Source organism: Helianthus annuus, chromosome 13 (assembly GCF_002127325.2).
Source record: "Helianthus annuus cultivar XRQ/B chromosome 13, HanXRQr2.0-SUNRISE, whole genome shotgun sequence".
Lineage (NCBI taxonomy): Eukaryota > Viridiplantae > Streptophyta > Magnoliopsida > Asterales > Asteraceae > Helianthus > Helianthus annuus.
Genome location: NC_035445.2, coordinates 164,368,833 through 164,440,736, shown reverse-complemented (window position 1 = coordinate 164,440,736; position 71,904 = coordinate 164,368,833). Strand labels below are relative to the sequence as shown.

Here is a 71,904-nt window from a genome sequence, read left to right as displayed (position 1 = left end):
GCAATGCGTTTATTCTTCGTCTTCATCGTCGTTCTCTCCTTCTTCCTCTTCGTTTTCTCCATCATCTAAACCTCCGTCTGCAAAGTTCTCGGCTTCTAATTCCTCAACTTCTTCTTCCTTGGAATCTTCTTCGACGTCACCATCGTGTCGAATTGGGCGAATCGCCCAAGCATGCTCGACCAGATCCACCTTTAACGTGTTATGTATATCCTTAGATCGCAATAGTTGAGCATTATGTATATCCTTAGCTTCCAAATCATCATTAATGCGCAAAAATAACCTTTGGCTCATTCTAAACCGCCGTCTAAAAACATTGGGTCCGTGAACCGGTGTGGGATCAAAATAGTCTTTCATCAAACACTCGTTTTGGCTTCACGGTCTCGCAAGATAAAGGTGCGCCTCAAAATGGGGCGTGGAGGAGAACGCCCAACGTGTTCCATGGCTTGTATCGCGAGAGCACATGCACTCGTAACCGCTTCTTCCTCCTCCGCGATTTCTTCCGGTGAAAAAATCTACGGTAAATGTCGGTGAATGAATATTCCGATGGGGAACCCATTATTTTTTAGAAGAAAATGGGAGTAATTTTGATGAATGGGAGTATGGTTGGTGAATGTTTAAAAGAAAGATAAATGATATATATATATATATATATATATAGATTATTTAGGATTTTTTTTATCAAGATATGACCGTTTGTAACGGTCAAAAAATTGAATTTCCTTTCTTCCTCGCGCCGCTATGCTCATCACGGGACCTCCATTTTACTCTCCCATAGCGCCTCCTGTAATGGTATTAGGCGGCGCTATGGGGCACCATAACCTCCCAAATCGTGATATACCATCCCATTACACAAGGGCTTATATATACTTCCATCTTTTATCCTAATATACCCTTTTTTACACTGACAAATCTATTATTGAAAAATTCAAGAGATATGTAATACATTTTTAACCAATTAGATTAATTAAAACTAACGAAACATGTAAAACATGAGTTGCGTTACAGGTGACTTTCAAGAGGGTTAAAGGCAACCAACAAAAACTAAATTCGAATCTAAATAAACTTGGAAGTTTACCTCTATTAATTATATTTTTATCCAGTTACGTCTTTATGCAAGTGGTTGGATGCGTTCGAATGCCCTACATTGGTCGAACACTACGTTGGAGAATTTGTCCATTCATGTCCGACAAGGACAAAGGTCGTATTTCCAGATGGAGTCGGATGTGTGGGAGCTAGGGCCCGAGTCTCACACAACGGCTAGAATTAGAATATATGTATATTTTAAAAACTTTTTTTGTTGTTTTAAACATCCAATGGCTAGTTTTATAAATATCTTTTTCCTCCTAAAACCACAATCAATAATTAGATACAACCATTTTCAAAACCTCCGATACTCCAACTTAAATCTCAATAGTTTCTCCAAAATCTCAAAAAGTGAGCAAATAACCGACTTAATCGAATTGAAAAGCTAACCTATGGGTCAATTACTCCATAAAAGAGTAGAAGTTTTCTCAAGATAGTAGTACTTGCCAATCAAGTCAGAATAGGAGTCTAGTGTATGATGAGTAGACGTTTATATGAAATGTTTTCTCAAGGTACACACAAATAATGCAATATACACGCATTCTCTAAAATGTCTATACGCGAGGTCTAAGGTTAGAGTCTAGGTCAAGCCAGCCTAATTCTCTACAATTAATAACTTTGATACCAATCTGGCACACCCCCCGCTAAAGCGGATTCACGGGAATATGACGATCGTATATCACAACACATCAATACAAGAGAAATACTAAAATGCATTCAATTCAAAGTGTATCATGAAATACGTTCTACAAAAAAAAGCTTGCATGTAAATAGAAAAATGTCAGTCTCAAAATAAATGTTGGGAAAACAATGTGTTTAGTGCTAACCATAACAATTTAAGAAACATAAATAATCCCTTGTTTTGACATGATTGAAATTATGAACTTGTGTTATTAGGTTATTGTTAGTGAATATGCATATACCACATACATGTTCCTGTACAATTAATGTAAATTGCAAGTATGCTGATGAAGACTGTCGTGAACGTCAATAAAAGACCTATTTAACCTAAATAGATAGGATAAGCAGGGTATCGAACCAAAGGAGTATTGCGGAAAGCATTATGAGTTAAGAACTATTTGACTAATTTCAATAATGGAAAATCTTTTTGTTTGAGAGTTTAATTAAACTACAAATTATGAAAACTTAAGTTGTAAACAATTGGAGAAAACAATGGTTCCTCCGGATTTTAGATTCAAAGCAAACGTTAATTATGTGTTTAATCGTGACAATCACATAGACATGATTGTTTAATTTAATTAACAAGTTGTGATTACCTAACGACTACTTACTTCGATTGCAAAACACCCTTTTTATACAAAATCACACACTTCATCACTTCCCAAATGTGATGTAAGCGTGCGCTATTTTGCATAACATGATTTTGGAGGATGAGGGACGCGCAATTTGCTAGTATTACGAGGAGACGAGTCAACCAAGCACCGAAGAATTAAGTAATGAAGAACGAGAAGCAAACTTGAATGGAATTAAAAATAATACAACACATCACAACCTTCGAGCGGATTTGGTTGAACACATTTGGAGCGTTCCACGAGACGACCCTTGCGAAGAAGAAAATTCAAGTTTATGTAATTTTTTAATTTTTTAAATTACTTTTTGAGTCCTTGTGTTTTAGTGGTTTTAACCACTTGAGTCCAAAATCAAAAAGTTTAACGTCTTGTGTTCCTTGCCATTTATTTTATAACGTTTTGAGTCCAATTTTGTTCATTTTATAACGATTTGAGTCCAAAAAATTGGACTCAAAAGGTTAAAATTTGGACTCAAAAGGACTCAAATGGTTAATGAAAATGTTTATAGGGACTCAGGTCGTTAAACTTTTTACTTTTGGACTCAACTAGTTAAAACCACTAAAATACAGGGACTCAAAAAGTAATTTACAGGTTTGTGAATTTATGTTCTCTATGTTTTAAATTTATGTAATTAGATTTAATTGATTTTATATAATTTTTAAATAGAATATAAATAATATTAAATATGTGTCACGTGTCGAATAACGCCCCTTTTCCACGCCCCTCCCCCCCTTTTCCACCACACCACTATTCTGACGCGCGTAGTCGTCCACATGTTGAATAACGTCCCTTCTTCAAGCCCCTCCACACCGTGTGGTTTAAGGACGTGAGTTTTTTGTACGCCTATAAAGGTGAGCTCATGCTCATCTCAACTTACGAGCTAAAATAGCTTTTTCTGGAGCGAGTTTTGAGCTGCGAGCTATTTGCAGAACCCTGATTTCAATGATAATTCTCTCCTTCCCGATGCAGATTTCAAGTATTAGACCGTGTGTAGTGGTAGCAATTTATAATGCCCCCACCATGGGGCATTATATGACATGTGGCATCCTAGTCATACTTGGGCATTATAACAAAAGTGGTGTAGTGGGCATAATGCCCTATAATGCCCTACCAATCATTAAACAAAAAAAAAAAAAACTATTTTCTCATTGGCTAGTCAAACCCATTCAAACCTTCCACAATTCATTTAGGCGTTTTCATTAAAACGCCAAACCCATTTTTCTTTGCCCTATAATGCCCTATAATGCCCTATGTAATGGAGAAGGAGGCGTTTTTTTGCCCTATAATGCCCCACTACACATGGTTTTAGCAGGGGATTTCTTTCTTTTTAGAGCCGGTATTACGGTATTACCCCTGCTTCCTTGAAGAAAACCGAGGTTTATTATATATTTATGCTTTTATTCCCATGTAGTAGATTTGGTGACCCGTCTACTTTGATGGTGATTTTCGATAATATACTCTTTCTTTTCTTTATGTTGAAACTTATTAAATAGAATAGACATGGACGGACAATATAACAACACACCAAATTATAACCTCACCATAATTTCTTTACTATAGATATTCTACGGCTATAATTTGATTTTAATTTTTATAACTTATCATTTGTCTTTTTTATTAAACTTTAACTATTTTATATCTTATCCAGAACTTTTTTTCATAATTAATTTAACATGATTATTATTATTATTTAAAAGGTGTATTCTCCTAAAAACTTTTGAAGATATTTAATAAATAATCTTCTTGACATAAAGGTGGAGAGTAATAGATTTTTTTTATCTGACTCCGCTAGTGCGATATTTTTGAACGATAAATACTAGGTTAGAATCCCGTGTATTACACGGGTTGCATGAATGTAATTTTATATAGTAAATATAAAAAAGATATATATTTAAAAAAACTCGTATATTGCACGTGTTGAATAAAATATAATGTCATATGTTAACACAAACAGTCGTCAAGATTTGTCTTTTAAAAATGAACATTGAAGTACTATTTATTTATTATAACATTTTACTTTGTTTTTTTTATTTGTATAAATGAAATTTTATGTAATAAATAATAAACAATAATGCAATTATTAAGTATATATCAAACGGGAACCTTTGATTCGTAGTATACCATAATTTCAATCAACGAACTCCAAAGTATATATATCTACTCATAATAAAAACAAACGTTTATCTTTATCTAAATTTTTGTTACAAATTATTTATAGAAAAACAAAGATTTATTCTTATCTATTTTTTTTGTTTAGAATTATTATTATTATTATTATTATTATTATTATTATTATTATTATTGTTATTTATTATGATCATAATAAAAACAAATGTTTATAGGCATATTTGATCTGACATTGTAGTATTAGCTAGTTTAAGAGTACTTTAGAATTATACCCCTTACCCTAATTATAAGAGAAAAAAATAAAATAGAATACATTAGAATCACCAAAGGACCTTTGGCCTAGTAGTATTAAGGTGTTGGATAAGACTTTGCCGTTCAAATCCCATTGGTGGCAAAAATTTAGCCGTTTAAAAAAAATATATTAGAATTATATGCTAAAAACTGTGTTATTAATTAATCTAGAGACAATAGAATATGTTAGAATTATATGCTAAAAACTATTCTATTGATTAACCTAGATGGATATAAATTAAATATGTGTGATTGTGTCTTTCTAATTAATTTAAATTTAAATTAATGCTACAAATTGTTTTTAGATATATTTTTTAAACCAAAATAATATCACGTGTCATTATTAATCTTGTAATTCTTTTTAAAAGATTCATATTGTTGATGATAATTATCTTCTCACTATTGATATCTTTAATATTTTCTTTATTGTAATATTATTTTTTAAAGGAGATAAGTTTAAAAATTATTATTTAATAGAAAATAACGAAATTAAAAAAATAATAGCAAGAGGTATGAGAAACTGACATGTGACCCAAAAAGATTTTCATTTATTAGTATAGTAAGAAAGTAAGATTTAATACATTTATATTAGTTATAGATAATTATTAATTAAATTTGAATTTATATGTTTATATCTAACTATATTAATTAATATTATACTATATTACATTATATTATATTTTGTGTATAAAAAAATTAATATGTAATATTATTATTAAAAGTGAGCAGGCACCAGAGAGTGACACGTGTACAAAAAGATTTTTGTTTATTAGTATAGGAAGATTACTTTTTAACATCAATAATTCTAAATTATTCTTTTTTTTTTTGAACCAGAGACCTCCCCATTTAGGGTAACACCCGAATTTTTTAAAGCATTATGAGTTTAAAAGAACATTTCTCAACACTAACAAGGCAACTCACAAAACTGCGTCAAACCAAGATTACGACTCTTGTCCCTTTCGTTATCACCACCTCTATCCTCGTCGTCTGTCACCTTCAACCATCGGTGAATCTATATATAACTCAGGGGACAAAAATGTGTAAGAAAGGGGTTATATAACTTGAGTGTGTAGTGGAGGGTTATGTAGATGTGGGGTTATACCCCTTCGATTATATGTGTATATGTATGTATATGTATATATACGTGTGTGAGAGAGAAACCATTCTATATTTTCAGCTCATAGCGGGGGAGGGGGGGGGGGGTTTCTGATGCGTGTTAGTGTATATATGTTTTTAGATGTTTATTTAAGCCCTTTTTACACTTTTAGCCAAGTTTTAAATTTATAAAACACGATATTTACTAACACTAAGCACACATATGGGCAAGTGCACCCATCGTGGACGTAGTATAGTGTTGGTAAGATACCGAGGTCGTCCAAGGACACAAGAGCTTTTAATACCGGTTTATCCTCAACGTCTAATCAAATCAAAAAGTTAGAAAAATGTTTTAAACTAAGAAAAATAAAAACTAACTAAATGCTGAAAAATAAAATAAATAAAAACAGATAGACAAGATGAATCACTTGGATCCGACACGTGTATTAGTATAACCTTTGATTATTTTCGCACTTTTGCACTTGTTTAAGAGATTATCTTAGTTATTGTAGTAGGCCCCTCTTTTGAAGGCGACGTTACCCTCAACCCAGTAGTTTGAGTCAGCAAGGATACAATCCTAAAGGGTCGGATTATTGAAAGATAATGAATTAAGTTATTAATGCAAATTATGGTAGGCCCCGCTTTTGGCGGTGACGTTACCCTCGGCTAAGTAGTCTGAGTCAGCAGGGATACAGTCCTAAATAGCCGGGTTATAGTATTAATAGTAGTTAGCTTATGAGGGGGTCAAAGAGTTTGGATCCCCGCCATCCAATACCTATGGGCATTGAAGGAGATCCTACTAAATTTGACCCAGGTCCCAAGCAGGACCTCTAAACGCTGAACAAGGGCAAGACCTTTACCAAACCGTTCCCTTAACCCCCGACCAGGTAGCCAACATACCTCCATATAGACCGTGGAGATATGAATGGTGAAAATCTTTTATTTTATATAGACAGTAAAATAATGCCAAGACACCACGGACAAACGATAAGGAAAGATCACCTTCAACATAAGTAACTAGTTATTAAAGTCATTAATACAAAACCAAATAAAAAGTGCAAAAGATTAAAAATAAAAAGTATTATACTAAACACTTGTCTTCACCAAGTGATGTAAGAGACTTAGGCAAACATGGCCTTGATTGTCAAGAACTCTTACGATCAATCTTGGATCCCGAGACGACTCACACACTCTATGATGGATAATGGATGATGGTGGTGGATGATGGTGTTATGGTGATGATGGGTGGTGGATGAAGTGTGAGAGAGGTGGTGTGCCAAGGGATGAGAGAGAATGAAACCAAGCTCCTCTATTTATAGGCTGAACAGAACGCTGGACACGGCCCCGTGTCCGCTGGACACGGCCCCGTGCCCGTCTGACATTCTCTCTCTTCATTAATTGTAATTGCGAATTACAATTAATGCGCCTGCTGTACTTTCAACACGCCCCCGTGTCCGCTGGGCACGGCCCCGTGGTGAGCAATGGAAGCTTCTACTGGTTTGTCTTTTCTGCTGCTTCCTGGGCACGCCCCCGTGTTCACTGGACACGGGGCGTGTTCAGACTTCTGTTCTCTTCTCTTTGTCTCGGGAGGTGCCGTTGAGGGTCCGGGCAGTTTAATTTTGTTCCTTTTCTTGTATTTATGGTAGAATTAGTGGTCTTTTTGCTTCTTTTGTGATTTTGAGCTCATTTCATCCTGAAAATACAAAAGGAAGACAAAAACACTCTTTTTCCAACATTAGTACTTAAAAAGGGTTAGTTTTATGCCTTAATTGATGTGTTTTATATGTTGCATTTTACACACATCAAATACCCCCACACTTGAACTTTTGCTTGTCCTCAAGCAAAACTCTTTTAATGTGGCTTACACTCCCAAATGGAATAGGTAGAAGAGAAGTTTTTTAACTTGTCCTAGAGTGTCGGGAATCCAAGGTTTGTATAGGTTCTATTTTTATTTTATTTACAATCTTATTCGTCATGGTTTATTTTGAACTTTTCATAAGATAAACTACTTATTTGGGCATAGCATGCCTTATTAAAATTCCATTTATATACAAGTTCACATACCTCACGGGAGATCACTCAATCACTCGGCCGAAGGTGTATATTTAAGTGAATCGCTCGAGAGCGGCACGGATTTACATTCTCCATATGCTTGCCAAGCGATCAATCCTCCTCCTTTTTAACTTTTTACCTTTGTAAATATCAAGAGGTCTTTTGGGGTGAAGGCTTGGGTTTAAAGGTGGGTGGTTGGTTAGTGGTTAGTAAAAAGGGCGAAAATCGTAACAAGTGTCGGTTTTCGTGAAATACCTTATTTTTGGTGACATTTATTTTTGAAGTATTTCTCCAAACAAGCTTTTTGTAGCTTATGTTTGTTTTTGACTTCATTCATTTTTTTTTTTTTTTTCGTCACGTAAAGGGTATGTTTATGAAAAACCGAGTTTGTTACTAAAATAAAGGTGAAAAAATGAAAAAGGTTTTTGGTGGGTAAAAAAAAAAAAAATTTGTTTTGGGGGTAATGAAATGAAAAGTTTAGGCTCAAAGGGGTTTTCTAGGGGGGGTTTGGGTAGGTAAAAAAATTGAAAAATAATGGTTTTGAAAGAAAATAGTTAGTCCTAATGCCTCCATCATTTACTTACTTGGGTTTAAGTTGGTAAGGACCGGGAATGTATCGTCGTGGCAAGTTCTAGATTTGTAAAGACCGAGCGGCTATTCACACAAGAAACGAAAAATGAGCATTTAATCTAAATATGTGTATTTTTATGCTCAATAAAGGCTCAAAACTCACTTTTTGTGGGAATGGGTTTTTAATGTGACCAAGCATATATAATCGAATTTTAGCTAGACTTGTTATACCGGTTCATAATTTTCTTATGTTAGTTCTTTTTATCACGACGCTATCGGTTGTAAGTTTGTAAAAATATAACCCTTTTATAACTTGTTATTCCCAACTTAAACTAAGACAAGTAAATAAAAAAAAATGAAAAAGTTTTTGAAAAAAAATTTGGGGTGTTTAGCGGTTCCAATAGAGTTTTGTGTAAGGCTTGTTTTAGGATTTTGCAAAATTCCAAGGTTTTAGCATCCCCCCCACACTTAAATTACACATTGTCCTCAATGTGTCCAAAAATAAAGTTTTTGGTTGATTAGAATATGTAAAAGTGTGTTTAAAAACAAAGATTTGTGTTACTGGCGCTCTGGACACGGCCCCGTGTTGACCGGGCACGGCCCCGTGGTCAAGTGCCAGTAACAAAAATTATAGAAGTGAAATAGAAGCCTGGACACGGGGGCGTGTTCGCTGAACACGGCCCGTGTCCAGTTACCTGAACTGGGTGATTTCCTGCAGGGGGCTCAGCACGGGGCCGTGTTGGTTGGGCACGGCCCGTGTGGAGCCTTCTGTTATGGAGATTTTTGTCGGTTTGTTCTGTTCTTCTGCATGGTTCCATTTTTTCTCGTTCCCTTTTTCATCCATTACCACCATGAGTGTGATTTATTCTGCAAAAACTAAAAGATTAAACTAAACTAAGGATAGGTCCGCGGAATGCCTCCGTGGTGCGCCACGTTTATAAGGGTCCTTGGCTAGACCCAATTCCCGGTCACACGTCTTTTGATTGGGGTGCCTTGCCTCCCAAGTTACACCGTCGGAGAGCGGCATCCAAGCTTGAGTCGATAACCTTCATGTAGTGGATCGGGTCGTCATCCTCTATTCTTTTCCCAACTCCGAACTTTACCTCATCGTCCCCATATCTCAAAGTTAGTGTCCCGTCATTCATGTCCACTACTGCTTGTGCGGTGGCAAGGAAAGGTCTCCCTAGAATAAGAGGGACCTCGGTGTCTTCCTCCATGTCGAGTATTACAAAGTCAACAGGATAAACGAATCTGCTTACCCTTACCAAGACATTCTCGATGACACCTTGCGGGAACTTGACCGATCGATCCGCGAGTTGTATGCTTATTTTTGTGGGGCTTGTGGTTCCCAAGCCAAGCCTTTTGAACATTGAAGAGGGCATGAGGTTAATGCTAGCCCCTAAGTCGGCCAAGGCATTGCGAACGGGAGATTCCCCTATTGAGCACGGAATCGTGAAACTTCCGGGATCGATCTTTTTTTCGGGTAGTTTATTGAGCACGAGGGCAGAGCATTCTTCGCCTAAATTAACTAATTGCAAATTTTCAATTTTCTTTTTATGTGTAAGGAAGTCCCTCATAAATTTAGAGTATTTGGGCATTTGGGTTAGGACTTCGATAAAAGGAATATTGACATGCAATTGTTTTAGCAAACTTTCGAATTTTGCGAATTGCTCGTTGGTTTTTTGACGAATTAACCTACCGGGGTACGGAACCCGAGGAGCCTTGGTAGGCTCTGTTGATGGGTGAGGGTCCTTCTCCTGCAGATTTGTTGGCGTTGATTCTTCCGCGGCTGGAGGTACTTCTGCAGGCCCTACGGTCCGGTTTCGTAGCGTGATGAGGTGAACTTGCGCCTTCGGGTTGGTTTCGGTATTGCTGGGTAATGCGCCTTGTGGTCTTTCGGAAAAATTTTGAGCTAGTTGATTTATTTGTTTTTCTATATTTTGAATGCTAGCCTGTTGATTCCTAAAGTTTGATTCTAATTGTAGGAATCTTTCCGAATTTTTCTTGTCAGTGTCAGAGACGAGGCGAGATATAGTATCTTCGAGCCTTTCTCTTCCACTTTGTTATTGAGTGAAATTTTGTGACTCATTTCTTGATTGCTGAAAGTTTGTTCGTTGTGGTTGTGGGTTACTACTATTGCCTGGCTCCCTCCAACCAAGGTTTGGGTGGTTTCGCCATCCTTGGTTGAAGGTCCCTGTTGGAGGACCCGACGGCCTAGGTCTATTATCAATGTAGTTTACCATTTCTTGTTGATCGTCCGTTTCTTTCATGCAACTCCAATTTTCATGTGACCCACCACACCCCTCACAAGCCATAACCGAGACTGTTTTTGTCATTTCTAATTTTTTTATTTTTGAAGAAAGGGCCTCGATTTGGGCTTGTAACGAGGTGCTTTCGTCTACCTTATGGGCGCCCGGGGCGATAGTTTTATTTCCCCGGGGAGTGTGCCATTGAAAATTGGTTTGAGCAATTTCCTCAATTTGATTATATATTTCGTGTGGGCGTCGATTACCTAAAAGTCCCCCGGAGCTAGAATCAAGTGTCTGCCTAGTATGTGGCAACAACCCATTGTAGAAAGTGGATACTTGTTGCCATATTGCGAGGCCGTGATGGGGACACTTGCGTAATAGCTCCTTGAACCTTTCCCAAGTTTCATACAAGGATTCCCCGTCCTCTTGTGAGTATGTGTTAATTTCAGCCATTAATTTAGCAGTTTTGGAAGGAGGGAAATACTTATATAGAAATTTTTGGGCTAGTTCATCCCAGGTGTTTACCGATCCAGCTGGGAGGGTGTTGAGCCAAGCTTTTGCTCGGTCTTTTAGTGAGAATGGAAACATACGAAGGCGGATGGCGTCGTTTGATGCTCCATTGATCCGAAATGTATCACATATTTCTAAGAAATTAGTTATATGTAGATGGGGATCCTCGTCCGCGAGCCCGTGAAAGGTTGCGGAGTTTTGGAGCATTTGTATCAAGTGCGGTCGAAGTTCGAAGTTATTGGCTTCGACATTCGGGGCATTGATAGCGGCGCCGAGATTACCTACGGTGGGCCGTAAGTAATCCATGAGGGTACGTTGGTCCGCCATTGGGGGTGGGTCACCCGAAACTTTCTCTTGGTTTTTGGCTTTTAACCTTTTTCTGAGAAAGCGTTCGGGTTCTTCTAATGGTTCCTTTATGTCTTTATTGGAACTGGAGCTCATACACTACGCGAGGTTGGCGTCGGGTTCCAAGTCCTGCAATAAAAACAGAAAAGAATGTTGGTCAGAAGGTTTACCACGGCCCCGTGTCGAGCGAACACGGCCCCGTGGTCGGAGGTACAGTGGTTGTTTTTCAGATCCCAGTTACTGGAAGTTGGACACGACCCCGTGTTGCACCGACACGGCCCCGTGGTCAGCCTTCTGTTAACTTGAAAAACAAAAACTGCCAGTAATGTTGCTGAGCACGGCCCGTGTCCGACCAGGCACGGCCCCGTGCTGAGCTTTGCAGAAGCTGAAAAATCTAAAAAAAAATCCTAAAAATTAAAGAAAAGTAAAAAGATGATTAGGCCGTTGATTCCTAACTTTCTTAAAATCCTTGTGTCCCCGGCAGCGGCGCCAAAAACTTGATGCGTGTTAGTGTATATATGTTTTTAGATGTTTATTTAAGCCCTTTTTACACTTTTAGCCAAGTTTTAAATTTATAAAACACGATATTTACTAACACTAAGCACACATATGGGCAAGTGCACCCATCGTGGACGTAGTATAGTGTTGGTAAGATACCGAGGTCGTCCAAGGACACAAGAGCTTTTAATACCGGTTTATCCTCAACGTCTAATCAAATCAAAAAGTTAGAAAAATGTTTTAAACTAAGAAAAATAAAAACTAACTAAATGCTGAAAAATAAAATAAATAAAAACAGATAGACAAGATGAATCACTTGGATCCGACACGTGTATTAGTATAACCTTTGATTATTTTCGCACTTTTGCACTTGTTTAAGAGATTATCTTAGTTATTGTAGTAGGCCCCTCTTTTGAAGGCGACGTTACCCTCAACCCAGTAGTTTGAGTCAGCAAGGATACAATCCTAAAGGGTCGGATTATTGAAAGATAATGAATTAAGTTATTAATGCAAATTATGGTAGGCCCCGCTTTTGGCGGTGACGTTACCCTCGGCTAAGTAGTCTGAGTCAGCAGGGATACAGTCCTAAATAGCCGGGTTATAGTATTAATAGTAGTTAGCTTATGAGGGGGTCAAAGAGTTTGGATCCCCGCCATCCAATACCTATGGGCATTGAAGGAGATCCTACTAAATTTGACCCAGGTCCCAAGCAGGACCTCTAAACGCTGAACAAGGGCAAGACCTTTACCAAACCGTTCCCTTAACCCCCGACCAGGTAGCCAACATACCTCCATATAGACCGTGGAGATATGAATGGTGAAAATCTTTTATTTTATATAGACAGTAAAATAATGCCAAGACACCACGGACAAACGATAAGGAAAGATCACCTTCAACATAAGTAACTAGTTATTAAAGTCATTAATACAAAACCAAATAAAAAGTGCAAAAGATTAAAAATAAAAAGTATTATACTAAACACTTGTCTTCACCAAGTGATGTAAGAGACTTAGGCAAACATGGCCTTGATTGTCAAGAACTCTTACGATCAATCTTGGATCCCGAGACGACTCACACACTCTATGATGGATAATGGATGATGGTGGTGGATGATGGTGTTATGGTGATGATGGGTGGTGGATGAAGTGTGAGAGAGGTGGTGTGCCAAGGGATGAGAGAGAATGAAACCAAGCTCCTCTATTTATAGGCTGAACAGAACGCTGGACACGGCCCCGTGTCCGCTGGACACGGCCCCGTGCCCGTCTGACATTCTCTCTCTTCATTAATTGTAATTGCGAATTACAATTAATGCGCCTGCTGTACTTTCAACACGCCCCCGTGTCCGCTGGGCACGGCCCCGTGGTGAGCAATGGAAGCTTCTACTGGTTTGTCTTTTCTGCTGCTTCCTGGGCACGCCCCCGTGTTCACTGGACACGGGGCGTGTTCAGACTTCTGTTCTCTTCTCTTTGTCTCGGGAGGTGCCGTTGAGGGTCCGGGCAGTTTACTTTTGTTCCTTTTCTTGTATTTATGGTAGAATTAGTGGTCTTTTTGCTTCTTTTGTGATTTTGAGCTCATTTCATCCTGAAAATACAAAAGGAAGACAAAAACACTCTTTTTCCAACATTAGTACTTAAAAAGGGTTAGTTTTATGCCTTAATTGATGTGTTTTATATGTTGCATTTTACACACATCAGTTTCTTCGGCACTATGGGGCGCGATCATCGACATAGAGCATGAATGGGCACCAATATTTTATATACACGTTAATTTTGTTGATTAGAAATTGAAGGTAACTTATTACACTACAACTTAGAAGAGTTGATATACATAGATCTACAAAAATTATAATTCCGTAATTAAAAAGTAGCGGTACGGAGACTTAGGTTTTCTAATGGAGATCCAAGTTTAATCTTCACTTGTGTTATTTTGGTGGATTAGGCAATGATAGATAAAGCCTAGCTTCTTTGCAGATGTGTCACTATGGTTTCCCAGGGGAATGCCCAAGCCCAGGGGCGGACCTACCCTATAGTGTGTGTAGGTGGGCGGCCGCACCCCTTGAAAAAAAAAAGTTTTAGTGGTATTTTTCGCGAAAAATCTCGACCGCACCCCTTGAAAATTTTCGTTCGCACCCCTTAGAAAAAGATATTGGGAATTTATATAAAAAAATTGTGAACACGGATTGAAACCCGACCCAATTATGTAAACAAGTTAGCCCACTAACCCCTTTAATAAAACTTGAATTTATTCCATCAAGCCCAATAAGTTAATAAAATTCAAGCCCAACTCAAATACATCTTTAATTAAACAAATAAGTCAAGTTTACAAAAAACTCAATCGACTGCCAACTTTCTGCGACTCCCGCCCTCCCTCTGCCTCACCTCACTGTCAGCGGCCTGCGACAACCCCAACCCCGGCGGCGACTGCAAAATTCCGGCCACAAACAGCGTAATTCCGGCCACGAACATGTACATGTTTTTTTTTTGTTATTTTGATGTTTATGTGATTTTGTTCAAGATTCATGAGATAATAGGATGGGTTAAAAAGGTTTAAACTTCTATGTGTTTTGAGGTAATTTGGGGTTGTTTCGGTCTTTATAGGATGAGTTTATTTTCTCTTAATCTCTTATTGATTATAATTCTAGTATAGAGTTTGAAAAGTTGAAATTTAAAACTTGAAAATTAAGGAATATATCTAGGCGGCCTAAAATTTTTAAATTGTTATAAATTTTAGTTTGATGTTTTTTTTGTTTTATATGACCCGACCCGATCCGAACAGAATTTTTTATTTATATATCTAGGTGGCCTAAAATTTTTAAAAATATTCCGTACCCCAATGGAAAAATTCCTGGGTCCGCCACCGCCCAAGCTAAACTCTGAAACCAGCATGGACCCAATTAAGATAACATAGCCTGGCCAAAACGGAACAACGGACCTCTCTAATTTAAAGAGTGCAGTAGCCTAATACAAGAAATTCATCCTAAGAAAAAAAGAGACTTGATCTATAACAAAAGTCAACTAAAATTCTTTACCAACTTTGTTTCTTTCTTCTCTTTTAGTGTTGTTTTTGTCCCCGAAAACCTGACGTGCATGACGCATGAGCTTGATACTCGATGGGTTAAAAAGAAGGAATAAACAATTATATATACAATAAAAAATAGAAAATATGCCACATAATAGTAATACTAATGAAGTTTTAGGAGTGTTTCAATTAGATAACTAATAAAATTTATTAACAAAACGTAACAATAATACGAATAATGAACCTAACTAATATCAAGCAACCATCGAATCTATTTAGTGACATGCTAAGGTGTAATACCTATTAGACATAAAACAATAATAACAAATATAGTGTGCAAAGAAGTTGATTGAAGAATAAATTTTGTTTGGTGGAGATGGAGGCGTTTCATATGTAATCATTCTCCTAAAGTTGGATACTCTAATCTTATTGGTTATAAAGGTGATGATTGTGTGATAAGCATAAGTTGAAATGATTCTATATATGTGTTATATGTGTGACATGTCATGAAAGGTTAAGGATATATTCGAAGGATTATATCTTGTTAGTAAATACTAGTAGTAAAACTCGTGTGTAAACACGGGTGGTTTTTAAAAAACCATGCATAATACAAATCAATGCAAAGTATAGATAGGTATATAGATATTGTACCAAAACTTGTTATCTATTATAGATAATAGACAACTATAAACATAGATCATCGGTTAATATATCAGTTGCATACGACTATTTTCATTCTCCTATCAAAAAAAAAGAGTACCCACCCATTGACAATATAAACTGTTTATAGACATAACTACATATAAAACATGTCTACGAAGCTAAATTAGTACCACCGAGGAACCAAATGTACAACCACAAACAACGATCACATCAAACATTGTTTATAAACCTCCAATCAACACAGCACTCATGAAGAGGACTTAATCTTTGTCACGAAATGCACAATTTTTGTTAGCTTCAGCAACTGAGCAGACTTGTGAAATTCAAACGAAAGTTTATCACCGAAAACAATATTTTGGTTCTTCAGATAACCAAGCCATCCAACAATAATGTAACTGAATCTAGTATTGGTTTTTTGAGATCTTGTAAATAGTTAAAGTTTGAGAACTATGTTTACTAACTATAAAACTAATTATAAGATAAAAAAATTTGCCATTGCAAGTTAATTATGATTTATGTTGGAATTAAATACTATTTTCGTTCCTGTGGTTTGGTGCAAAATGTCACTTCAGTCCAAAAAAAAAATTGCGTCAGTTCCGTCCTCAACATTTTTTGAAACGTGCCACTTCAGTCCAAAAAGATAACGCCTTGCGCCAGTTCCGTCCTCAGCGTTTTTAACGACGCGTTACCTTTTTGGACTGAAGTGGCACGTTTCAAAAATGTTGAGGACGTAACTGGCGCAAATTTTGTTTTTGGACTGAAGTGACATTTTCCACCAAACCACTAGGACGAAAATGACAGGGGCGGATTTAGAGCCTTTTTACGGGTTCCCAGGAACCCAGTCGATTTGGAAAAAAACGTTTTTTTATAGTGTAAATCTTGTATGATTTGAAAAAAGACGTTTTTTTATAGTGTAAACCTTGTATGATTTGAAAAAAAGAACCCAGTGAAAAAATTGGCTAGATCCGCCACTGGAAAATGACAGTTATATGTAGGAATTTATGTTGGTATATGTATGACTATATTGATTCTATGATTAATGTATGCCTTTTATGTTACTTGAAACCATTCAGACAACACTAGATTTCTAGCTTGTAAGACGTGCACATTAAGGATATAAGAAGATCAAATATTATCGAAAGACTTAAAATGGATAGAGAAATAAAACGACTAAACCTTTTGACGGATCCATCACACAACTAAGATTTGATGTTTGTATGCTTGCATGCACTCACCAGGAGCGCTATTGTACCAGTCAAGATTTAAGACACAACCAATGGGAACTTGCTTGCGGAGGTACATGTGACGACGACAAACAATGGCTATGAATAACTTTTGTATTCCTTCAGTTACTTGAAAGACACGGTGAAGCCATGTAAAGTTGATGCAAGGATAACGATGAAAGAACGAAACATAAATAAAAGGATGAAATGATTAGTAAAATATAGAGTAAATTGCCATTTTAGTCCCTAAGGTTTGACCAAAATTGCCAGTTTAGTCCAAATAGTTTTTTTCTTGCCATTTTAGTCCAAATAGTTTTGTTTTCTGCCATTTTAGTCCCTGACTTTTGTCTTTTTTTGTCATTTTCATCCAACACACTAACTCCATTTAAAAAAATTTAGTTAACTTAGGTGAACTTTGGTCAAACAACATTTTTCTTTCTTTTTATGTAGGTGCGATGGTATGAGGATATTGTTGTGCCGATTTACAGTGAAGATGATGGCGGTGGTTGTTGGTTTTATGATGATGGCAGTGGTGTTGGTTGATGATGTGGGTGGCGGAAAAGTGGTCGGTGGTGGTGGAAATGGTGGGTGGTGATGGTGGTGGGGTGGGTGGTGACAGTGTAGGCAGGTGGTGGCGATGATAGAAGGTTGTGATGGGATGGGTGGTGGGAGGTGGTGGTGGTCGATGAAAATGGCAAAAAAATCTCAAAAGTCAGGGACTAAAATGACAGAAAACAAAACTATTTGGACTAAAATGGCAAGAAAAAAACTATTTGGACTAAAGTGACAATTTTAGTCAAACCTCAGGGACTAAAATGGCAATTTACTCTAAAATATATAAAGATAAATATGATAAAGATGATAAGATTGCTTAAAAGAGTAGACAACTAGGGGCGGAACCAGAGGGGGGTCAAGAAGGTCCGTTGACCCTCCGGTCACCGGAACTTTTTTAATTTTTATTTATAAATTTTGAGTTTTTGAAGAATAAACTTAGAGATGGACCCCATAATTTGAACCAGTATAAAATATAAGCTTATGATGACCCCCTAGCTAAATTGTTCTGGTTCCGCCACGGTAGACAACAATACATTGTTTGATTATTTTTGTTGGCTAGGATCATAATAAACTTATGTGAGGAACAAATTAGTGATTTTATGTAAAGTGTTTATGTTTTGTTAGCTCGGATCATAATAAACTTATGTGAGGAAAAGATTAGTGATTTATGTCAAAGTGTTTGATGAACATCAACCTTTGATATAAAGGTGAACCTAAACCCTAAAACCTAAAATCTCTAACTAAGAAACCTTGAATTTGATTGAAGTTATAGAAAACTATGTCGTTTTTTTATATTGAAAATTGAGGTAATGACTAATGAATTTAAGATTTCGAATTTTATTATAGAACACATAACCAAAACAACTTGAAGCAATCAGTTGTGAACTTTAGATGGTTATTTGGTTCAAGTTTGTTGCGGTTAAGTGATAACGTTATAATTTTTTTTTTGTTATGAACTTATTACCAGGATATAATAAGAAGTATTTTTTAACCGCTATAAATATATAATATGTTAATCCATTGGAAATACTAATATATTTTATGATTAAAATGGAATTTGGGATGACAACACCTTAAAACACATGTAGGTTTTTTTTTTTTTTTTTTTTTTTTTTTTTTTTTTTTTTTTTTTTTATAAAACTGGTTAGGTTAAGACGTTAAGTTGACACAAAACATGGTCTATACAACCTGTGCTAGTTAGGGATGAAAATGGGCTAGGTTGGCTAATTTCGGTGTCTCATATCTGGCTTATTACCAGTCAGGTATCGGCATTAGGGATGAACTTGGTATAGGTACAAAAAGTACCGGTACCAAAATTCGCCAAATATGGGTACCGGTACCGAAAAAGTTTGGCATGGCACGGTACCGGATTTGAAGGTAAAATTCGGTAAAATACCAGTACCACGCTGAAAGTACCGATGCTGAAAACACCAAAAAGTGGGTATCGATTCGGAACCGGAAAAAATTGGTATGGGAAATTCAGTATCAGTACCGGTTCGGTACCAAGTCCCATATGCTCATCCCTATATCGGCATATCCGTAGATATTAGGTATACCCGTTAATCTTTGTAAAAATATCCATTGAGATTTTTATATATATATATATATATTTTACTTTCTTTTATAATTTTATATTTTTTAAATCTGTACAATATATTAAATTATGATAAATTTCATTGTCACCATTAAAGTATTTAAGACATCTAAAAATTCGAGTGTATTATAATATTAAAATAATTTTGTATTCCGTAGCATATAATTTATAAATAATGTCTTCAAAATATATATATATTCTAAAAAAAAGTTTATTTTCAGCAATGACCATATGTTCTAGTTAAACGTTTCCAGGTAAATGGGTATATAGTTTCGGGTCATAAGGTCGGGTATCACATGATCCCATAATCGTCCCATACCTGCGGAAAATGTTTTTTTATCCCAATCCCATACCCGTCGGGTTTCGGGTATACCCGTCCCAAATGTTTCGATTTTTGGGTTTTTTTTGTCACCTCTAGTGCTACCGTAGAAATTAATATCTTGATGGGATTAAATATATCTGAATGTGTGGAGTTATTGTAAAAAGGGTTTTTTTTTGTGAGAAATGTAAGAAGTGTTTAAACATTTAGATCTTGTAATTAATTGTTGAGATCAAAAAGGGCTTAAAATGTAAATTAAGTTTTATTACTTTTGACTAATTTGACTAAGATTATGGGGTAACAGTGTCTTTTTGTTTAAATAAAGAAAATGCCACCAACCTCCATGCACATGCAAGTTTTCCTCGTCATTTTTTTTAAACGTCAATAACTTTTTATACGTAACTTTTTTTTCAGAAAAAAATACTATAATAACGAGTGTTTTTTATCTTTAAAATTTACGTTTCAAACCAATCCAAACCGGCCCACATAGCTTTGTTTCCAGTTGTAAGAATGTAAGATACTGGGCCTAGTTGTTCAGGCCCAAACATTTAAGCCTAGTTCGAACCCGACACTACTAAAAAAGAACAAGATAGAAGAAAAGAGGGAAGAACAGTAACAGTTGTTCTGTATATTTCGCTAAACCTACCACTTCAATCAGGTGGAATCATCTTCTATCTTCTTCGCGATTCAGGTTAGGGTTTCTTTCAACCTAATTATCCTTTATATATTGCCCTATTTACACTTCTTAAATCACTACTGTAGCATCACTTTTTAAAGATAATATCATTATATCAAAGAGAACATCTTTAATTTCTTCAATTAAACGGATTCGTGTTGGTAATAACTGAAGAAGTTTTGAAATATTGGATCGGAGGTGTTCAATTTATGAAATTGTGTGAAAACTCATCACTCAGATGAGTTTAAATTGTTAAATTGGTTGATATCTTTAGTTCTAAGCAACTGATATCAGTTTGTTATTATAATTTAAGTTTAGTTATCGATTTATTACCGCACATTAAGCAAATCGAACCGAATGGTTTACGATAGGGGTGTGTACGGTTCAGTTCGGTTATTAGCATTATCCGAAACCGTAACCGAAGTCGTCGGTTAATTGGTTTGGTTTATTCGGTTAATTTGTCGATTTTCGGTTTGGTTCGGTTAATTTTGATTAATAACCAAGCCAAACATGGGTTAAAATTTTTGTTTAGAAATACATGTAACAGAGGTATAAATACATGATATAGATGTATAGTGTGAGGTTCATTGGGGAACACTAAAAAAGTGGGGAACGGTGGGGAACCGACTCAAACGAACTCCGATTGGACTCATTCCAGCGGCGTTGGAACCGGCTCGTCGAACCCTAACTAGGATCTCTTAACCCTAAACCCTAAATAAATTAGGGTTTGGCTTTTAGAGTTTAGCTTTAGGGTTTAGCATTAGGGTTTAGGGTTTAGCTTTAGTGTTTAGGGTTTAGGTTTAGGGTTTAGGTTTAGCCTTTAGGGTTTATAGTTTAGATTTTACGGTTTAGCTTAGGTTTTAGCCTTATTTTTTAGCTTTAGGGTTTAGAGTTTAGGAGTTAGGATTTAGGGTTTAGGGTTAAGAGATCTTAGTTAGGGTTCAACGAGCCGTTTCCAACGCCGCTGGAATGAGTCCAATCGGAGTTTGTTTGAATCAGTTCCCCGCTGTTCCCCACTTTTTTAGTGTTCCTCAATGAACCTTCCCCTGTATGTATAAATACATGAATTGGATCCATAAATAAATAAATAAAATGGAGATATAAATACATGAAATGGAAGTATAACACGTGAAATGGAGGTATAAAAGCTAGAAATATATGAAGATTTAAATGTTTCGGTTCGGTTAATTTCGGTTAACCGATGGTACAAAAAAAAAACCGATAACCGATTTTCGGTTAATTTCGTATCGGTTTTGTCGGTTTTCGGTTCGGTTTTGGTTAACGGTTCAGTTATTGCTCACCCCTGTATTGCTAGCTGTGTGTATACAATTGATTGAACCTGATACATCATACATAATTGCATCATGTGTTAATTGTTAGATATAGTTGCTACTTTTTTCTATAATGAACGTTTCAATCCGAATCTGTTATGTGACTCGTCTGGCCGATTTTGCTAGACTTGCATGCATTGTACTGTTAGGGACTTAGGGTTTTGATCGAGCTTCAAACGAATCGACTTAGTGAAATTGAGTTTGATTTCAGTTGTTGTAGACGGTAACGATGACATCCTTGGGTACATCGAAAGGTGTTTTGGAGATTGCGAAGTTCGCGGTGTACGTTACGGTTCCGATCGGGCTTATGTATTTCTTCGCCAATAACACTAAGAATCTTACCAAATTCATGGGTGCTGTAAGTATTTTGTTACAGTTCAGCAATTTATGCTTGTGATGTTGATTTTAATGAATTGAATTCCTGTGGTAAGTCAACATTTCACTTAGGGTTTCAACTTTTGCGAAATTACGCATATGGTCACAACTCTTTGCTCAACTGTAGCACATTTGGTCCCTGGAGGTGACGGACGTTATTGGCTTTAGATTTTTTAAACTGTCGCCTTTTGTAAAATTTAAAATTGCCCAAGTCTTCCCCACGAATCTCTTGTTCTCCTCTCTCGTCTGTCACCATTGTTCACCACCTCTAGTCATTGAACACGGGTGCATAGTTGTCGAAGGTGCACTCAAGGCTCAAAGGGTGAGCCTTGGGCTTCTGTGCAAGGTGCTTAAAAAGCGAGGGGCTTTTTAGGTGAAAGTGTGAGACCTATAGTCTAAAATTACAGTTTTTAGGGGTTTTAGACGTGTTTTAGGCTTCTTTATGGCTAGTTTAGGTTGTTTTAGGCTAAGCAGTCAATAGCGGTGCTATAGCGGTTAGCGGACCTCAGGGTGTGTAGCGGTCCAAATAGCGGTGGCCTATAGTGGTTATAGCAGTAACGGTGTTTGATTGTGTTAATTTTTAAATTAAATACTTCAAAGTTACTATTAGTATTTGATTTGCAACAGGTTTTTGATAATGGAATGATATTACTATGAATTTTGATATTACTATTAATATTAATATTTTTCAAAGATATATTTATATATATATATAAAAATACATAAGTTATGCATGGTATAAAAATTACCGCTATATCACCGCTATACCACCGCTATAACCTATATATCATATAGCGGACCTTGACCGCTATTCGATTCTGGACCGCTTTAACTGCATAGGTTTTAGGTTGATTCCAGGCTTGTTTAGGGTTGCTATAATTGTTTTCTAATTGTTTTCCAAATGCACTTTAATGGCTTGGCCTGGTACAAATTTGCATAGTCATTTTCAACCGAGAACAGTGTGATCAGAATGAAAACATGATTGATTTGAAAATCTGCGGATATTCGGATTCATAATCAAGAGAAAACCATACATACACAAAAAGATGATACGTCAAACATATGAACACACATAGAAATTCGTCCGTTTTGTTTAACAACCCAAATTCACATATCGAACATGTCATGCATGATCTCTGGACCTGGAGAGGTAAGGGGTAAACTAGAGCACAACCGTCAGTCTGATCTAGAGTGTTGAGGGATTGTTGAAGAGGGAAGAGAACGGGGTTACCTTCGTATTCAACCCAATTGACAGTTGGGGGGGGGGGGTGTAAGATTTAACAGTCGGGAGAATTGGGTTACCGTTGATGCTGTAGAGCATGGAAATTTGACCGTTGGGCTTGGTTTTAAAAAGCGAGAGGCGCACAAAAGCGACAGGGTCTAAAACCGAGGCGGGAAGCGCAAAAGCAGTGGGCTTTTCGTACCCGAGGCGCAAAGTGATTATATAATTTTTTATATATATCCCATAGGTTTTTAGCATCACTTATCCAAAATATAGCTATAAATAAGGTTTATATATATGATTTTACCTACAAGTACAAGCCAAAAACCCTATCTTACAACAGTTTGATGCTTAAAAACAGCATAAAAACACCTTATGTACATGAGGTGCGCGCCTCAGGCCAGAAAAACCCCCAAAATTTGCGTTTTTTTGGAGCTTCCCGTAAAAAGCGCGCCTCGGGCTACCTAAGGCGCCAAGGCTTGCGCCTTGATGCGCCTCGCGCCTCAGGCGTGCTTTTTAAAACCCAGCGGTTGGGGAGGATGGTGGTCAACCCGGTGATATTGGGAACCATGGGTAAAGGGAGGTGGGAGTGTGGAACCAATTTTATGAGATCTTTGTGCCAATTATTTGACACAGGGATGGGTTCGTTGATAGGAGAAAGAAGGTGGGGTGAGGGTGGGGGTCATTAACTGGCTTTTTAGGATTTTATTTATATTTATTAGTTTAAGGGTTGAATTGATCATTTTACATCAACTCACCATACTTTCAAACGTCATTTTTACGGTTGAGCAAATAGTCGGGACCATATGCCTAATTTCTCAAAAGTTGGAATAAAAAGTGAAATTTTGACTTAGAGCATTCACATTGGAACCTCTATATTAGTACATTCTATATAATATAGAGGAAGAAATAGAGCAGACAACAAAACCGACACTACATTGGAATCTCTATAATAGAGAAAGTTTCATAGATATTAAAGTAAACCTCTATATTTAGAGACTCATATCCGTGCCTCTATATATTTATTGCGAGTGTAGGAAAGAGAAAGAAATAATAAAATAAGTGATTGTGAGTATGACAGAGAGATAGATAGAGAGTTGGATATGAGAGGTTTTTGAAAAAGTAAATTACGTTTTTGGCCCCTATGGTTATATCACTTTTACTATATTAGCCTAAAATAAGAATTTTTAACATATCTGCCCCCATGGTCTCTATAACTAACCATTTTGGCCCCTAAGTCTATAGATCATGGGGGCCAAAAAAATGGTTAGTTATAGAGACCATGGGGGCCAAAATGGTTTGACTTAGGGGCCAAAATGGTTAGTTATAGAGACCATGGGGGCAGATATGTTAAAAATTCTTATTTTGGGCTAATATAGTAAAAATGATATAACCACAGGGGCCAAAAACGTAATTTACTCTTTTTGAAAAGTAAACTTAATTTAGAGAAAAATGTGCTTTTTGATTAAATTATATAGATGGAGATAGAGGCTCCAATGTGAATGCTCTTACCACATCTATTTGTGTAATTTACTCTATTTCACTAAAGTTCTAACATCAACATGCAGTACTTGTAATAGATTTTATTTTCTAGTCGACGGTTTTTTCAAAAAATTCTATGTTATGAATCACTTGTATTTGTTTTGAAGCGTCAATATGTCGTGTACCCTCCGGAGGGACCAAGGCCACAATCACCAGAGGAACTAAGAGAAATGGCTCGGGAGATAGCTCGCAAGCGAGGCACACAATCATGAGCCGTAAAGTTGTAAGCTTTTAGACAATACCGTTTGCCTAATATCGCTATTCCATCATGAACATGTGCTCTAGTTCATGTTATCTGCTGTCAAATTTCAATAAAACGTGCATCGGTTACTTTCATGTAATTCTGTTATCTGAAATCATGTGGTTGTAATCGACAATTATGGCATTAACATTTACATATCTATGGTTAGTCAAGGTCAAATGATTATGTGGTCCAGTTGCTGGCACATAAGATAAGATGGGTGTGGAAACACGAAATCCACACAATTGTATATGAATATTGTGTGAAAATGAAAGTATTTATTGTAGATTTGATGGATTTCAACGGTTTTTATCAAGCGTTTGGGCAACTTTGGTTGGCCCGGAAAGTTCATATAACTGGTGAGAATAGACCGAATTGGCTATTCGTGGTTTGGTTTAGTCCTTCGATGATCCTAATTCATACTTTTGGTTTTGAATCAAACGAACCGAACAGGGAGCTTTCTACAAGATTTTAGAACCAAAATTGACATTTTACTACAAGATTTTAGAACCAAAATTGACATTTTAAAACGCTTGACATTTGTAGCTTTATTCAAGATCTATAGGGGCTTAGTGTGATGACCCGCCTAAAAGTCAGTTTTATGATATTAGACACACTTCAAGTTTTGGTGTGGATTTAGGTATAGACTCTAGGTAGAAGTGTTAAAATACTCATCATACTCATACTCAGTAAATCTCACCAATAGCAAAGCTAAGGTAGGGTCTGAGGAGGGTAAGATGTAGACAGTCTTACCTCTACCCCGTAGGAACAGAGGCTGCTTCCAGTGAGACCTCCGGCTCGAAGAAGCGTTAAAATACTATAAATACAAATACGAAGTTCAGTGTATGCTTTAAAAACCCGAAAACTACATGGAGTCATGAGGGCAAGGGTAAAGCCTCAACTTTGCCTCGTAGACGATGTGGGATTTGCCCTTCAAATAAAAAAGGGAAGCGATCTGCCACGTAGACCATGTGGGCTTTGCCCTTCGAATAAAAAAGGGAAGTGTGTGATGAAGGGCAAGGGCAAAAGCCCCAAAAATCAAGTTGGGAGAGGGGCAACGCTCATGGAGATCTTGTCATCAAGAGAGGCAACGCTTTGGGGCGTAAGTGGCGTAGAGTGGCTTTGCCCTCCCCTCTCCATGCCCATAACGTGTAGTCTAAAGGTAGGGGGAGGGGATGCAATGCGGCATGGGTGAGGCGGAAATGGCGGTACAATGCGGGAACACCTCATACAATAAAAGTTTTGGAAGCGGGGATTGCCATACTGATGACAAAAAGGAATTGCTGAAAGCGGGTGTTGGAGCGGTACAAAAGGTGGATGAGGCATGACGCCCTCTCCTTAATAGTACTTTTATAAAAATCATTTAGATTTTCACTTATATCCGGGTTTTAGTGTTCGCATTCAAGTCACATTGGTACTAATATACATATATATATTTTTTTGCATTTTCTAAACATCAAGCCATGTTACTAATTTATAGAAAATCACAAGTTTTTTGTATATATGTACAATAGTTAATGTCAGAAAAGGGTGTGTACAATGTTACTAATTAGGGGTTTTGATAATCAAAACGACTATTCAGTTGAAGCAGAAGAAAGTTGGCCATCTTGGCCTGTTTCTAAGATACACGACATGTTCATGGTTCGATTATAACGATCTATGATTTGAAACTTGAAACGAGCCATTTAAGAGTTATTATTATTTATTTCACTTTAGAATATAAAGTCGTGTACTACATATACTGTATTCATGAATACATCTTATCATTTATAAAAATTCATTACCAAATAAAGCCTTTGAAAATTAGTTTTCTTTTTGTCTAAAATCGCTACTTGAAAACCGGTCGGTTTGGTTTGGTCAACCCAACCAACATGATTGGTTTCGTTGTCTTTCTCCGAAATCATAGTTAGCAGTTTGGCCGATCTCCTTATTCCTCAAAACTGTCCGAATCAAACTTTCTCAAACATCTCAAATTAGACAACTATATTAGAGCATTCACATATAACCCCTCAAATTATGTGAGTGTGGTTTTTATTTTATAAAAAAGTGATTGTGAGTAGAGGAGAGAAAAAATGTTACTTTTCATCTGTAAATTTAAGGGGACACTGTTTACCTTTTATAATTTTTTAATATATTTTAAAAATGGTTGTGGTGCAATATAGAGAAAATATAATAATAAAAGTATTAAATAGTATTATTTAATAAAAAGGTAAGTGTTACCTATAGACCTATAGTTGCCTTTTATCTTTTACCACATTTTCAATTACACCTTTCTCTAACTAACAAATATATAAGACATTTCCCACTTGTGGTTTAGTGGTAAAAGGTTTGGATTTTTTAATGGAAACTTAAATTAAATTTTTACTTGTGTCATATTGGGGTGGATATAGGTAGTAAAGGATTTGGACTAGGCCTTGTGTGAGGTTGTCAGTTCGATTCCCGAGCCCAACCGGGTTTTCATCCCACCGTGTGTTACGCTAGAGAGTTCTGCTCTTGTGGTGGCGCAACGACTGTCAAGTGGCAGCCGACGGTATGGTTTCGCGGGAGAATGCCCAAAAAAGCCAAACTTTGAAGCCAGCATGAACCCGGTTAAGACAACATAGTCTAGTCTAGCCAAAGTGGAGCAATATAAGACTCTCCGATTTAGAGAGTGTGATAACCTTATACATGAAATTCACCGTTAAAAAAATATACAAATATATAAGACGACATCTCAACTTTAGTAACGTTACTTACGCCTAGCACTTTAATCTTCGAAGGTTATCAACGAATAAGTACTCATACCATTGAAAAGGTAATGAACCAAATCGATACCAATCAAAACATGGGGTAAAATAGTAGTTTCAATAAGAGTGCAATTATATCAATTTAAACAAATAATATAATTGGATGAAGAAGTTTTCACTCTTCTTCCTTAAAACCGTAAGAAACGGGTTAAATTCATGAGAAATTTCGTGGGAAAACGACTCGAAATTTTGACATCATCAACGACTATGAAAATTTCACCGACACCAATTGACTTACAAGTAAACTCGGTCTTCCTTCCTTCCTTCCTTCTTTCATCACCATATTAAACGTTAACACCCTCTCTACTATGCACAATCAACCTTTCAAGACCCATTTTCAGCTGTTTACAGGTACTTCTGCAACACCCATTTGCGTTTCTTGATTGTAGTTCTTGTAAGTAAATGAAGAAATTGCACTTGGGTTGCCTTTTAATTGAAGTTTTCTGATGTTGAAAATGTTGAAATTGCTATGGTTTTGAAAGTATGGTTTCATGCCCACCAAGTGTTTGATGATTTGCTTACTCGGTTGTGACGTTTGGATTGACATGCTTTTGTTGTCAGTTGTTGTGTTTTACCTGTGTTTGCTAGTAATCTGATGTCAATACATGATTACTTTATTTTGAGATATATATATATATATATATATATATATATATATATATATATATATATATATATATATATATATATATATATATATATATATGGCTTGTTTGTTAAGCTCTTTTATAGAATAAAGTTGCAACTACTAGTCCAGTAGATTTGAGATCTCATGCCTATATGTTTAAACAAGTGGTTGTCTGTGTGTTATGGGGGGGGGGGGGGTCAGGGTTTTAAATCATCCAAATCTACGCCTTGCTTGCAGTATGCATATATAATGTATATATGTGCGGGTGATCGGGGGGCAAAAGTGAAAGTGCACTAATTTTAACGTTATTTTCTAATTTCGTGAAAATAAGGTTAAAAGAAGGCCAGAGGGGGATGGTTAATCATGCATCATGTGGTGGCGTTGATAGCCGAAAGATAAGGGAGTACATGCACTAATAGGCCTTTGTCTTGTCCAAGGCTTGATGCAAAACTACTATCGAGCCAGGGGGTCTCATTGGAAGCAGCCTCTCTATTTTTACGGGGTAGAGGGAAGGCTGTCTACATCTTACCCTCATCAGACCCTACCTTAGCCGTGCTATTGGTGGGATTTACTGAGTATGAGATGGTGATGATTTCCTTATGAAGTTCTTGCAATGTTGAACAAGAGACCTACTTCTTCGTGCGGTAGCTAAAAGGATTATCTGACAAAAACCCATATATACTAAACCCAAACCCGCAAATTTTGTGTCAGTTTTCGTGTCTCGTCATAAATTCTCACCCCTACAAAACAATACGTGCTCAGTAAATCCCACGCATAGCAAAAGCTATTTGTAGGGTATGGGAACGGTAGAATGGGGGTAAACCTTTCGTCTATCCCGGAAGATAGATAGGCTGCTCCGTTGAGACCCCGACAAAGACAAAGATGCCCTTTTGATGTACTAGTCTTCTAAAAAACTTATTTTTCTTTTTTTTTTTCAATTATATATAGCTTTTAACTGCATCAAAATGAATCGAGATTGATTTTTACCCGTGGTTCTTGAAATATATTGGCATCTTAATCATTTCTCATTAAGTCATATGCTATGAGTTAGTAGTTAGCATTACATTTTTAATCAAGTGCTTCATTTTGATTTCATAATGTGGAGCCTAGAACTTAGCAACCCTACGGGGCTGTTTGTTTACCTCTTAATGAGTCTCTTAATGGTTCAGACCTCTTACTGGTTCAGCACTTAATGGTTCAGACTATTTGTTTCACGAGCAGATGTCTGAATGGTTCAGAGATTTGCCTCTGAATGGTTAAGTTTTATACAGAGGTCTGAATGGTTAAGCTCTAATCTGAATTGGTCAGACATTTGCCTCTGAACAGTTAGCATTATATAGGCTCTTACTGGTTCAGCACTTAATGGTTCAGACCTCTTACTCTTACTGGTTCAGCACTTAACCATTCAGATGTTGCCAAACGGCCCCGTAGTCTCTTAATGGATCAGTATGTTTCTAAAACTTACCCATTAAGAGGTGCCATGAACCATTAAGAGGCGTCTTTTAAGTTTTAAGTGAACCAAACACACTCTACCTCCGACCAATTCAGAGGTAGCCTCTTAATGGAATCACAAAGAGGCTACCAAACAGCCCCTTGGTTACCGAAATCTATGGTATCCTTGTATCGACATCAATTTTTATTCTAAAACTACAAAACACTAATAAGTTGTTGGACCATATGGGGGTGTTATTGCCACTTTACCTACTCGTAAAAGCAGTTTACTGATAAAGATTAGAGTTAATTGCCCGGATGGTCCCTGTGGTTTCACGTTTTTTCACGTTTAGTCCCCACCTTTTGGAAATAGCAGGTATGCTCCCTATGGTTTGTCATTTTGTTACTCGGATAGTCCCCTGACATTTACTCAGGGGACTATCCGAGTAACAATATGTCAAACCCTAGGGATCATATATGCTATTCCCAAACTAACTGCATCTACTCAGGGGACTATCCGAGTAACAAAATAACAAACCTTAGGGAGCATACGTGCTATTTTCAAAAGGTGGGGACTAAACGTGAAAAAACGTGAAACCACAGGGACCATCCGGGCAATTAACTCTAAAGATTATGTTCTTTCAATTTCTAGCTCTTTTTTGTGTCTTGTAGCGAATAGCAGCGATGGCGGAAATCCTACCAATCGGTACAATATTAGCTGTGGCCATAAGCCAGGTCATCAAAACCGCTCACGCTGCGAAAGACGTAGTTATCGAAAAGGAGAGTTTCCGGACCCTTTCTGCTCACCTTTTCGACATCGTGAGTGTGTTAAAACAACTCGAGCTAGGAGAATTAAACGAGTCACCAATCACAAGAAAAGCCCTCGAAAACCTCGAAACCGATGTCAAAAAAGCGAATGCCCTTGTGGAAAAATACAAAAACCGAGGCCGTTTCTACTTGTTAATTAAATGCAGGCACATTGTCAAAGAGGTTCAAGATGTAACACGAGACATCGGAAAATCGTTAAATAGTTTATGTCTTGCGAACGCCGAGATCCTATCCGGGATATCCGATGAAGTAACGCGGTTGCAAAACGAGATGCAACGAGCTGAATTCGCCACGTGTCAGTCTCAGATTCGAATCCTCGATAAGTTAGACCAGGGGCTTGCGAGTCAAAAACTCGACAACGGTTTTGCGAACGATATCATAGTGGACATAGCTCGAGCTGTGGGCGTGACGGTTGAACCGTCTGAGATTCGGAAAGAATTAGACAGCTTCAAGAGAGAGAAAGAAGAAGCAGAAAACCGAAAAGAACGAGCCGAGGTTTATCTTTTGGAGCAAATTATCGAGCTGTTATCACGAGCTGATGCTGCGCAGGATTACGAGCATGTTAAGGGTCAATACATGCAACGGTTACGTGTGATTGAAGGCCATGATCCAAAATCGGAATCTATTCCACCTTTTAAAGCATTCATTTGTGGGATTACTAACAACGTTATGGTTGATCCCGTTAGTCTCTCTAACGGTACTGCATATTCACGAGTTGCTATCGAAGCATGGTTCGGTTCTGGTGAAAAAACCGACCCCATAACCGGTGAGCCGCTTGAAGATTTGTCGTTTAGATCGAATATCCAGTTGAGACAGTCGATTCAAGAATGGAAAGAGCTCAATTACTGCATGATAATCCGATCGTGCAAGTCAAAACTGATGTCGAGAAATGACTCAAGCGTTGAAGATGCGGTTTATCAAATACGGGATCTTATAAAAGAAAGTTCGATTAATAAAGATTGGATTTCGATTGGTGGACTCACTGTATTGCTTATCGACATCCTCCCAAACTTGCGTAACCAACAAGTTAAAACCGAAGTATTAGTTACGTTAAAGTATGCCGTTGAAGGACATGCAAGAAACAAGGTCACATAAATTTCTTTCTTGTTTTAAAGGGTTAATTGCGACTTTTGTAGGAAAGAAAATGAGTAAAATGCCATTTTCATCCCTGAGATTTCGCCAGTTTTGCGACTTTCGTCCGAAGGTTTGTTTTTCCGCATCTGGATCCAAAAGGTTTGAAATCTTGCCATTTCATCCGGCTCGTTAACTCCATCTATTTTTTCTCCGTTAAGTCAGGGGTATTTCCGTCTTTTTGCTAACTTAAAGAAATGGCAAGATTTCAAACCTTTTGGATCCAGATGCGGAAAAACAAACCTTTGGACGAAAGTTGCAAAACTGGCCACATCTATTTTCTCCGTTAAGTCAGGGGTATTTCCGTCTTTTTGCTAACTTAAAGGGTAATTTGATCTTTTTAACTGTATGTAAAAAGACCGAATACCCCTGAAAAGACCAAACTGACCTTTAGGTTAACAAAAAAGATGGAAATACCCCTGACTTAAAAGAGAAAAATGGACGGAAATACCTTTTGGATCCAGATGTGGAAAAACAAAACTTTGGACGAAAGTCGCAAAACTGGCCAAACTTCTAGTTTTAAAGGGTTAATTGCGACTTTTGTAGGAAGGAAAATGAGTAAAATGCCATTTTCGTCCCTGAGATTTGGCCAGTTTTGCGACTTTCGTCCGAAGGTTTGTTTTTCCGCATCTGGATCCAAAAGGTTTGAAATCTTGCCATTTTCATTGGCTCGTTAACTCCATCCATTTTTTCCGTTAAGTCAGGGGTATTTCCGTCTTTTTGCTAACTTAAAGGGTAATTTGATCTTTTTAACTGTATGTAAAAAGACCGAATACCCCTGAAAAGACCAAACTGACCTTTAGGTTAACAAAAAAGATGGAAATACCCCTGACTTAAAGGAGAAAAATGGACGGAAATGCCTTTTGGATCCAGATGTGGACAAACAAACCTTTGGACGAAAGTCGCAAAACTGGCCAAATCTCAGGGGCGAAAATGGCATTTTACTCAAAGAAAAAATACCCATCAAAGTTTCATTTTTTTTTTTTAAGTTTTTGATCTTTTTTTTTTTTTTTTTTTTTTTTTTTTTTTTTTTTAAACAGGATCTCTTGGTTGAGAATAAGGGATTTTGTCACATAGTGCCATGCTTAGTGCATGAATCAACTCCATCTAAAGCTGCATTAGAGTTGATATATGAAATAGCGGTTGAGGAATCGGGTCAAAATGTGGATTACACCCGAGAGCTTTCTCAGCAATGTAATCCAGTTTCGTTTCTCGTGACTATTTTAAAGGGTACAGAGGCGGAGTTATCCGAAAAAGCACACAAAATCTTGAAGGAACTTGTAGATATCGATGAAGAAAATGCTGTTATTTCCGCCAAAGAAGAATGGTATGAACCTCTTGTCGATTGCATCGTTCAAGGTTAGTAAACTTTCTGTATCAGCTTTTAATGTTCGATTTTACATATATTGTGCTTAGAGTTAATAGCCAAAATGGTCCCCGAGGTTTGCTCACTTTTGCCACTTTAGTCCAAAATCCAAAATTTTTAAATCTGGGTCCCTGAGGTTTGCATTTTTTTTGCCATTTTAGTCCAAATTTCAAAAACTCCCTTTTTTGACTGTTGCAACCAGCCTATTTTGTCCTTTTGTGCAGGGGTATTTTGGTCATTTTTATGAGTTATTATAACAAACTCAGATCAAGAACCCAGAATACCCCTGCGCAAAAGGACAAAATAGGCTGGTTGCAACAGTAAAAAAGGGGGGGTTTTTGAAATTTGGACTAAAATGGCAACAAAATGCAAACCTCAGGGACCCAGATTTAAAAATTTTGAATTTTGGACTAAAGTGGCAAAAGTGAGCAAACCTCAGAGACCATTTTGGCTATTAACTCTTGTGCTTATAATCGATTTTAATGTTACCAAAGGTCCAAAATCAACAAAAATGGCGATTCTAAGACGGATTGTTCATTTAGAGCTTGAAGAACACAACACAAAGGTCCTATGCGAGCTCGGTTTAATTCCACCGTTACTCGAAATGGCATCCGCTGACCTGGAAGCAAAAGAACTATCGTTATCTATGCTCGTAAAGCTTTCAACAGTTTCCGAAAACAAACGCGTTTTCTCAGCTGCCGGTGGAGTTCCTCTAATAGTCGACACGATGTGTTCTACCCCTTTCCCGGTCATCATTCCCGCCAAATGTTTGGAAATTCTGGAAAAACTTTCTTCCAACGGGGACGGGATCAAATTTCTCGTTGACGTGAACAAAACCCAACTCAATCTCGAGTCGTTAGTCGAGAATCTGTTAGCCTTTTTACAGAATTCGCTTCTACCGTGTACCGTATTGAGGCCGGTTTTACGCTCTCTTTTCAATATTTGCGAATCCGAATCGGGGCTTGTGAAGACTGCGGTTCTTACAGCTGGCGGGATTTCTCTTGTTTTAAATCTTCTCGATCACGCCGATAGTGAAACACGTGAAGCTGCTATCAACCTCTTGTTTTTATTCTCCAACCACGAGCCGCTAGGAGTGGCGGAGTTTCTCCTAAAACCGAGAAGATTAGAGGCGTTTATCGGTCTTCTAGAGAACACGAACAAATCCGATGTACAAAAAGCCGCAGTCGGTTTACTAGCAAACCTACCGAAATCAGAAGTTACACTCACAAGTAAGTTAATCGAACTAGAAGGACTAAAAGCGATTATAGAGATACTGGAATCGGGAAACACCGAAGCTAAAGAAAACGCTTTGAGTGCACTCTTTCGGTTCACGGATCCAACCAACATCGAGGCTCAGAAGATGGTCGTTGAACTCGGTGCGTATAATTTACTCGTGGACTTCCTTAAAAACGGGTCGGTTACAGCCAAGGCACGAGCGGCTGCTCTCATTGGTGATCTATCCATGCGTAGCTCTGAGCTCACGATGACATCATCAACGGGTCAATGGTGCTCGTGCTTCGGTCGAGCCCGGGTCAACACATGCCCAGCTCATGGCGGTATATGCAGCGTGAAGAGTACGTTTTGTCTTTTGGAGGCGAAAGCGTTACCCGAGCTGGTCAAACTTTTACACGGGGAAGTCCACGCGACAGCTTACGAAGCGATACAGACGCTATCGACTTTAGTGGATAAGGAGTCTCCGCGCAGAGGGACCCATGTGCTACACGAGAGCGGGGCTGTGGTTCCAATATTGGAGGTATTGAATTGGGGTTCGGAGTCTTTAAAGGTGGAGGCTTTAGAGGTGTTGGAGAAAGTCTTTATGTTGACCGAAATGGTTGACCGGTACGGGTCAACGGCTAGAATGGGTCTTGTGAGGTTAACGGGTCGGAGCATTCATGAAGAAGGACATCTTCATAGGAAGGCTGCTAAAGTGTTGTTGCTTATCGAACGTCATTCGCGTTCTTCAACTTCGTTTGTTACTGGAGTTAGCGGTTGACGATTGATCATTTGTGATCTCCATTTGAATTACATGTTACAAATTTCGATTTAAAGGATTTTGTTTCGTTACAGGCGACTCGGATGATATTTGTGCACACAACTTATTTCATGTACATAGTTTAATCAAACGTTAAGATCATCTTTAAACATCATGCAAATATATTCTGTTTCTTATTTAGTTGTAAGAAGTTTGTGTTCCTAAATTCTTGTTATTTATGTGGAGTTAAAACTTATTATATATATATATATATATATATATATATATATACACACATATATATAGTTCCAACTTCATTACCACCACTAAGACTATGTGAACACAACTTCATTATTTTTTGTCAAGTTATGTTTGTTACTATCAACATGAGATTGGATGCTCCTTTTGTGGGAAATTTTCAGATTACTGGATGATTAGAGAGGCATGTAATCACTCTCAGATTAAATTATTTCGGTGGTTTACCCGAATAATTCAATCGGGTACAACTCTGAATTTCGAGAATTGAACCATGGTATGTTTTTGTCTGTGAATTGTCTGAACCAAGAAGAATGCAACCAAAAACTGTCATCCATGCATCTTAGTGGTAACTTGTCATCAATAACTTGTCCATCAATGACAAGTTGGATAAGTTACTGCTAGGGGTGTGCAAAAAACCGGAATAACCGACCCATAACCAAATTAACTGATAAAACCGAACCAAAAAAAACCGAACTAAATAAAAAACCAGTGGGTCGGTTAATGAATTTTTTTTTTGAAAACCGAAAATAGCGGGTCAACTTCAATTGCAGCCTTGGTTTTTTTTATTTATCTTTGAAGATCAACTTCATCGGTCACAAGGTTTTTATTTTTTTATTTAAGTTTCTTTTTCTGATTGCTTTGGTTCATACGTAATGTTTGTAATTTATTTACTCACTTTTTTTTTTACTTTTTGTGATGCAGCTCTTGGTTTGCTAATTTGTCTTTGAACTAGAATTACGACCCGCCGCAATGCGACGGGGATTCTTTAGTTATAACTAAATCGATTTATGATAAGCACGTTATGTTGAACCCGTCAAACAGGAAAAAAATAGATGATGTAAAAATGTTCACCCACACACGCACATTGCGTCTTGTTAACTCGCAAAATTTAGAACGAAACGTAAAAACGCTAAACCAAAGACACACGTTGCGATGTGTTAAGTCACAAAATTTAGAACGAAGCATATAGCGAAAACTTTGCAGAAAATGAAAACTATAAAGGACCAAAGTTGAAAGTAAAAAAAGTTGTGAGGATAGATTGCAAAAGATAAAAAGTTTTGTGTTAAAAGTAAAAAAAAAACAAATAGTTTTGGGTTAAAAGTAATTTATGAAATACTTTTGGGTGAAAAGTAAAAAAATCAATTTTTTTTAAAAACCTCCAAAGCCAAGGTTACAACAACCATATGTATAATAATTTTTTCTTTGAAAAACCTCCAAAGTCAAGATTACAACACATAAGTACAAAAAATCAAAGTGGTTAAATCGCAAAAGATGGAAACTTTTGAATTAGAAGTAAAAAATCAAATTAATCAAAGGGGTTAACTTACCAAAAATTAAAACTTTAAAGTTAAATTGTCAAAGATTAAAACTTTAGTGTTAAAAAGGAAACAAAGATTAAAAATTTTAAACTTAAATTGTCAAATATTAAAACTTTAGGGTAAATTGTCAAGATTAAAACTTTAGGGTTAAAAGAAAACAAAAATTAGAAGTTTAAACTTAAATTGTCAAACATTAAAACTTTTGGGTTAAAAAGAAAATTTTCTATTTTTTTTTAAAAACTCCCAAAGCCTAACTTACAACACATAGATGGAAACTTTTGAATTAGAAGTAAAAAATCAAATTAATCAAAGGGGTTAACTTACCAAAAATTAAAACTTTAAAGTTAAATTGTCAAAGATTAAAACTTTAGTGTTAAAAAGGAAACAAAGATTAAAAATTTTAAACTTAAATTGTCAAATATTAAAACTTTAGGGTAAATTGTCAAGATTAAAACTTTAGGGTTAAAAGAAAACAAAAATTAGAAGTTTAAACTTAAATTGTCAAACATTAAAACTTTTGGGTTAAAAAGAAAATTTTCCACTTTTTTTTGAAAAACTCCCAAAGCCTAACTTACAACACATATATGCATATATAACTTGCTTCTTTATAGTGTTTAATAATATGGGCTTCACCAATTACAAGGTTCGTAATTTGGGTTTCGTTTTCTGATTGTTGGTTTAATATTTTGTTTACTTAGGTACATCAGTATTGTAATTATACGAGTAGTAAAGTTTAAGGTTGCCTATGTCTACTCATTCGCCGGTCATAATCAATATAGCCAATTCGCCGGTACTCTCATTCAATTTGTAAGGCATGGTCTCAACAGATATGGATACCGTAGATATTTTTTGTATCAATCTGAAATGGTAAAAGTATAAAAATCAGATTATAGTAGAATTGGCATTGTGTTAGATGAGAATGAGATGAAATTTTAGTACCTGATAACCAAGTGCAGATGCCCACCATGAGGAAGATCAAGTGCTATGATTCTGTCATGAGCCTCTAATAATGCATGGTAAGGCCCTGGGGTGTACCTTAACATCTAGGGTGTTAACAATGACATGGCAGGCAGGTTAACCGACATTAAAATGACTTCAATTCAATCGACACATTAAAACAATGAATGTTACCAACTTACCATCAAATTAGCGTCGATTCACTGATAACTTTCGGAAAATCATAAACCGAACCTAATACTATCGCCTGTAACCAGACCACAAACATGAACTATCTCATCTCAAAATTGTTAACTAAAAGTAGCAAAATCAAAACTGAAATTGGAGTTCAACTACTTCCAACGGCGGACGGCAAACTGATCATAAGAGTGATGTCCAAACTCATGCATTTTCACATAATAGATCAGACTTTAGTTGATTTGATTTGATTTGTTTATCAGTGGTTACTAAGCGATAACGGAAAAACAAATAAAATGATATCAGCAACAAAGTTTTCTTATGAGAACCGTGGATCTCATAAGTGGAGATCTATTCATAAATCAAGGTAAGTGTTGTGTGTGTATGGCACATGTGCACATGAAAAAAAAAAACAAACCTCTGACCCAAACGGGTAAAAGGCCAACAAACAAAGAACCCTCGACCCAAACGGGCAAAGGGCAACCAGATTACAACATATACAAATCGGATATTTACACCACTCCTTCCAATTGATATATTTACAAGATGACCTATTTTTAACCCAAGCATAACCCCTGGATTTAACCTCAGAGACAATCTCTTGCGGACTTCTCCTTATCTGATTGAACACCAAGTCGTTTCTAGCTTTCCAGATACACCAAACAGTAGATATAACCAGACCGAGCATAATCTTTTTAGCTTTTTTCCCAAGGAGACCCGAATTATGGATATCCAGTAAATCCTTGAAGGCGAAGATCGGAGGAATATTGCACTAAGCACTGACAGCCGCCCAAACTCGGGAAGCCAACGAACATGCCGTGAACAAGTGATCTACTGATTCCTCGTACTCGTCACAGAAAGGGCACATAACTGATGGAATGTCCACATTCCTTCTTTTCAAGTTAACTTTAGTAGCAAGCCTATCTAGGTTGCCTCTCCACACCATTAAAAAAAAGATGTGCACATAAGCACACATCATAATAAGCTGTATATTTCACTATATTTTTTTAAAAGAGTAAATTACATAAAATGTCCTTGTGGTTTGGTCCAATAAATTGTAATTAATGAGGGACCAATTTGTTACATTTGCAAACCATAGGGACAAATTTGTAACTTATGCTTGTGTCAACAATGTTGGTTAATTGAATGAATAGTGATTAACTAAACCAAACTTGATGTTTCCTATATATGTAATTAAGAAGTCATGAACATTCAAGATTCGCCAACATAGTACATTGTTTGACAGCTTACATGTATAAAAGGCTCTTTAATAGTAACAGTTATCATAATTTCAATCGGATACAACTCTGATTTTTGAGAATTGAACCAGAGTATGTTTTTGTATGTGAATTGTCTGAACCAGGAAGAATGCAACCAAAAACTGTCATCCATGCATCTTAGTGGTAACTTGTCATCAATAACAACTTGTCCATCAATGACAGGTTGGATAAGTTACTGCTAGGGATGTGCAAAAAACCGAAATAACCGACCTATAACCAAATTAACTGATAAAACCGAACCAAAAAAAACCGAACCAAATAAAAAACCGGTGGGTCAGTTAATGATTTTTTTTAAAACCCAAAATGGCGGGTCGACTTCAATTACAGCCTTGGTTTTTTTATTTATCTTTGAAGATCAACTTCATCGGTCACAAGGTTTTTATTTTATTATTTAAGTATCTTTTTCTGATTGCTTTGGTTAATACATAATGTTTGTAATTTATTTACTCTCTTTTTGTTTTACATTTTGTGATGCAGCTCTTGGTTTGCTAATTTGTCTTTGAATATGGGCTTCACCAATTATACGAGTAGTAAAGTTTAAGGTTGCCTACGTCTACTCATTCGCCGGTCATAATCAATATAGCCAATTCGCCGGTACTCTCATTCAATTTGTAAGGCATGGTCTCAACAGATATGGATACCGTAGATATTTTTTGTATCAATCTGAAATAACAAAAGTATAAAAATCAGATTATAGTAGAATTTGGCATTGTGTTAGATGAGAATGAGATGAAATTTTAGTACCTGATAACCAAGTGGAGATGCCCGCCATGAGGAAGATCAAGTGCTATGATTATGTCATGAGCCTCTAATAATGCATTGTAAGACTCTGGGGTGTACCTTAACATCTAGGGTGTTAACGATGACATGGCATGTTAACCGACATTAAAAATGGCTTCAATTCAATCGACACATTAAAACAATGAATGTTACCATCAAATTAGCGTCGGTTCACCGATAACTTTCGGAGAATCATAAACCGAACCAGGGGCGGACCTACCTCTTTGGTAGGGGTAACCCCCGCTACCCCTTGGTCGGAAAAATTTGAAAAAATTAGTGTAAATTTTAGAAAAAATTGACGTTTTTCGATTTCGTTACGGCTTATACTATTGCCTGTAACCAGACCACAAACACGAACTATCTCATCTCAAAATTGTTAACTAAAAGTAGCAAAATCAAAACTGAAATTGGAGTTCAACTACTTCCAACGGCGGACGGCAAACCGATCATAAGAGTGATGTCCAAACTCATGCATTTTCACATAATAGATCAGACTTTAGTGGATTTGATTTGATTTGTTTTGTTTTGTTTTGTGTATACTAAGCGATAACGGATAAACAAAGAAAATGATATCAGCAACAACGTTTTCTTATGAGAACCGTGGATCTCATAAGTGGAGATCTATTCATAAATCAAGGTAAGTGTTGTGTGTGTATGGCAGATGTGCACATGAGAAAAAAAAAAAAAAAACCTTCGACCCAAACGGGCAAAAGGCCAACAAACAAAGAACCCTCGACCCAAACGGGCAAAGGGCAACCAGATTACAACATATACATCGGATATTTACACCACTCCTTCCAATTGATATATTTAGACCACCCGTAGTGGTAAACAAGAATAATGCCCCCAACATGGGGCATTATACGCCACGTGTCATCCTAGTCACACATGGGGCATTATAGAAAAATAGGTTTAGTGGGGCATTATCCCAATAATGCCCCCTCAATCATTTTTTTTTAAATATAAAAGATAAAGTCTTCATTAATTTAAAATAAAAATTACAATAGTTGAAAAAAAATACAAAAAAAAAAAACAGAAAATTAAAAAAACCGAAAAAAAAAACAGAAAATTAAAAAACCGAAAAAAAAACAGAAAAAAAAAATAAAAAAACTAGATGATCTAAAGTCCATATTTTTCTCGTATTTTTTGGCGACGCATTTGAGCCAAGATCAACGCGTCGCCTTGGAGGTGGTCGATCGGTTTGGACAAAAACTCAATGTCCTTTTCCATTTGTCGCGCCTCTTGCAACTCGTTGAACTTTTTGGTTTCAACCACTCGGTCTTTCATAATCTCCCAACGTTTGTGGCCGAGGTCGCGAATATCTTGGAGACGACGGTTCATCTCCTCGAAATCATCCTTTAGGTCGAGATCGGAAGACGAAGGTGGGAGGAACAAACGGAGGGGCGCCACTCAAGTAAGCCGCGTAACTTAAAAAGCTCGGGTCCATGTCTTGTAGGTTGTACGGGGTTTGCGGTTGGGTTGTGTTCGGGTTCGTGGGTCTTGCGGGGCCACCAAACGGGGGTCGGTATGGATGCATGCTTGTAAAAAAATAGGAGAAAGTGGATGTTTTTTTATAAAGTAATAGAAGAGAGTGGGAGAGAAAGTAGTAGAAATTTTATAAAAAATTGGAGAAAAAGGGTTGATATATATAGTGGGTAAAATTTAGAATTAAAAAAAAAATCACTTTTGACCGTTGCCAAACGGTCGAATCTCGCAACCTTTTCCAATTTTCAGCGTTTTTAAAACCACGCCGGGGTGATTTTTTTTCAAAAATAACGCCCGGAAACGCCGCCTGTAATGGCTATGCGGGCGTTTTCCGGCGTTTTTTTTCAATTTTTTTTAAAAAAAACGCCCCGTTACGGGCAGACTTACAAGATGACCTATTTTTAACCCAAGCATAACCCCTAGATTTAACCTCAGAGACAATCTCTTGCGGACTTCTCCTTATCTGATTGAACACCAAGTCGTTTCTAGCTTTCCAGATACACCAAACAGTAGATATAACCAGACCGAGCATAATCTTTTTAGCTTTTTTCCCAAGGAGACCCGAATTATGGATATCCAGTAAATCCTTGAAGGCGAAGGCGAAGATCGGAGGAATATTGCACCAAGCACTGACAGCCGCCCAAACTCGGGAAGCCAACGAACATGCCGTGAACAAGTGATCTACCGATTCCTCGTACTCGTCACAAAAAGGGCACATAACTGATGGAATGTCCACATTCCTTCTTTTCAAGTTAACTTTAGTAGCAAGCCTGTCTAAGTTGCCTCTCCATGCCATAAAAAAAAATGTGCACATGAGCACACATCATAATAAGCTGTATATTTCACTATATTTTTTTAAAGAGTAAATTACATAAAATGTCCTTGTGGTTTGGTCCAATAAATTGTAATTAATGAGGGACCAATTTGTTACATTTGCAAACCATAGGGACAAATTTGTAACTTAACCTTGTGTCAACAATATTGGTTAATTGAATGAACAGTGATTAACTAAACCAAACTTGATGTTTCCTATATATGTAATTAAGAAGTCATGAACATTCAAGATTCGCCAACATAGTACATTGTTTGACAGCTTACATGTATAAAAGGCTCTTCAATAGTAACAGTTATCATAATTTCAAGGACAACCGATCGATGTTACTAAGACCATGTGTAGTGGTAAGTTGTTATAATGCCCCCACCATGGGGCATTATCCGACACGTGGCATCCTAGTCACACTTGGGCATTATAGCAAAAGTGGCGTAGTGGTGGGGTATTATGCCAATAACCCCCAATAACGCCCATATTATTTTTAATGAAAAAAAAAAAAGCACACCACATACACACGAATTCAACCACTTTCAAAAGGTGTCAGAGACGTGTGGGTACATGTGATTGGTGGGTCAACAATTAAACAAACCAATTCAGCGTCTTAAATATAACGCCAAAAACAATTTTTTCCAAAAAAAACGCTGTATAACGCCTGCTGTAGTGGGGAGGGGGCGTTTTGGGGCGTTTTTTTTCAAATTTTTTTTTTAAAATAACGCCCCACTACGGGTGGTCTAATATGTATAAGTTAAAGAAAGCAATATTGTAATAAGCTTTGATGGTTTTAAAAAATAAATTTTTATTTCGATGTTACTAAAATTTTTATTTCAGACTTAGAAGCTATCTTTAGTTTTTTTTTTTTTTTTTTTAAGGTTAAAGATAGCATTAGGTAGGTCATATCTTTTATGACATTTAAACGGTATTAACTTGTATGTAATGCATAATGAATACATTAAATGGTGTACAGTACATGAGATAAATAAATGTGAACTTTAATATGAAGGTTTGTTTTTGTCAAACCCACAATTTATATTGAAGAAATGGATTTATTGATGGCTTCTAGTTGTTTATTTTGTTTTTCTTTTATAGAGGGGCCTGTTTTTTCATTGGACATCTTTCAATATGTTTGGTAAACATTTTAATAGGCTGGTTGCACTAGCATTGTCGTTCGTTTAACAGATCGGACCAGTCGGCTAGTCTAGCAATTAAAGAGAAGGCAAACATGACGGTTTTGCTCTTGTGGTTCAATCGTCACGGTCCAATGACTTATGACTAAACTGACAGGATCCCACCGGTTTTCAAGTTAAACTAGCCGGTCGGACTAGACAATCTAGTCTGACTTTTTAAACAATGGTTTCGAGTTAAACTTTGTGCATCAACATCAGTGAAAATTTTCGAGTGAAAGATGAGTCAAATGAAACTCTCTTAATATATCATTTTTATTTCTCAGAAGACAAGTTAACTTGTTAGTCAACCACCTTAAAAAGGGTTGTGATACATGTCCATTCTGGTAGGTTTTGGCTTGTTAGGATCGAGTTGCAAACACACACAAATAAACTACAGAAAAGTAAAGAACACAAGGATTTATGTGGTTCGGTCTAAGTTGACCTATGTCCACGAGCTAGAGTGTATAGTATTATTGCTCTTTACTTTTGTGATGAGAAATTACAAGATCATCTATTTACAATTATATATTAGGCAGTGGCGGATCTAGGATTCCGACCAAGCGGTAACGTTTTATAAATAGGCGGTAACGAAATAAAAAAAACGTCAAATTTTTCCAAAATTTACACTAAAAACGTCAAAAATTTTCCGACCAAGCGGTAGCGGAGGCTACCCCTTGTTCCTCTTTACATCCGCCCCTGATATTAGGGTTTATGACTTATTCTTAGGAAAACAAGCAAATGGGCTATAACGACTTTAATTTAATTAGTATGCCAATTGTGTGTCTTCTAAACCGGGCCCAGTTAACTACTTAAGCCTCCATAAACCTAACACGTACGGGTGTTAGTCTACGACCTTAAAAGGGTTGTGATTCGTGTCCGTTCGGGTAGATTTTTGGCTTGTGGTGTGGTTTACACACATGGAGGTGTGCGAGATTAGGGGAGCTAGGTTTCTTTCGTTTTGTTATTTTATAATAAATAGTAAGATCATTTCATTATGTTATATAGGGTCATCCGTATTCATTTTTGTAGCCATCTCTTTATATCTATTTGGTATGGGGTAATGGAATCAACGGGGGAATGGAATAGACGAAGTAATGGAATGGATGAGGTAATGGAATTGATCATTACCATTCCATGTCTTGTTTGGTTACCATGTGAGAATAGAATGAACCATTACTTTTTGTTGTTTGGTATGTGAGAAAAGACGAAAGAATAAAATCGGATGGCGGTGGTCAATGATGGGCAACGATGGTGGGTGGTGATAGGTGGCAGTTATAGCAGCGGCGGTGGTGGGTGGAGACGGTGGCGATTGGAGACCGCGACGGGTGATGACAACGGTGGTGGTGGTGGGTGACGGCGGTGGTTAGAGGTGGTAGCGGTGGTGGCAGGTGGTGGCAGGTGGTAGCGGTGGTGGCGGTGGGTGGTGGTGGTTGATAGCGATGGCAGAGGTGGGTGGCAACGACGGCGGTGATCGGAGGTGGCAGCGGCAATGGTGGCGGCGATGATCGAAGGTGGGTGGTGGCGGTGATCGGAGGTGGCAACAGCGATGGTGGATGGCGGCGACGGCGGTGGCGGGGATGGAGGTAGGTGGAGACAACGACGGTGGCGGGTGACGGCGGTGGCGGGTGGCGGCGAAGGTGGGTGACGGCAGCGGTTGACAGTGGTGGTGGGTGGTGGCAACGGTAGTAAGTTGTGGTGTTGTTAATGATGGGTGAAGAGGGAATTGAATGGAAAAAAAACAGGGGGGAGGGATGGAATGATTTTGAGGGAATGAAATGCATTTTGGTATGGGCGATTTCATTCCATCGACCAATCAAACACTCTTTTCTTCATTCCCTCTCAATGGTCCATTCCATTCCACCTCTCATTCATGAATACCAAACGCTACCTTAAGCCTAGAATTCACTTCTGAAACACGGCCAAAACTTATATGTAGTCAAAAGTAGGTCTTGCTGTGAAGCTACTAACACAATTACTTTTGTCGTGTATGACTAACCGGTTACACCAACTCTTAACTATATTTAGTTGGGTTACTACCAAATCATGTTATACATTAGAGAGGCTTGTAACCCTTCTATCATCTATAACACCCAACAAACTCAGAGGCAAATATACAGGGCCGGCTTAACCATTTTGGTGGCCTAAAACGAAGTAAAATCTTGTGGCCTTTTTCCCAAAAAAATGTATGTAATTGAAAGTTAAACTTGAAGGGCCCAAGTGTAATTATTTGAAAGATTGTGTTAAAATCTAAAAACAAGAAAAAAAATGCTGAACCAGGGATTCGAACCCGGGTCTCACCAACATCCATACATACAGAAAACCACTACACTACCAACCATCAATCTGTTGATAACTCACACCCTAAGTCTTTTATAAATGGACTGTGGTTTCATCAAATTGTGGAGGCCCTATAGTTTTGGTGGCCCAAGGGCCAAGCCTCATTTGGCTTACCCTTGGGCCGGCCCTACAAATATAATTTAATGTGAAGGTGACCCATGTTTGTAGTTTACGCGATTTACCTTTTCCATGTTTATCGTGAGAATGATCGATTAGGGACCCTAAGATGTGTTACCCCCCCCCCCCCCATTTAGGCTACAACTTTTATTCTCGGTTATATTTCCTTGTTTCACGTTTATAAAATGATGTGGTTCCAACCGGTAAGCGATTGGCCAAAGAAAATAGACGGAAACCAGATTAGAATTATAGAAGGATAATCAGACTAATTTCATAATTTCATTCCTAATTATTTAACAAAACAAGAATGCCTTATATATAGGCTTACAAACATGAACGAAATCTGCAGATAACTAACTCTAATGAAAACATGGACCTATCACTATTCCTAATTTAATGCAATAAAAAGGGAAACATGGAGATGATGGAAACGTGGGATTTCGGCACGTATCATAAAAAATACTCGAAAGATAGTTATCAACATATTCTCACACTTTCTTATAAGAAGTTATAGACCTTGTCCATGCGACAACAAAAATCATATTAAATGATTAATTTCAAATTAATCCATCAACCATAAACTTGTTAGTAATTTGTTACGTTTTCATTTCCAATATAAACTTGAAGAAACACTGATCTAATTAAGGTATTAATTAGGTAGGTTTATGTTCCTTTCATAGAGGTTAATCTTCTTTTAGGTATTTGAGCTCCGACTGGTTACTCAACCTGCAAAACAGAACACCGTTACTCGTTAAGAGGGGAATGTGGGGGTTTCCCTCTTAACCGGGCTCCGGCGTGAGAATAAGCGACTGCTTTGAGTGTAATTAAGTAGTAAAGAGTGAGAGCCCAGAGAATAGAATGAATAACCTGAGGAATGAAGGTCTCTATTTATAGCCGGAGAGGTGTAAGAGGTTGTGGGCTGATGGGCCTTGGGCCAGAAACGGACAACAACGAATATGCTCTTTGCCTTGCTGGCCTCGACTGCTTAGTGGCTTCTAGATGCTCGTCGGTGCTGGCGCACCTTGATTGGAGCCACGTGTCATTGTTGTCGGCCTTGTTGTCCCTTCTGTCATCAGCAGACAAGTGGAGATCGTGGGATAGTTGTCCCCGTCTCTTGATTGGTGCCATGTAGGCGTCCTTGTGTACTTATCGTCAGAAGATCGTGGCGCACGATTGAACAGAGCCTGCTGGACGTTCATTGGCTCTTTTTACTGCCACTTGTACCCTGTGTACCTCTGTAGGTAACAGCGCGTCTTCTTATGGAGAGGATTTTGTTTGGTGGCAACTAACCCGCGCGGGGCTAGTGTGCTCACTTATACCATTATTTTTATGCTAAGTGTTGCTATCTGACTTCATTATGTGCTCTTCCTCGCGCGGGGCTAAATCATAATGTGACGTAAGCTGCGCGAGGTTGTTATTATTAAGTTGTTATGCTAAGGAGTATGGTCTCACGTGTAACCTGTTATGAGGTTTGCGCGACTTTTTGGGACCATACCCCTTCAAGTCCCCCCAGTCCAGTGCTGCACCATGCGCAACGCAAGTGGTTGGAGCTCTGGACTTGATAAAAATAAGAGAAGGGGAAGTTGTCCTTTTAATCTTGACTTGTAAGGCGCATGTAGAAAACTGTTGCTTTCGATGCGCAGGTACTAGGCAGGTGTCGAGTGCTATCTTGTTTGTCCTTTTAATCGCGCGAGGTATTGTAGTCTTCGTATATCTGGCGCGACTCTTGTGACTTCTGCATGAAGTTACTTGCACGTTTTATGGCGGGAAACTTCGAAATTTGAACCTCTGACAGGTTGGTGAGATAAGTCGCTGAGGGCGACGTTTGAGTTGACCCCTGACACGGGTGTCATCATGTCGCCTGCGGCGGTTGCACTTCATGTCAGGAGAGTGGGTGCCACGCGCGCGTGGTAACCGTCGTCCCTGTTTTCCCGCTCGACGTGGCAACCTCTCGTTGGTTGCCCTTGCGGCTAGTGCGGCACGGTTACCCATCGCATTAAATGCGATGGGTATAAATGTCCGAAGAGAAGGGTGAGAGATTCACTTTCTCTTCGTTTCTTCTCTAATTTCCTCTCAAAACTCTTTGAATCTTCAAAGTGTTCTTCGTTTTCTTCAAGATTTCTTCAAATCTTCAAACTTTCTTCAAGTTTTTTCCAGCTTTTCCTTGAAATATGAGTGAAGAACATCAAGAAGCTCCTGTTAGTGAGGAGGGGCCAGTCCCAGTCCTGAGATGGGACTTAGGTTTATTCGAACAGATCGTTCGAAGTTTTAGGTTTCCACCGGAGTGGGATGCCCGGTACCCTGCTCAGGGTCAGACCGCGGCTGATGCCCCACCCGGTTACATTACTTTGTTCGAAGATTTCTTCCTTCAAGGAAACTTCCGGCTGCCGGCGACTAACTTCTTTGGTAGCATATTGTCCTACTACAAGTTTCATATTTCACAGTTAAGCCCACCTGGGATGGTGAGGGTGAGGCACTTTGAGTTCTTGTGTCAATCTCACGGCATTGAGCCGACGGTGAATAAGTTTCGTGTCTTCTATCAACTGCAAAGAACAATGGGGTTCTTTTCTTTTGCTAGCCGTGGTACGGCTAAGAAGATTTTGTTGAATCCTCCCAAGAGTTTCCACGACTGGAAACCCAAGTTCTTCTTCATCCGGGAGGAAGTCTTGCCAATAGCTATGCCGTTTAGGGAATGGACCGAGGTTATACCAAAGGAGGACCTTCCTATACCGAAGTCTGCTCGGTGGTATCAGCAGCTTACCGCAACCCCTAACCGGGTATTTGGGGAGAATGTTCTGGTTGCTGCCAAGATGAGTGACCAGTGGTCACCTAGTAGCAGGGAACTCCCGGTCTTGAAGATCGGGGATCAAGGTTAGATACTTTCCCCCTTTTTGTTTTGTTTCCGAGTACATTCACTTAACTGGTTTCTTATACTTTGTTTTTGTTGTGTAGAGACGCAACTCTATCAGGCTGCCTTCCCAGCCTTTGGTGGCTCCATGGGCGTTCGCCCTCTGCGCGATGATGAGGAAGGCTGGTATGACCAGATAAAAGGGAACTTCATGTTTCCTCCTGCTGACGCCTTCGCCTCACCGCCGGATGCAACTGAAGGTGCGCAATATCCTAAACCTCGTCCATTGCGCTCTGTGACTTCTGCTGGGAAAGAGACTTTCTATCTTTCCAGCGAGGAGTCAGTAGGGTCTTCGAATGGCGAGTTAAGTTCGTTGCCTAAAATCTTTGCAGGTGTGTTGCGCGATCTGGGGGTTGACCCAGAGGAGAAGAAGAAGAAACCTTCGAAGAAGAAAAAGAAGGCGGATGTTGAAGTGACCAGCAAGGGTCCTGGCGCCAGTCGCGCAACTACTGCTGCTGTCAAAGGTACGCTTCGCCTCCGGCAACGTGACTTAGACGATTACGTGATAATCAGTGACTCTTATGAAGGTTTATCATGTGCAGCTATGGGAAAGACTGGCGCTGGTGGGTCAAAGGGCTCTGGGAGCGCGGGTTCTCGTAACCCGGATGCTGACGCAACTCCATCTCAACCTGAGGATGAAGAAGAAGAGGAAGAAGAAACTGCCCCGTTGATTGGAAGAAAGAGGGGTAGAAGCGAGGCGACAACTGGTGTGGCCTCTGCGCCTGTTTCAGTTGTTATTCCCGTTGTTGGGAAGAAGAGCAAGTTGCGCTCGTTATACCAGTTTTCTCCTGGTATGCTCTTATCTCCCTTCTTTATAATTTAACCTCTTTTTGCTCAAGTGCGTCCGCTTTATTCTTGTAGAGATCAAGAAGAAGACCCCTGAAAAGGGGGTTAAGTTTGTTGAACCCAGCACGAAAAAACCTAAGGTTGCCACTGAACCTTCCGACTCTGCTGCGCGTGATGCTGCGAAAACTGCTGAAGCGCAGCGAAAGGCAGAAGAGGATCGGAAGAAAGAAGAGAGTAGGATTGCTGCGCAGAAGAAGGCTGAAGAGCGAAAGCGCAAAGAAGAGGAAGAGAAAAAGAGGAAGGAGGAGGAGGAGAGAAAGCTGGAGGCGGAGAGGAAGAGGAAAGCGGAAGAGGAGAGAAAGCTGAGGGAGGAGGCGGATAGGCAGAGGAAGGCGGAAGAGGCGAGGAAAGAAAGAGCTGCCGATCAGTCTTCTGTTCAAGGGCAGTCTGGTGTCCCAAAACCTCCCCCTGCTGCGCCGATTGTTACCTCTAAGGGGTTAGGGCGCTATGTGTCTAGTGGTGCAAGCTCTGGAGGAGCTGGGGGCTATAACCCCAATGTGATAGGTGCGAAGGATACCGTCGGGGACATATATTATAAAACTTATACTGAAGAGGAACGTGGTGATGCTCCTCATCAAGCCCCTTGGAGCTTAAGGCAGAAGGATACATTTGTTGAATTTGGTCCTTCTCGCGATTGGTACTTGAACCAATTCACTCCTGGCGAAGTTAACCGTCAAAAGGCGAAGCCGCATGAAATGTTGTATCGCACTTACATTCTTGCCGAGGCCAACGCTCGATCTGCTAACCATCAGATAGTTCGTGAATGGCGAACAATGGTCAGAGAGCGCGCCGACTGGGAGGCTTACCGAGAACGTGTGCTAAAACGTGTTGGTGAATTTGAGAAGGCTAAGGCCACATTTGATGAGGAGAAAGCCAAGTTTGAGGCTGATAGGAAAGCTGAAGAGTGGGGTCGCGAGGGCCTGCAAAAGAAACTTCATAATGTGGAAGAGCAACTGGCCAAGGAGAAGGCCGAGTTCAAGCGCATCTGCGCCCAGGACAACGAGCGCGCCTATGCGGCTCGACAAAAAATTGTTGGTCTTGAGGCGAAGATAGCGGAGCTGACGTCGAAGGTGGAGGAAGCGCAGGTTGAGACAGCCGCTAAACAACAGATGGAGGTTAGTTGATTTTACTTTCGTTTTCTCCTTTGTTGTTTATAAAATTTCTAAGTCATTTGCCAACTTCCAGGTTGAGTTGTCTGAAGCTAAGGTTCAGCTGTCCACCAAGGACAAAGATCTCCAGGCCAAGGACGTTGAGATTGCGGAGCTCAAACGTCGCTTGGATGAACAAATCGACAAATGTGAGTCCCTGGAGATCGACCTTGAGGCAGAGAAGGTCAAGGCCACCGATGCTGAGGAGGCGCGTGCTGTCAGCACTGCGGCGCTTAACGTGGCTCAGACAAATTATTCTGAGGCCCAAGGCATTGTGGACACGCTTGTTTCTGAAGCAGAATGGATGCGCACTCGGGGAATAGTGCTGGTAAGTCCCTTTTGCCTTACTTTTTTCTTTAACATGTTGAAGAGTTTATTCTTAATGCTTCTCTTTTGATGAAGGTTGCCAACTCCATCCTGAACGCCGGCGAGCTAGATCGCGCTGTTGCTGCTCTTACGGATGCGGCGCGTGCAGTTGGTCATCGAGGAGGTTACCTGGAGTGTGCTGATCACGTTGAGCGAATGCTGGGACAAGAATTCGATACAAGTCATTGCTCAGTGACGGAACAAGCTGATGCTGCGCTGGCCAGTGCTGAGAACTCATATGACAACCTCTCCTTGCCCATTATGGACTTGGTTGTTAGTGCCTTAAAAAAGGATGATTGGTGTCAGCGCCTCAAGGCGATCCTTGATCCACCGATTACTGTTGAATCATCTGATGAGGAAGCAGCTGGTGATGATGGCGGAGGTGATGACGATGGCGACGATGGTGAAGGGAACGAAGATGATGATGGTGAGAAGAAAGAAGACAAATAGAGTAGGTTGTTAGTTTGTTGATAGGCGTTTGTGCCTTTGTTTCTGACTTGATTGTAAGTGATGCGCTTTTGCGCAGTTTTAATGACAATGAAATGTCTTCGTTTTTTCTGTTGCAATTATTGCATTGCTGTAAAAACTTAGGTTAAATTAGCTCGAATAAATGGAAGCGTTATCTAAGTATAAGGTGGCCACCCGGTCTCGCGCTTTGTTTGCGGAGGACCTTGGAGGTGGTTTTGAACCATCTCAAAATGCTGGAGTGTTTTCGCGCTAATCAGAAGTTTAACATGCATTTGTAACGAAAAAACAATGTAATAGAACATGTCGTATGTTTTCATTCAAATCAGAAGTTGGCTCTTAGGCCTTCATACATATTTGCCAATGGCTCGTAGCCGGCGTGGCGAAATTGAAAAATGGCGCAAGGCCGAAAAGGTTACATATAGCATTTGCGCAATTGTTGCGCATTCCAAGTTCTTGGTAAGATGTGGCCATCTAAGGTGCGCAATTTGTAGGCCCCTTTGCCTAGGACCTCATGAATCAGATATGGGCCTTCCCATTTAGGTGCCAATTTCCCTGGGCGTTCCGCATTTGACGCTTCGTTGTCGCGAAAGACGTACTCCCCTGGATTGAAGGTACAAATGCGAACCCTTGTGTTGTAGTACCTTTCCAGCTGGGTTTTGTATTTGGCCTCTCTGATTCTTGCGATTTCGCGCCGTTCTTCTAACAAGTCTAAGTCTAGACGCCTTTCCGCTTCATTGTCAACCGTGTTGACCGTGGTCATTCGCGGCGAGGGCAAGCCAATCTCTGCCGGGATTACCGCCTCTGAGCCATAGACTAGGCTGAAAGGGGTCTCGCCGGTACTTGTCTTTGGCATGGTCCGATGAGCCCATAAAATGCTTGGGAGCTCATCGACCCATCCGCGCCGCCTTGTTCCTAATCTGGCCTTTATCCCTTCGACGATGCATTTGTTCACACTTTCCACTTGTCCGTTGCCTTGTGGGTGCGCAACGGAGGTGAAAGTGTGTTCAATGTTCATCTCCTTCATCCAGTTCTTAAGATCGTCTGACGCGAAGTTGGTGCCGTTGTCTGTCACGATCTTGAGCGGGAGGCCGAATCTGCATATGATGTGCTCCCATATGAACTTGCGCACAATCATGGCTGTGGTGGATGCAAGGGCTTTGGCTTCTACCCACTTCGTGAAGTAGTCGACAGCTACTATGATGAACTTTACGGCGCCGGGGGCATCCGGGAAGGGTCCTACCATGTCAATTCCCCATTGCTGAAAGGGCCATGCGGTGGACACGGGGATAAGATCATTTTTAGGCCGCAACGTTTTTGGAGCGTGCCTCTGGCAAGAGTCACACTTGCGGATCTCCTTCATTGCGTCAACATGCATACCCGGCCAGTAGTAACCGGCGCTCATGATCTTCGCGACGACCATCCTTGGTCCGGAGTGGATGCCGCAAATCCCTTCGTGGATTTCCCTTATCAAATAATTTGCGTCCTGGGGGTCCACACAGCGCAGTAGTGGTCCCAAGAAGGATTTTCGGTACAAGATACCGCTGTTCATTTCGTACTGTAGGGCTTTGTTTTGGATCTTTCTTGCTTCCGCTTTGTTCTCAGGAAGCACCCCCTCTCGCAAGTATTGGATGATAGGGGTCATCCATGATGTCTGCCCTGTTTCGATTACGTTAACTTGGCGCAGTAAAACCGATGGGTTCTTGAGTACCTCTATCCTTACATCCTTGGCTAGATGTTGAAAGGAGGTCGAGGCGAGCTTGCTCAGGGCATCTGCGGGCTTGTTTTCTGAGCGATTGATATGTATGACTTCGTGGGTTTTGAATTGTTGGAGCAATTCTTTCGCTTGTTCCAGATATAAAGCCATGACTTCACCCTTCGCGTCGTATATGCCATTTACTTGACTGGCTATCAGGAGTGAATCCACATGTGCGCGCAAGTTTTTTGCTCCCATCTTGATGGCGAGGCGTAAGCCTGCCAGAAAAGCCTCATACTCAGCTTCATTGTTGGTGTTTTTGAAGTCGAGCTTAATGGCGTAAGTAAACTCGTGCTTTTCTGGGCTCACTAGACGTAAACCTGCTCCCGCGCCATCTTCGTTTGATGCCCCGTCAGTGTAAAGCATCCAGATCTCCTCTGTTGTGCTTTCCTTGGGAGTCTCTATCATCTCGCACTCCTTGATTTTATCGGCCGGCACTTCTGTGATGAAGTCGGCGAGGACCTGCCCCTTAATGGCTGGGCGCGGCCTATACAAGATGTTATGGCCGCCCAGTTCAATGGCCCACTTTGCCAACCTGCCTGATGTCTCAGGCTTCTGAAGTATAGTGCCAATGTGGAAGTTGGTAAGCACAGTTATCACATGGCCTGTGAAGTATCGGCGCAATCTTCGGGAGGCGTGTAGTAGCGCAAGAACCAGCTTTTCCATTGTGGAATATCTTGTTTCTGGGTCTGTGAGTACCCTGCTGACGTAATAGATCGGGGTTTGCACGCCGTTCCTGTCTACCAACAATACTGACCCTACTGCCTTATCCGAGGAGGACAAGTACAGCACAAGGGGCTCTTTTTCAAACGGTGCCGTCAGCGTAGGGAGTTCGATCAGACACGCTTTCATTTGTTGAAAAGCTGTTTCGGCTTCCGGGGTCCATTTGAACTCTTGCTTCTTTACGCAATTGCGCAACGTGCTAATGAAGGGATACGACTTTGCGGCGTGATTGGAGAGAAAACGATTTAGCGCGGCCAGCCGGCCGGCTAGTCGTTGCATTTCCTTGATGTTTCTTGGTGATGGCATTCGTTCTATAGCTTGTACCTTCTCTGGATTCACCTTGAAACCGCCGTTTGTGACAATGAAGCCCAGAAACTTCCCTTCTTCCATGCCAAAGGAACACTTGGCTGGATTTAGCTTCATATTTACGCTGCGCAATGAGTTGAACGTTTTTTCGATGTCTTTTATCATTTGGTCCTCCTCGGGACTTTTCACCACTAGATCATCGATATAAACCTCAATGTGCTTTCCGATGTCACCTGCGAAGGTTTTGTCCATCAAGCGTTGATAAGTCGCGCCTGCATTCTTTAAACCAAAAGGCATTTTGGTGTAGCAGAATATTCCAAGATCAGTCCTGAAGGCTGTCTTGTCTTCATCTTCTAGCTTCATCTGCACTTGATGGTATCCTTTATAGCAATCCAAGAAACACTTCCATCGGTAAGGCGCGAGGGAGTCAATCTTTTTATCGATTTCTGGCAAGGAATAGCAATCCTTTGGGCATGCTTTGTTGAGATCGGTGTAATCTACACACATGCGCCATCCGCCATTTGACTTTTCCACCATTACTGGGTTCGCGACCCAGCTTTGGTATCTTACCTCTCTCAGGATTCCCGCCTTGAGCAACTCGCATACTTGCTCATTCATCGCTTTTGTCTTATCCGCGCCTAGGCTGCGCCTTCGCTGGACTTTTGGTTCTACAGAAGGGTACGTGTTTAGGCAATGCTCAGTTATGTTGCGCGGGACGCCGGTCATGTCTGACGGGGTCCAGGCAAATATATCCATGTTGCGGAACAGCAGTTGCTTTAAACGTTTTATGATGTCTGACGAAATGGCGTGGCCAATTGTCACTGTCTGTTCTGGGTACTTGCGGTTTAAGACCCATTTTTCTGGCTCGGTCGTAGAGACCTTCGCCGCTTTTGTTGGGCGCAGCTCTTCAGTTGACATCACTTCTTTCTTGGCGTATATGATTGCTACGCCTGTCTTGGTAGGGAAACCTATGGCAGAATGAGGTGTTGAAGTCACCATGTTTAGTTCGCCTTGTGTTTCCCTTCCGATGAGTACGTCGTGTCTTGACTTCACTGGCATTACCATGAAGTTTACGGTTGTTGTTCTTGAGTGTTTCCCGTCAGAGAGCGTGACGGGGAAACTGATTTGCCCGAGAGGGAAGACCATTTCATTGCAAAAGCCGGACAAAGGATAATCGACTGGCTCGAGTCTCGCTTTGTCTTCTTCATCGAGTTGGTTGAAACATTGTTCGTAGATGATGTCGGCTGTGCTTCCTGGGTCGATGAAGATGTATTCAGTCTCATAGTGTCCAATTATGCCAGTAATGACGACAGGTCGTGTGGCGCGAGGACCGCCGCGCACTACTGGGAATATGACTTGCTGTTCTTGCCAAGAAGGCTCGTAGGGCCGTTTGCCTTTTTCTCTCGCGGTGTATCTTGGTCCGTTGACCATGTGAGTCTCTAGCCTTCTCACCTTTTTGTGGCTACCTTCATCGTGACGTTGGAGCTGACGGGTGTCCTTGCGCACATTCTTCACTAAATGGCTTAGTTTGCCGCTTTTGAGCGCCCTTTCGATTTCTTGGCGCAAGCTGTAACAGTCGTCGGTTAGGTGCCCTGAATCTTTGTGAAAATCGCAGTACAAGCTAGGGTCTTGCCCTTTCTTGTTTGTCATTGGCCTTGGCGCCTTGAAATCGACATTCTCCGTCATCAATACCTCCTTTGGAGTTTTTGTGAGCGGAGTCCAGTGTTTGTCACGATTCTCGTCTCTGACCGCTTTCTTGTAACCGATTCGGTCAATTGTTTCTCGCGCATCCTCTCTGTAACGTGGCCTGTCGTCGCGGCCTCTGGGTCTCTCAGACTTCCAGTCATGACTCTTGTACTTGTTGCGCTTGTTATTGTTGTCGCGCGGCCTCTCGTTTGCTCTTGAGAATCGATCTTCGGAGTAATAACCCTTTCCACCAGCAAGGGACTCCTCGGTTTGCGCGACGATCTTTGCTGCTTCCATCAGTTTATCCCACTCTTTTGGCATCCCATCTTTGCCTGTGATGGTTCTAATGAGGCTATCACAGCGTATAGCCTTCTTGAAGTGGCAGCGCATGAGTTGCTCACTGACGCCGCCAATCTCTAAACATTCTTTGTTGAAACGCGTGATGAAGTCCTCCAGACCTTCACCATCCCTTCGCCATATATCCTCTACTTCCGCCGTATCACGCTGATAGCGACGTTGTTGGCTAAAATAGCTTAAGAATTGTGTCTTGAAGTCTGTCCATGACTTAATTTTTCCGGGCGGAAGGCTGTCAAACCAGGCGCGAGCCGCTCCGGTCAGCGTTTGAATGAACAAGTGGCACCACATGGGCATGTTCCAACCTCCCATGCAGCCCACACTCGTGAATGTTCTGACGTGGTCGTCTGGGTCAGTCAACCCATTGAATTTCCCAACGGTTGGGGGTAGCTTCTCTCGTGAGAGTGGTGCGAGTGCGATTTTCGGGATAAACTTGGAGTGTTCCGCAGCTTCCGCTGGTCTGTATGCCAGGCGGAAATCTCGTTCAGCTTCTTCTGTATAGCCAATGTGTTGTCTTGGCTTATAGTACTCATGGTTCTTTGGTAAACGGTTAAAGACCGATGATTCTTCATCACCTTCCCATGTAGGATCATATGGGTCGGTTTCTTCCCATTCGTTGTTCATGTTGCGCGGCGCGAGCCGGCTGTGCACAGGGCCTCGTTGAAGGTTCGACGGATACTCATAGTAACTATCCGTTTCCCCTCTTGTATCGCGCGTGTCTTGTGCGCTTAAACGCCTTGTAGGGGGAGGCCTGTTGGTTCTGCCTTGTATATTGGCCGGTGGTGGCATTTGGCGCACCCCTTGACTCGGAGGGGTGACCAAGGACGGATCTGCCGTCAAAACTGCCTGCTGCGCGATGAGCGATTGGTATGCTGCATTGATAGTGGCGATGTTCTTGGCATACCACGAGGCTGGGGTTTCGCCCTCTGGTAAGCCAAGTAATGCAGATACATTTTGAGGTGGCGCTGGGTTGGACGGTCCTTCACCGTTGTTACCTGGGGTAACCATTTGTGTGATACGGGTAACGCTCCCGCGCTGACCCCCCGTGTTGGTGATCTCAACTTCACCTATTTCTTCGTCTTGGGCTTGGAGGTTTTGGACTCCTTCACCCAAGACCGTGTTAGAGTTGGCTCCGAAGCCGAACTCTGGAAAGATTCCTTGACCAGTCATGGTCGAAGGATGAAAAGATGTCAAAAGCTCAAATAAAGAAGATGAGGGTGGTTATAGAAAAAATCGGTGGGCGCCAATGAAGAAACACTGATCTAATTAAGGTATTAATTAGGTAGGTTTATGTTCCTTTCATAGAGGTTAATCTTCTTTTAGGTATTTGAGCTCCGACTGGTTACTCAACCTGCAAAACAGAACACCGTTACTCGTTAAGAGGGGAATGTGGGGGTTTCCCTCTTAACCGGGCTCCGGCGTGAGAATAAGCGACTGCTTTGAGTGTAATTAAGTAGTAAAGAGTGAGAGCCCAGAGAATAGAATGAATAACCTGAGGAATGAAGGTCTCTATTTATAGCCGGAGAGGTGTAAGAGGTTGTGGGCTGATGGGCCTTGGGCCAGAAACGGACAACAACGAATATGCTCTTTGCCTTGCTGGCCTCGACTGCTTAGTGGCTTCTAGATGCTCGTCGGTGCTGGCGCACCTTGATTGGAGCCACGTGTCATTGTTGTCGGCCTTGTTGTCCCTTCTGTCATCAGCAGACAAGTGGAGATCGTGGGATAGTTGTCCCCGTCTCTTGATTGGTGCCATGTAGGCGTCCTTGTGTACTTATCGTCAGAAGATCGTGGCGCACGATTGAACAGAGCCTGCTGGACGTTCATTGGCTCTTTTTACTGCCACTTGTACCCTGTGTACCTCTGTAGGTAACAGCGCGTCTTCTTATGGAGAGGATTTTGTTTGGTGGCAACTAACCCGCGCGGGGCTAGTGTGCTCACTTATACCATTATTTTTATGCTAAGTGTTGCTATCTGACTTCATTATGTGCTCTTCCTCGCGCGGGGCTAAATCATAATGTGACGTAAGCTGCGCGAGGTTGTTATTATTAAGTTGTTATGCTAAGGAGTATGGTCTCACGTGTAACCTGTTATGAGGTTTGCGCGACTTTTTGGGACCATACCCCTTCAAAACTACAAATATTTTATCATTATTACAAGTTCATTGTATTCTAGAATAAACAGAAGTTTGTCAGCAATGGCGTTGGATAAGGTAGATGTTTAAATTATAAATTGAGTTCGTATCTACCACCTCTGCTTCTCTGACACCCCAACTATAAAAGTTAGAGCATTCCATAAAAGAATTTTTTTGCAAAAATAAGTGGTTTAGAGAAAAAAAAGAGTGCCTTTAGGTGATTCAGGATTTTTGTTGCAAATCTAGATAGGTATCCATATGAAACAGCGATCTTTTACTCAATTTCTATCAAAAACCTGCAAAAGCTGCAATCCCCTAGAAGATAGTTGTTTGAAACAGCAATGTAAGGTCGCTGTTTGAAACAGCAAGCATTAGAAAGTCGTTGTTTGGTTCTGAAATCTTACCAAAGATTGCTGTTTGAAAGAGAAATGTTATAAAAGATCGCTGTTTCATACTGCATTGTTAAATAAGGTTGCTGTTTGAAAGAGAAATCTTATGTAAGGTCGCTGTATCATATTGCATTGTTAAATAAGGTTGTTGTTTGAAAGAGAAATCTTTGTTTTTTTGTTTTTTGTTCATAACGACTTGAAGTGGGTATTCGAACTTAGTTTGTATAAACAATAATACCCAAAAATTTCAGTGGAGCTTTGAAGCCAGCCAACTTAATATAGTTTTGGAGTTAAAAGAAAAGAAATATATTTGAGAATCACCACGTCAATTTGTAGATAATGATTCTGATTAGTCAATAATATACCCTCACCATAATTAAATTTCAACTTATATCGATTATTAATTGATATTACATGCTTTGATCAAATCATTTTACTACCTAATGTGCTAGTTAACGTTTTATTTTCTTTTTTCATCTTATTACTTTTAATAAATAAAAGTTGTTAATTATATTATAAAAGTATTTTAATACAATAATACTAATAAATTAGAAATAGAAAGATGGAAAAACTAAAATATGAAATAAATTAAAAATATAAAATCAAACCTTTTTTTTCTAAACAAGTTCTGAAACTTTTTTATTATTTAAAAACTAGGTTATAACCCCGTGTATTACACGGGTGGAAAAAAATATAATTTTACATACTAAATAAGAAAACAATATATCTTTAAAAACCTCATTTATTACACATATTGAATAAATGTAATTTTATATATTAAATAATAAAAAAATTATTATATTTTTAAGAACCTCATGTATTGTAATTTATATACCAAATAATAAAAAAGTTAAATCTTTAAAAACTCTATGTATTACACGAGTTGAATAAATGTAATTTTAGATTAATAGTATATTAAATAAATATAATTTTGAATTAATAGTGTATTAAAGAAATATATTTTGGATAAGGTCTTATATATAAATTTTAAGTAATCAATATATTTGATAAATATTAAAAATACTAATAATAGTAAAAAATTTAATTTATATACTAAATAATAAATATAAAAGAAAGGCGGAGAACCCCAAAAATAGGTGTCTCAAATGAATGATACGTGTCACATATTGGTTTCTTTTATTATACAGTATAGATAGATGTTCACATCATCGGTTGTTTCAATCGATAACATAATTTGTTTTCATATCATGGATCGATAACCAACGGCTAAAAATGTGACAAACAACACTACAAAAGGGGGGTGGATATGAAATACCGAGTATAAAGTTAACCAAACAGACGATAAAGAAATTGAACTAAAGTAGAGTATACGGTCTATATATGGAGTAAAGTGAAATAACAAAGTAAAGTGTGCATGGTCTAAATATGGAAGAGTGAAATAAGTCGTTTTATATTTAAGATTTATGAATATATAAAACTCACTGAAATTAAATTAATAATATTTATTCATAAGATATTAAACTAATAATATTATAACTAATTAGGAGAAATTAAATTAAAATAATAATTATCTATAAGAGGTGGTATAATATAATGACAAGTGTCCCTAAAGTGATTTCTTTTATTATATAGTAAGTATATAGATGTTAGAAATATAAATTGACAATTTCGGAAGGCTTTAAAGCTTGAATTTTTGAATGATATTTTTTAAATGGATAAAGTTTGAATGGAATATGACAGAAATCGAAAATTTTGAAAATTACGTAAAGAAAAAAGATATACGTTGAAAGAAAAATATTGGTATTCATAATATAAACCGTGAATATTAATAGTTATATGTCATACTTTTATAATGAATAAAAGTAATAAAATAGTTTTGTTGTTAACTTATTTAATAATATCCATAAGATATTAAACTAATAATATTATAACTAATTAGAAGAATTAAATTAAAATAATAATTATCTATAAGAGGTGGCCTAATATAATGACTTTTATTATTTAAAAATTATATTTTTTATTAATTTATAATAATATTTAATAGAAATATAATAAAATACGAGTTAGAGAAAAAGTCTTCAAAACTATATTTGAATTGTATAAAGGGGTGAAATTTTACAATTTTTAGAAAGGGGTATGACTAGTAAAAAAAGGGGTGCATTTAGCCAACCCTATTTACTAAAATACCCTTTTGACATTAAAATATTAAAAACATAATAAGAAAAAAAGAATTTAATATTGTTTTTTAAAATAATGCAGCAACCTTATATAACATTTCTCTTTCAAACAGCAACCTTATTTAACAATGCAGTATGATACATTGACCTTATATAAGATTTCTCTTTCAAACAGCAACCTTATTTAACAATGCAGTATGAAACAGCGATCATTTATAACATTTCTCTTTCAAACAGCAATCTTTGGTAAGATTTCGGAACCAAACAGCGACCTTCTTAAGGTTGTTGTTTCAAACAGCGACCTTATATAACATTGCTGTTTCAAACAGCTATCTTCTAGGGGATTGCAGCTTTTGCAGGTTTTTGACAGAAATTGAGTAGAAGATCGTTGTTTCATATGGCGACCTACCTAGATTTGCAATAAAGATCCTGCATCACCTAAAAGCACTATTTTTTTTCTCTAAACCACTTATTTTTGCAAAAAAATTCTCCATAAAACATATATTTATATCAAAATTGGAAAACTAACGTGTTCTTAAATTGGAAGGACATATGCTTTAAACGTATTTTCATTATATAACTTCTTCTCCTAAAAAATAAATAATTTAGGCTCAACATTTTATAACACATATAAATAACACTTAACTTTATTTGAAGATATGGTCACCAAATTCCATAATATTTAACCATAAATTAAACCCTATACCCAACAACATCGGATCCGGATCAAAAAAAAAAAAAAAAAATTAGTAAGGGGACAAAGCACTAGAGGCTACAGGTGCCGATTATGACTATAAACGAACTGAACGTTTAGCCAATAGTACGTGAACCGTTCGATGGGAGTTCGTTTATGTTCGTTTGTTTATTAAATAAACGAACACGAACAAGAAATTATGTTCGTTAAGGTAAACGAACGAACATGAACAAAGGATGCGCTCATTCGTTTATGTTCGTGAGTGTTCATTAAGGCGTTCAATTATGTTCGTGAATTTTCGGTAATATGTTTATTTATGTTCGCTCGTATATGTTCATTTGTATATATTCACTTAAAGGTTTTTATATGTTATATTTTTTATTGGTTTTAGTTTTCTAAAAATTTTGAAACCCTAGTTATATTATATATGTTCGTTTGTGTTTGTTTGTGTGCATGAACGTTTGGTTGTTTTCATGTATGTTCAGGAACATTTGTTTGCGTTCTTATGTGCGTTTGCGTTCGCTTACATTCGATAATGTTCTGAACAATTTATGAACACATTCATTTTCTTAACGAACGAACACGAATAAAAATTCTCATTCGGTAAGCGTTTGTGAACAGATTCATTCCTTAATGAACAAACACGAACAAAGCCTTATTCGTGTTCGTTCGATTCGTTTACAGCCCTAGTATCGATATATACAAATTGAGTATTGTTGACCAACTAGCGAGTGCGGTTGTGAGTTGTATATATAATGTTGATGATTATAAAAGAAAGGTAAATGAATCATAACTTTTAATTAGAATAAAGTTATCATGATTTACAATACATATCCAAGGGTTAAGGTTTGTTTGCCTTTATCTAAGGGTGTGTTCCCTCTTCCCCCTTTCTTTTTTTTTTTTTTACAATTTTGTTTTCTTGTTTTTAATCTCGTTTATTTAAAACTAGTGTTAAACCCCCGCGTTGCGGGCTTGAGGATCGTAAAACCATTGTAAGTAGGAAGCAAACGACAACTAAAACCAGGAAAATCGTAAAACAAAAACACATATTTTTACTGTCACGTGACATAAAACTTAGGCAAAGACAAAGTCGAATTTATGTCACGAACTGATATAAAATGTAGACGGCTCAAATTTATTGAGAAAGCTTTAACTTAATGACTCTAATAAAAGAAAACACAAAGGACTGAAAATGTAATATATACTACATGACAAAAATAAAAGAAAAAAAAAACCATCCAATTCTCTGAAAATTCTGAAATGTGTTTGATGATACTCAAATGATACTTTTGTAAACATCTTTAAAATTAAGGTTTGTATAGCTACATGATACATTTCATACTACATACATATGCACAAAACAACAATAATGCAACAAATACAACCACCTAATGCACTACTCTGTTATAAATTAATAATATATAAATATTGTTTTTCGTTCATTTATATCTTTTAATTACACTATACAATAAAATAAGAGTAAATTACAAGTTTTGTCCTTTACGTTTACGTCAAATTGCAGGCGTTGTCCTTTTGGCCAAAAGTTTACAGACGGTGTCCTTTACCTTTCAAAATCTTGCACGTTTTGTCCTTTAAGCCAAACCTGGTTAGAAATTTCAGTTAAAACTTGTCATGTGTAATGCATGTGAGGGTAAAATGGTAACTTCCCTCAAAAACCATTTCCATTCCCCATTTAACCCTCACCCCCCTTTGGCCCTTTCTTCTCAACATTGATGATCTGTAAATGGCTATGACGATTGATGATAATGTTGTTGTTGCTGCTCTTATTGTAGTCCCAATCCACATAATCTGCCAAACTGAATCAGAAATTCACATCAAACATAAACCCTAGATCATGGCGGTGAAGAGGAAGTAGAGGTTGCCAGAGCGGAGGAGATAGGAGGCGTGGGTGGAGTTGCCGGTGGAGAGATCAGATTTGAGGATGATGGGCATGCCGAGGCCCCAGGAGAAGTGGCAGGCGGTGTTGGTGGCGTCGGAGCACCAGAACTCGATGTGGTGGAAGTTTTTGACGGTCAATTTGTCCGACATGTGGTTAGTACGGATGAAGTTTTTGAAGCCTACTAGCTTAAAGGCGGAGGTGGGGTGGTCGGATTGGTCTCCGGAGACGGCGGCGACGGTAGCTTCTGTTCCCATTTTTTTGTTGGTTTTGGTCTTCTTCACAGTTTAATATCATTATATTGTGCTTCTTTTTTCCAATGGAATAATTTTGTTGTTGCTGCTCTTATTGTTCCAATTAACATGCTATGACGATTGATGATTATTGATGATAATGTTGTTGCTGCTCTGTCCCAATTAACACAGCCATGTTACAGATCTTCAATGTTGAGAAGAAAAGAGGGGTGAGGGTTATAAATGGGGGAATATAAATGGTTGAGAGGGAAATTACTATTTTACCCTCATGTGCATTGCACATGACAAATTTTAACTGAGATTTCTAACCCGGTTTGGTCTAAAGGACAAAACGTGCAAGATTTTAAAAGGTTAAGGACACCGCCTGTAAACTTTTGGCCAAAAGGACAGCGCCTGTAATTTGACGTAAACATAAACGACAAAACTTGTAATTTACTCATAAAATAAAATAAGTTTTCATTAAAATTAAAAAAAATACATATTAAAAATCACATAACTCCAAAACCCTTCATCCCCAACTCCTACAACCACCCTTCATCCCCATTCCAAAATCCTAGCCACCAGGCCCACCACCATAAACCACTATGAAACCCACCACCATCTCCTTCAAATTAACAGAGAAAGAGAAGTAAAAGTAAGAAAAAGAAAAAAAAATTGGATCGGGCGATCAGGGGTTCATCACCGAAGTCACTGAGATGAGGTCGTGTTCGGGGGTGTTCCCTGATAGGGATTGAAGCAACGTAGGCTCCCCACACCCCTTAGCCTGATAATTTCTAGTACCTAATATCTAATTTATGAAATTGAATATGGTTATACTTTCCTAGAAATTATTTAGTGAAACCAACCAATAATATATTTTTTTTGTGTAATATTAAAAAAACTGTATAAGGAAATTTGCACAATACCTTATTTTATATTTTATAACAAAATTTATTAATTTTCACCAAGTATGAACTTACAATTAGTTGGTCAATTTCCCTTTTTTCTCAACAATATTTGATTCATTGACACAAGTTATTTGCCAGCCTACCTACAACCAAAAAAATTAATAGCAATGCATTAAATAAAACAAGTAGTAAAGTGATTTCTAGAAAGTCAAGCTTTGAATGTGAAGTGTTTCCCATTTCATGTGTTTGCTCCCTTAAAGAGTGAAACTAGTATTTATTTAATTTTTCTTGTAAGACTAGTATTTATTTATATATTTTGTATAAAAAGAGTGAAATAAAACTAGAATATATTTATTCTAACCGTGAGAATCCTTATGAAACTCACGACACCCACAACTATTATGGTAATTCGTGGATAAGATATTAAAATATATAAATACAATTTGAGCATGCAAGGTGACCTTAAGAAGGTTAAAGACAAGAATTCAGGAAATGTAGATTTTAATGTAAGAAAATTTTCCAATACTAATAAAAAAAAAGTTAAATGAGGTTTTTTTAAAAGCAATAATTTATACATAATAAAATTCGTGAGTAAATTATGCACCACTAAAATCATTTCATAACTCACGTTATCACATTTTCACAATTTACAATGGATCTTACATAATTATATTGGACTTTATTATTACTTTACCAACAATGTTTAAAATATAAACTTCATAACTTGTATAATACTAACCATCAAGTGAGTGATTCACTTAATTATTTACCTAAAGTCGGAATTCTGGTTGATCCAATGACAACAAAGGATGATCGACAGTGGATGTAATATACATAATTACATAAATCTATTAATAATAGTAATAGTAATATTGGAATAAAAGTCTTTAAGTTTATGTTATACATATGCATGTTCTTTTCTTTTTGTTCTCTTTGGAAACGTAATGGAAAAGAAAAAAGAAAAAGAAAAAGTAGGACATACTCAAAAATCCTTGTTCCAACGTAACGTCCGAAATTACGGCAAACGGTTATATCTTTATGGCTTTTCATTCATATCACATTCGAACGAATTGAACAAAGAATTTGGAATACGTATCTTGTTTTTATCCTTCTCTATAAACCCATTCAAAATCACTTCCAAAGTTGATCCTTGTTCCGCACGACTGCCGCCGCACCACCATTGACGCACACCTTAGTTCCGTTCCGCACGACCGTCCAAAGCGCTTATCGTGTGTCTCCGGTTACCTCCGTTCGACGCCATTAGTTCAGTCGTTCCAGATCTCTATCTCTGAGTCATTCCGGCCACGGCCGCTGCTGATCCGGGATCGGCAGACCTGTCGCACTCCATCGTCCGACTAGCTCCTGTGAGATTAAATATATAAATGTAATATTTAATCTTGTAGCCTATATAATCATTTATATTATATTAGATCAAAATATATTTAATAACCTATTAATAATTAGTTGGTAATTGTTGATGGATCATATTACCCTTATTAACTAATTGGGTTTTCTCTTGGGTGTATAAATAAGGGGCTTATTAGAGAGTTAAAGGGTTACACACATTACACAATCATAAACCCTCATAACATCAAGAATTCGTCTCTCTCTCCCCATAACCGAAATTACCCTACTTTCGGTTTCATCACCATCATTAACTTACACCCTAAGGAGGAACCAGATCATCCTGACAATCATGTCGAACTCAATGGCTGCATCTCTGACTGGATTCTCTGCTGGCCTGTCTGCTGTAACAGGTATTATTCATGTTTTCCATTACATTTAAACAGAACTGATCCAACATGTGGTATCAGAGCATATGTTGATAAATCAGTTCTGTTTTCGTATCCATCATTCTGGGATCATAATCTGGAAAACGCAAGTTTTTTAAGTCATTAAAATCACAACTGTTTCGAGTCCTAATGAGCCGAAATCCCTGTTTTCGGAAAATAAGTTTAATAATTTTTGACTCGAAACCATAAACGGGATAATTATATCCGAAATCTGTTAACTGGAATCTTAAAATCTAGATTTCGGAACCCAGAATTATGTTTATATTTTTTAGGGTTCATCATATTGTTCTAAGAAAACTCCAAAAATTCATTAAGTTTTGGAATATAATCCGGATTAGTGGGTGTTTTACTGTTTTTGATCTGAATTTTATCTACTAAAAAAATTTCGGAAACTGTTAAAAGATAATCAGTTATTATTTTCGAAATCTTTTGATAAGTTTAGATCAGCATTAAAACAGGAAACATTATCCCACAATCCCTAAAATTTCGAGTTTTCAGTTATCATCACAAAACAGCTGTTAATAAGGTTGCTACTCGAGACCATAAGGTTGCTACTCGAGACCAAGGTTGCTACTCGAAACCATAAGGTCATAACTCGAGACTAAGGTTGCTACTCGAGACCAAGGTTGCTACTCGAGACCAAGGTTGCTACTCGAGACCAAGGTTGCTACTCGAGATAATAAGGCTACAAGTCGAGACTAAGGTTGCGACTGGAGACCTCATAACTAACTCGAGATCTCAAAACTCAGTCGAAACCATGACTCGAGACCTCACTCGAGATCTCAAAACTTAGGCTGTTTAAATGTGAACTAAAATAGCTTTAAATACTTGGTTTTGTTAACAGGTGGTTTGCTATTAAATACTTGGTTTTGTTAACACTTAATTAATTTATCAGAATCAGATAATTTTTTGCAAACCCAAAATAGCTTTACTTGAATAAGCTTCTGATGTATTAATTCTGGCCAAAGCTGATTTAATACATCTATTTATTGTTCAAGTATTATGAAAGCTATGTTAAATATGCATTACAAACGTGAAATGTCTTAATTCTGGCCAAAGCTGATTTAATTCATTTATGTTTAGCATGCTTGACAAGTGCATAACTAGAGTGATTGTCTCATTTCTGGCCAAAGCTGATTTGTCACGATTACTTTGCACACATACTTAAATGATTACACTTCTGGCCAAAGCTGATTTGTCTTCGTTTAAGTAGAATTTTAACTAAGTCTATTATTTTGATGTTAGTAATAGACATTATCACAGCTTCATAATTAAAATGGTCATTATTTATGCCTGCCTTAGTATAACAAGCCCATTAGATCACATTAGGACTTCTTCTTTTGTATCATAACTTGCTCATCTTATTTCCACTATCAGCACCCAATTGCGGGATTCCACCTTTGACTGGTGATAACTTTGCTGAATGGAAGGATGCCCTCATGCTTACTCTAGGATTGCTAGACTTTGATTATGCTTTAAGAGAGAATAAGCCAGCGGACCTTACCGCTACAAGTACTGCTGCTGAGCAGATAGTCCATGATAAATGGACTAGGTGTAACCGCATGTCTCTCATGTTCATGAAGCAGTCCATTCATAACTCAATCAGAGGGGCCATTCCTGATTCTGAAGATGCTAAAACCTATTTGGCTTCTGTGGAGAATCAATTCAAGGGAACATCAAAGGCACACGCAAGCACTCTTATCCTCAAGCTGGTGACAACTAAATATGATGGGAGGAGCGGCATTCGCAAACACATCATGATGATGCATGACATGGCCAATAAGCTGAAGGGCCTTGAGATGGAAATCAGTGATGGTTTTCTTGTTCACTTCATCATCACTTCGCTTCCTTCGTCCTATGAAGCATTCAAGATCAATTACAACACTCAGAAGGACAAATGGACGATGAGTGAGCTGATCGCTATGTGTGTGCAGGAGGAAGAGCGTATGAAGATGGATCGCACTACTGATGTTGCTAACTTCACCACCTCCAGCTCAAAGAAGAGGAAGAACTCTTATCAAAGAAAGGATGCTTCTAAGGTTCAAAAGCCAAATCCAAATCCTAATACAAGTGCACCTTCCAGCTCTAAGAACTCCTTAGGCAAACCCTATTGCAAGTTCTGTAAGAAAACATGACATAAGCAAAAGGAATGCCCTGACTTCAAGGAGTGGCTGGCTAAGAAAGGTAACGATTTTTTCATGATACTTGAGTCCTTTAATTTAAATGTTCCTGCTAATTCTTGGTGGTTTGATTCTGGTTCTATGGTTCATGTTACCAATTCACTTCAGGGATTCCTTACAATCCGGAAGCTGGGAAGAAACCAAAGAACACTTAAAGTTGGGGATGATCGGGAATTAGAAGTAAAGGCCATAGGAACATTACAATTATTTTTGAAAACTGGTTTATGTATTAAACTTTATGATACCTTATATGTTCCTGAGGTAACTCGGAACCTTGTATCAGGACCAAAGTTAGACATGGACGGTTTTGTCGTTTCTCATGGTCATCGCAAACTCTCTATTCTCTATGATTCCGTTGTTTATGGTACTGGCATTCTGGATGGTGGTCTCTATAGATTAGAACTAGATGATAATTTTTCCAAATCTTTGTTGTCATATAATATTAATGAATCACTCACAAAGATGGAAAAGAAACAAATTCGAGACTTAGAGACTTCATCTATGTTGTGGCATCAACGTTTAGGCCACATCTCAAGAGAACGATTAAATCGTCTCGTAAAGGATGAAGTCTTACCTCCTCTCGATTTCACTGATTTTGGAACATGTGTCAAATGTCTTAAAGGCAAAATGACATCAGCGAATAAGAAAGGTGCCACTAGGAGCTCTAATTTATTAGAACTCATTCACAATGACATTTGTGGTCCCTATCAAATCGCTGGCATCACAGGACATACTTCATTTATCACTTTCATTGATGATTATTCTCGTTATATGTACTTGTATCTTATAAAGGAAAAGTCTGAATCTCTTACAACTTTTAAAGATTATAAAGCTGAAGTTGAAAAGCAATTAGATCGTCAAATTAAAGTTGTGAGATCAGACAGAGGCGGTGAATATTATGGAAGACATACTGATGTGGGTCAAGCTCCTGGTCCATTTTATGAGTTTTGTAAGGGCCAGGGGATTGTGAACCAATACACCATGCCTGGTACACCTCAGCAGAATGGTGTCGCTGAACGAAGAAATCGTACCCTTATGAACATGGTGCGCAGTATGTTAGCCAACACTAATTTACCATTATTCCTCTGGACTGAAGCGTTAAAAGCAGCTGTTCATATACTCAATAGAGTTCCTTCTAAGTCTGTCCCTAAAACTCCTTATGAACTTTGGACAGGAAGGAAACCGAGTCTTAAATATATGAAAGTATGGGGCTGCATTGCTGAAGCAAAATTATATAATCCTTTCCTAAGGAAACTTGACCCTAAAACAGTTACCTGCTTCTTTATCGGGTATCCTGATCATTCAAAGGGTTATCATTTCTATTGTCCTTCCCATGTCACCCGTATTGTTGAAACCAAGCGTGCTGCATTTCTGGAGGATTTCAAGGTCAGTGGGAGCAGTACTAACCCTTACGAAGAATTGCAAGAAGTACAAGACGCGGGGGGGAGAGACTCGTCGCTTACCATTACTCCGTTTACTCCTCTTGTACCCCATGCAACTGCACCTGAAGCCACTGCACAAACTCCATCTCCACAATCAGAACCCATCATACCTCATAACGAAGGCACATCAAAAGCTCAAAACCAAGACAACGCTGAACCCGCAAATCAGCTCAGGAGGTCATCTAGGCAGAAACGGCCTACTAATTGGGATGATTATGTTACCTACCTGACTGAAATGGATGCTGGAAAGCTCAATGATCCTATCTCTTATAATGAAGCCATTAGCAGTGATCAGTCTTCTGAATGGAACAAAGCAATGATTGATGAGCTTGAATCCATGAAGAAAAATGATGTTTGGGATTTGGTAGAATTACCCAACGGTGTCAAACCTGTAGGTTGTAAATGGGTGTTCAAAACAAAACTAGATCCGAATGGGAACGTTGAACGCTACAAAGCGAGATTGGTTGCAAAGGGCTACACTCAGAAAGAGGGAATTGATTATCAAGAGACGTTTTCACCTGTCTCTCGTAAAGATTCATTAAGGATCGTTATGGCCCTAGTAGCTCATTTTGATTTAGAGCTACATCAGATGGACGTCAAAACTGCTTTCCTTAACGGAGACTTAGACGAAGATGTTTACATGAAACAACCTGAAGGCTTTAAACCTGAAGGTCAGGAGCATCTAGTCTGTAAGTTGAAGAAATCCATTTATGGGTTAAAACAAGCATCACGTCAATGGTACCTCAAGTTTGATGAAGTCATGAAGAGGCAAGGTTTTATGAAGAATCAAGTGGATCAATGCACCTACCTCAAGATGAGTGGGAGTAATTTTACTATACTTGTCCTTTACGTAGATGATATTCTATTGGCAAGTAATAGTTTAGACATGTTGCATGAGTCGAAGCGGTTACTCTCGCATAACTTCGACATGAAGGATCTCGGAGATGCTTCTTACGTCATTGGCATCGAAATTCACCGAGATAGACACAAAGGGATCTTAGGATTGTCTCAAAAGACTTACATAGATCGTGTCCTTACACGTTACAACATGCAACAGTGCAAACCCTCCGTCGCTCCAGTAGTTAAGGGAGATGTTTTCGGTTCATTCCAGTGTCCGACAACAGAGGTTGAAAAGGAGCAAATGAGCCAGATACCTTACGCGTCATTAGTCGGGAGCCTGATGTATGCTCAAGTCTGTACTCGCCCAGATATCGCTTATATTGCTGGAATGCTAGGCCGTTATCATACTAATCCTGGCCTAGATCACTGGAAAGCAGCTAAGAAGGTCCTCAGATATCTGCAAGAGACGAAAGACTATAAACTGACTTATAGAAGAAGTGATCACTTAGAAGTGGTAGGTTATTCTGATTCTGACTTTGCCAAATGCAAAGATGACAAGAAATCCACTTCGGGCTACATCTTTATGTTAGCAGGCGGACCTATCTCATGGAAGAGTCATAAACAACAGTTAACTACAACTTCCACAATGATGGCAGAATACATTGCTGTTTACAACGCAACCTGTCATGGAATGTTGCTTAGAAATTTGATCACTGGACTCAAAATCGTTAATTCCATTTCTAGACCATTGAAGCTTTACTGTGATAACTCAGCTGCCGTTAGTTTCTCGAACAATAACAGTTCGACTGGAGCTGGTTTATATCTCGATACAAAATATTTGTTCGTACGTGAACGAGTTGAGGAAAATAATCTTTGTATTGAGTATATTAGTACTAAAGATATGCTAGCGGATCCGATGACTAAAGGTCTCCCACCTAAAGTTTTCGAAGAACATGTATCGAATA

General features: G+C 38.5%; 4 protein-coding genes across 5 annotated transcripts; all 4 read left to right on the top strand.

The window, feature by feature from the left end:
• The first annotated feature begins 20,071 nt into the window (after positions 1-20,071).
• LOC110900230 lies at positions 20,072-25,186 on the top strand. The gene is made up of 3 exons (XM_022147137.2): positions 20,072-20,193; positions 21,721-21,867; positions 24,756-25,186. Exons 2-3 carry the CDS (start codon positions 21,739-21,741, stop codon positions 24,858-24,860), a joined length of 234 nt encoding a protein of 77 aa, XP_022002829.1. The 5' UTR covers positions 20,072-20,193; positions 21,721-21,738; the 3' UTR covers positions 24,861-25,186.
• A 2,651-nt stretch (positions 25,187-27,837) lies between these two features.
• Positions 27,838-35,232, top strand: LOC110900231 (U-box domain-containing protein 44). Of its 2 annotated transcripts, XM_022147138.2 has the most exons (4): positions 27,838-28,026; positions 30,407-31,648; positions 32,734-33,052; positions 33,554-35,232. In XM_022147138.2, exons 2-4 carry the CDS (start codon positions 30,419-30,421, stop codon positions 35,050-35,052), a joined length of 3,048 nt encoding a protein of 1,015 aa, XP_022002830.1. In that variant the 5' UTR covers positions 27,838-28,026; positions 30,407-30,418; the 3' UTR covers positions 35,053-35,232. The 2 variants fall into 2 exon arrangements, with proteins under 2 accessions (XP_022002830.1, XP_022002831.1); XM_022147139.2 differs by lacking the exon at positions 27,838-28,026 and having other exon boundaries at positions 30,208-31,648.
• Positions 35,233-47,905: 12,673 nt separating this feature from the next.
• LOC118485923 lies at positions 47,906-49,315 on the top strand. The gene is made up of 4 exons (XM_035982448.1): positions 47,906-48,607; positions 48,689-48,844; positions 48,977-49,108; positions 49,158-49,315. The coding sequence occupies exons 1-4, from the start codon at positions 47,908-47,910 to the stop codon at positions 49,313-49,315; spliced, it is 1,146 nt and encodes a 381-aa protein (XP_035838341.1). The 5' UTR covers positions 47,906-47,907.
• A 289-nt stretch (positions 49,316-49,604) lies between these two features.
• LOC110900232 (translation initiation factor IF-2-like) lies at positions 49,605-51,758 on the top strand. Its single transcript, XM_022147140.2, has 4 exons — positions 49,605-49,626; positions 49,659-50,605; positions 50,676-50,966; positions 51,041-51,758. Exons 1-4 carry the CDS (start codon positions 49,605-49,607, stop codon positions 51,452-51,454), a joined length of 1,674 nt encoding a protein of 557 aa, XP_022002832.2. The 3' UTR covers positions 51,455-51,758.
• Positions 51,759-71,904: the final 20,146 nt, after the last annotated feature.

What these genes read in the sequence shown, in the direction of transcription:
- LOC118485923 (XM_035982448.1), top strand. Translation starts at nt 47,908, where the DNA reads ATGAGTGAAGAACATCAAGAAGCTCCTGTTAGTGAGGAGGGGCCAGTC. An exon ending in CTTGAAGATCGGGGATCAAG is followed by an intron (nt 48,608 to 48,688) that starts GTTAGATACTTT and finishes TTTGTTGTGTAG; the next exon opens with AGACGCAACTCTATCAGGCT. An exon ending in AACTACTGCTGCTGTCAAAG is followed by an intron (nt 49,109 to 49,157) that starts GTACGCTTCGCC and finishes CGTGATAATCAG; the next exon opens with TGACTCTTATGAAGGTTTAT.
- LOC110900230 (XM_022147137.2), top strand. Translation starts at nt 21,739, where the DNA reads ATGACATCCTTGGGTACATCGAAAGGTGTTTTGGAGATTGCGAAGTTC. An exon ending in TTACCAAATTCATGGGTGCT is followed by an intron (nt 21,868 to 24,755) that starts GTAAGTATTTTG and finishes TTTGTTTTGAAG; the next exon opens with CGTCAATATGTCGTGTACCC.
- LOC110900231 (XM_022147138.2), top strand. Translation starts at nt 30,419, where the DNA reads ATGGCGGAAATCCTACCAATCGGTACAATATTAGCTGTGGCCATAAGC. An exon ending in AAGGACATGCAAGAAACAAG is followed by an intron (nt 31,649 to 32,733) that starts GTCACATAAATT and finishes TTTTTTAAACAG; the next exon opens with GATCTCTTGGTTGAGAATAA. An exon ending in TGTCGATTGCATCGTTCAAG is followed by an intron (nt 33,053 to 33,553) that starts GTTAGTAAACTT and finishes ATGTTACCAAAG; the next exon opens with GTCCAAAATCAACAAAAATG.
- LOC110900232 (XM_022147140.2), top strand. Translation starts at nt 49,605, where the DNA reads ATGCTGCGAAAACTGCTGAAGC. An exon ending in GCTGCGAAAACTGCTGAAGC is followed by an intron (nt 49,627 to 49,658) that starts GCAGCGAAAGGC and finishes ATCGGAAGAAAG; the next exon opens with AAGAGAGTAGGATTGCTGCG. An exon ending in CCGCTAAACAACAGATGGAG is followed by an intron (nt 50,606 to 50,675) that starts GTTAGTTGATTT and finishes GCCAACTTCCAG; the next exon opens with GTTGAGTTGTCTGAAGCTAA.